The 71,812-nt window shown below is 38.1% G+C and overlaps 6 protein-coding genes across 6 annotated transcripts; 4 read left to right on the top strand and 2 right to left on the bottom strand.

Annotated features, from left to right (window-relative positions):
* Positions 1-38,677: 38,677 nt before the first annotated feature.
* LOC110925090 (putative nuclease HARBI1) lies at positions 38,678-40,054 on the bottom strand. Its single transcript, XM_022169058.1, has 2 exons — positions 39,871-40,054; positions 38,678-39,804 (listed from the first exon to the last, which is right to left on the bottom strand). Exons 1-2 carry the CDS (start codon positions 40,052-40,054, stop codon positions 38,678-38,680), a joined length of 1,311 nt encoding a protein of 436 aa, XP_022024750.1.
* A 4,780-nt stretch (positions 40,055-44,834) lies between these two features.
* On the top strand, positions 44,835-45,332 carry LOC110925091 (secreted RxLR effector protein 161-like). The gene has a single exon (XM_022169059.1). The coding sequence runs from the start codon at positions 44,835-44,837 to the stop codon at positions 45,330-45,332; it is 498 nt and encodes a 165-aa protein (XP_022024751.1).
* Positions 45,333-49,605: 4,273 nt separating this feature from the next.
* LOC110926543 (GDSL esterase/lipase At5g45670) lies at positions 49,606-53,374 on the top strand. Its single transcript, XM_022170328.2, has 5 exons — positions 49,606-50,258; positions 51,934-52,058; positions 52,213-52,458; positions 52,576-52,831; positions 52,942-53,374. The coding sequence occupies exons 1-5, from the start codon at positions 50,003-50,005 to the stop codon at positions 53,163-53,165; spliced, it is 1,107 nt and encodes a 368-aa protein (XP_022026020.1). The 5' UTR covers positions 49,606-50,002; the 3' UTR covers positions 53,166-53,374.
* A 591-nt stretch (positions 53,375-53,965) lies between these two features.
* On the top strand, positions 53,966-55,601 carry LOC110925827. The gene is made up of 3 exons (XM_035986321.1): positions 53,966-54,467; positions 54,802-55,041; positions 55,225-55,601. Exons 1-3 carry the CDS (start codon positions 53,966-53,968, stop codon positions 55,599-55,601), a joined length of 1,119 nt encoding a protein of 372 aa, XP_035842214.1.
* A 5,622-nt stretch (positions 55,602-61,223) lies between these two features.
* Positions 61,224-62,503, bottom strand: LOC110925092 (pentatricopeptide repeat-containing protein At5g64320, mitochondrial). Its single transcript, XM_022169060.1, has 3 exons — positions 62,358-62,503; positions 61,494-62,188; positions 61,224-61,393 (listed from the first exon to the last, which is right to left on the bottom strand). Exons 1-3 carry the CDS (start codon positions 62,501-62,503, stop codon positions 61,224-61,226), a joined length of 1,011 nt encoding a protein of 336 aa, XP_022024752.1.
* Positions 62,504-64,116: 1,613 nt separating this feature from the next.
* LOC110925093 lies at positions 64,117-65,915 on the top strand. The gene is made up of 3 exons (XM_022169061.1): positions 64,117-64,275; positions 64,778-65,301; positions 65,483-65,915. Exons 1-3 carry the CDS (start codon positions 64,117-64,119, stop codon positions 65,913-65,915), a joined length of 1,116 nt encoding a protein of 371 aa, XP_022024753.1.
* Positions 65,916-71,812: the final 5,897 nt, after the last annotated feature.

Below are 71,812 nucleotides of genomic sequence, written 5' to 3'. Positions count from 1 at the left end.
TGGAATGAGTTCAAAGAAATATTTCAGGTATAAACGATATTTGATTATATTTTACTAACCTATCAAAACAAGTTTGGTTAGTCTTGTAGATGCAGGAATGTAACGAAGCACAGTCGTGGATATGATAATTTTTGTAAGGAGCCACCTAAAGTCTCGTTAGAAGATTATATAACACTGCTCAACATAAAGGATTGCACATTAAGGGATCAAGTAACAAATCATTCGCTACAAAAGCTTTATTCGACTTTCAAGAAAGATGAACACACGACACTTAAAGGATACATGTTAAAATGAGGGGGAGACTTATTCAAGTTGCACTCTTTTTCCCTTGACTAAGTTTTGTCCCATTGGGTTTTCTTAGTAAGGTTTTTAATGAGACAACACACCTGATACAGAAGTATCGGGGGGAGAAAATACGCGCTGCACTCTTTTTCCCTTGGCTATGGTTTTATCCCATTGGGTTTTCCTAGCAAGGTTTTTAACGAGGCAGCATATATCACTAAGCGTATTAAAAGAATAATATACTATTTTACATAATCATGTGGGTAGTCAAGGGGGAGTGTTATGAATGAATTAGAATATTTTGACTTTCCACATGCTTAACTCCCATCTCTTTATTGTATTTGTATTAATGTCAAGCACAATAAATACTAGCTATTGTATTTGTATGATACATCAATAAGAATGAGTTCTTCAATTCTTCTTTCTATCTTTCTCTCTATATGATCTTCTACAATTCTTGTTTACATACATCATATATTGGTTGCTTTTAGGCCATTGTTTTGAAACAAGTATGCTAATTATAATATTCCAATTAACACATGATTAGTTGACTCTAGTTGTAAATTTTTTCATACCAGAACTCGACAAATAACTAACATGAGAGTTAGTGACAAAATTAAATGTTAAGGCTATAAGAACCATAATAAGCAGTCTTCTAACAACGTTTTTCGATACCTTATATATGTTCTGAAGATTAGTCAGAATATAGTATCATAATTAAGCAATGTTATTGAAGAAACACTGGTTCCAATGACCAGAATTAATTGGACCAGGGGTTTAGTTCTCCATAAAAAAGGTAGGTCCTCTCGTTTGATTCGGGGTTTGGCTAAGCTCCTTCTTCGAATGATGACTGCAAAACGAACAGACGTTAGACTCACAATGGGGAGAATGGGGGTTCTCTCCGTGACCACCCTCCAGCGTGAGAATAAGTACAGGTTTCAATGAAGAAGAAGAAGTAATAGTGAAAGTGAAGTGAGAGTAACTTGAGAGATCGTACCTGAATTGCCTTATTTATAACCGGATTTTGGGCGAGAAAGTTTGTTGACGGAAGAGATATGTAACAACTGTCACTAAAATCCATAATTAGGATGGTAATTAAGTAAAAAGGAAACCCTAATTGAGAAACCCAAGTAATTCCGCATAAACCCTAAAATTTTCATAACAATCGGAATTAAGGATCAGGGCCCCTAAAACTCAGGGGGGTTAAACCCTATTGGACATTTATCTTGAAATACTTGCTGGAGAAGTAAAATTTTCGTTGATTAACAACTCATCCAAGCTACTGGGACACGAACCTACCCTACCCTAAATTGTTACCCGTCGCGACACGCGACAGGACCAGGTCTCCCTGTCGCGACACGCGGGGGAGTCCAATTTTCAGTATAAATAGAAGGGGTTGGGACTTGAATTCAGATGTTCGTTCGACGTTAAAACTCCTAATACTCTCTGAGATATAGACGAAATAGTTCACAAACACACACGATTATCGAAACGCTGCCGCAATCAGGGTAATAACTCGATCGCTATTACGATTCAACGTCCGATCGATTATAACTATCCAACGATAGTCCAGGTGCTGCTCAATTGAGCTTGTACTTTGATTATTCGTCGTGATTTCGACTTGAATATTAGAGTGCTGTTCGAATTCGGACTATGCTCTGTTATTCGTTGTGAATCCGATTGAATTATCGAGTATCGCACTGACTAATCGTTGTGAAGGTTTAATCTCGTGAATTGTCGTAACTGCTGTATTAGTTACTAACCTGCCTGTGTCTGCATTGTGTTAAACTAGGTGAAATCAAGGCTAATCAGTAGGCTTATATCTATTGCTCGTTAATCTGCAATGTGAGTCATTCTTCTTTTTAAATTGTTTTCTCACCGTTTGTGAGTAAGCATTACAATACCTCAAATTATTTTCAAAGGTTATAATTACAGGGATTAAGTCTTTGTAATCACCAAATTACAGCTGGTATGTGGGGTATTGTGCACATTACTATTTTATCACTCTATGTGAGTGAATATTACTCTATGTGAGTGATTATTACTCTGTGTGAGTAAACCGTCACTATTAGGGCAACGGGACCAATAGTGATATGACCACAGTCACAGATCCGGTCGAGTGACAAATACCCATTCTTGATAATTGGTTGATAGAAACATTGTAATCGCTCTTAATACTGTAAATTTATAACTAACGGGTCATTTTAGAAAATGGAATGATTCACTCAGTATTTCCCCGCTGACAAAACCTTTTTCAAACATGTTTCAGGTGATCTGTGTGATCCAGGAAAAGTGCAGTAAAGCACTATCAAGCTCAGAGAAGTGGCTCAGTGTAAATAAATGAATAAAACATGTTTTGGAAAATAAAGATTTCTGTGTGAAATCAACTTATTGTAAATTATGGGATTTATCCCTTAAACTTTGTGTAATATATTAAACGAGCATTTTCCGGTGAAAAGATCCTGTTGTAAAAAGACTTCCGCTGTCGCATAAATTAAATACCACGGGTACCACTGAAATCTGCATCGCGGGCCCCGACTCCGTCCAGGGTGGGTCGGGGGCCGCGACAGAAGGTGGTATCAGAGCTAATAGTTAAATTGAGCCACTGATCGAGCCACTGATTAAGCCTAAATTAAGCATTTGGACCTAATTTTACTAATTATTATTCGGTGATTATATGTTGTATTAACTGGTTATTTTTAGTTACACTATGGGTAAGCAAAAGCTGTCTGCTATCTACCACAAACTAGATGTGGCATCTTCTTCTAGAAACCCAGTAAACCTAGAAGAAGGAATCTTTGTCCGCAAGGCAAACTATGAGAATCCTCTTTCCCCAGAGAAAAGGGATTCGATACTTAAAAAGAGTCAAGAGAAAAAGAAACCCCGAACCAAGAGAGTTAGGTTTAGCCCAGAAGTCCAAGAATTGGGTAATAGTGCACCTTGGGAAGATAAAATAGACGGGAAATGGGCAAATCTCTATATGCTAGCTACTGTAGCAGAAAATACTAATCTCTAAATATCCGATAAGTTGGGTCTAGTAAGAGAAATCACAATCCCGTAAATAAATAAAATCCCAGTGTGTTTATTTCAGTTATTTCTGTACAAAAAGTAATATGCAATAAAACTTCAGTGTTTGTTTGTTAAACTTTGTTCCAAAGTTTTAACATTGCATTTTGCATATATGCTATGCAGCATGAATGAGATGTCGGAAGCTTTCCAGAATCTCAACTTATATCCAGTGCCTATCGAAGTCTCGCACGACTTTACTGGTTACATTGCTGACATAGAAGAACCTGTGGAATTCAAAGCTCCACCGCTGGAAAAAGCCAAACCTAAAAAGAAGAGAAGATACGTAGGGTGGAGGAAAGTACGCCGTAGGAAACCTGCCACTAGGAGACTCCCTAAAATAGAAAATCCTGTGAGTATGAGCAAGGGAAAGGAAATAGAAACTGGAGAAAGTTCAAAACCACCCGAAAAGGAAATAGGAATAGATCTGAAACAAAAGGGAATAGAGATTGGCGAAAGCTCTAAACAATCTGAGGAATTCACGTTCCAAGACGAAATAGATCGCCTACTGGAAAATTGTGATGTTTTAGAGCCTATCAATGATAATCTCTTCTCTTACCCGGCTACAGTTCAATTCCCACTAAACCTAGGACCAACTATTCCAGACCCACTAGTTCATACCAGACCATTAGGCCAAATGGAGGAATGGTGGACCAATGACTGGCAATTCCAAAACATAGTCAACAGTCCTTATAGCTTCCTTCCACAATTTGACCCAGAACCACTCCCAAATCCTCCCATGAGTAATGAAAACCTAGCTGAACTTCGTCAGTTCGGTGAAGAACTGATAGGTACAGGTAATAGGATCAGGGAAATGGGGGAGCATCTAACTTGGAAGTACGATGAGAGGGAGCATCGTTACTAGAACAGTCAGTTAAACCACAGAAAGCCGTATTGTATAATAGTAACTCAAAATTCTGTAAAATGGGCAATAAAACTCTGTAAAATACGGTGTGTATGGATGCATATACAATCTAACATAACAAAGTAAAAGTCGAAGAAATCGACAATTTTGGTTATGTTTGTATGTTGTGATAATCTATGTGCTTATCTATGTGAGTTTTGTCATTAATAAGTTAGACACTAATAATTTTACCAATTATTCAATTAGCAGATGGAAAACGCTAACAATGAACCAATTAATGAAGTAAATCAATCTGAGCAAGAACAGGAAGATCAATACATAACTCGACAAGATATCGAGCACTTTATCGCCCAAGGGATAGCTCATGCTATTCCAGAAATTGTAGCTGCTGCTCAGAAACCTGCCGAACCACAATTAATTCCTAGTAAACGTATTCCAGAAGATAACGGCAGTAACAGCATAAATGGAGGCGGCAATCATGACGATCATGATCCGCAGCAGGCCCCACTCCCTAAAAGAATGAAAGCTGCAACGCCTGGTTGCACATACAAAGAATTTCTTGCTTGCAAACCCGCTGAATTTGCAGGTAACGAAGGGGCAACTGCAACACTGCGTTGGTTAGAGAAAACCGAGGCAGTAATTGCAATCAGCAAATGTGCCAAAGAGGATCAAGTGATGTATGCATCAAATTTGTTCAAAGAAGGAGCACTCGAATGGTGGAACACGGTCCTCCAGGCAAAAGGAAGAAGGGTAGCCTATCCATAGGTTGGGAAGAATTTAAGAGTTTGGTAGAAAGAAAATTCTGTCCCGAATACGAGAAGGAACAAATGGCAAACAAGTTCCTGAGTCATCGTATGCTAGGTGTAGATTGTCGGGGCTATACTTCGACATTCTTTGAATACGCAAGGGTAGTGCCATCACTGGCTTCGCCAGAACCGGTACTTATCTCTCGTTACATCTGGGGGTTAATTAGTGAAATCCGAAACATCGTTAAAGCTGCGAGACCTCGTACTATTGTCGATGCGGTAGAATTAGCTAATACCCTGACGGATGAGTTGGTACGCACAAGAGAAGAAGATCGCAAGAAGGAAATAGCTCAAAAGATTACCCAAGGATTTCGTGTGGGTAATACCAAGAAAAGAGGAACCGGGCAGTCCTCATCATCTCCTTTCTGCAAAATTTGCAAAAAGAAGCATTATGGACAATGCAACATGGTTTGCAATTTTTGCAAAATGAAAGGACATCGGGAAGAAGACTGCAGAAAGAAAACAAGAGTTTGTTATAATTGCAGAGAAAGGGGACATTTTCAATTTGAATGTCCTAAGTTAGCTAAACCTGTAGTTAACCAAGCCAAACCAGCTGAAGGAGCAACCAAGAGAAATGCGCGAGCATTCCAGCTGACCACTCAAGAGGCTGAACTCATTCCAGATGTGATAGCTGGTACGTTCTTAGTTCACAACGTATTTACAAAAGTATTATTTGACTCTGGTGCGAACCAAAGTTTCATTAATACTTCATTTTGTCAAGCTCTTAAGTTACCGTTAACCACTCTTAGGCAAATTTTCACAGTTGAAACCGCAGAAGGAAATTCTGTGAATATAGATAAAATCTGGCAAGAAGGAAAAATAGAATTATTAGGCCATAAGTTTTCTGCAAATTTGTTACCAATGAATTTAGCAGGATTCGATGTAGTCTTAGGAATGGATTGGTTAGTAGCCAACCATGCACGAATCTTATGTGACAAAAATGCAGTAGAAATTCAAACCCCTACAGGAGAAGTAATTTTGATTACTGGAGATAAACCTCGAAAGCCACTGAAATTTATCTCAGTAATGAAATTGGCTAGTTATTCGAGAAAACAGGAAATGGTGTATATAATTTCAGTAATCATTAACACTAAAGATAAAGAACTTCAGGACATCCCCGTAGTCTCAGAATACCCAGACGTTTTTCCAGAAGAATTACCTGGATTACCACCTGATAGGGAAGTAGAGTTTAGAATTCATTTAATTCCAGGTACTGCACCAATAGCTAAAGCACCATATAGGTTAGCACCTACCGAAATGCTAGAATTGAAAAAGCAATTAGATGAATTGTTAAGTAAAGGATTCATACAACCTAGTTCATCCCCTTGGGGTGCACCAGTACTATTTGTGAAAAAGAAAGATGGATCGATGAGAATGTGTATCGATTATAGAGAATTAAATAAGGTTACAATTAAGAATCGATACCCACTACCTAGGATTGATGATCTTTTTGATCAATTGCAAGGAGCTAGGTATTTCTCAAAGATAGATTTAAGATCCGGATACCATCAGTTGAAAGTACAAGAAGAGGACATACCTAAAACTGCTTTCAGAACTAGGTATGGTCATTATGAGTTTACAGTCATGCCCTTTGGATTAACGAATGCCCCAGCAGCATTCATGGACATGATGAATCGCATCTGTAAACCATATTTGGATAAATTTGTAATCGTTTTCATCGACGATATACTTATTTACTCCAAAAGCCAAAAAGAACATTGTGAGCATTTACACGTTCTCTTAACTCTGTTAAGAAAAGAAAGGCTTTATGCCAAATTCTCAAAGTGTGAATTTTGGCTGCAAGAAGTACAATTTTTAGGTCATGTGGTAAATCATGAAGGTATCCATGTAGATCCTGCTAAGATAGAAGCCATTACAAAATGGAAAGTTCCACAAACAGCTATGGAGATAAGAAGTTTTCTAGGCTTAACTGGATACTATAGACGATTTATCAAAGATTTTTCGAAGATAGCCGTACCATTAACTAAGTTAACCTGTAAAGCCGCTAAGTTTGAATGGGGACCTAGACAAGAAGAAGCTTTTAAAATTTTAAAGCATAGGTTGATAAATGCACCAATCTTAGCTTTACCCGAAGGAACAGAAGACTTTGAAGTATATTGTGATGCTTCAAAGTTAGGCTATGGATGTGTGTTAATGCAACGCAAGAAGGTAATTGCGTATGCTTCTAGACAATTGAAAAAGCACGAAGAAAATTATACGACTCATGATCTAGAATTAGGAGCCATAATTTTTGCCCTTAAGATCTGGAGACATTATCTGTACGGAAGTAAGTTTACTGTCTATACAGATCATAAAAGTTTAAAATATATATTTGGGCAAAAAGAATTAAACATGAGACAAAGAAGATGGATGGAGATGCTAAGTGATTACGACTGTGATATACAATATCACGAAGGAAAGGCAAATGTAGTTGCAGATGCCTTAAGTCGTAAGTACCATGAGAAACAGAAACGAGTCCGTGCTCTGAGGTTAAATCTACAAGTAGATTTAATAGCACAAATTAAAGAAGTTCAGAAAACAGCAATCCAAGACGATGCTGAAGGAATGAAAGGTTACCTAAAAGAACTAGAACAAGGAAATGATGGAATTTGGAAATTCCATAAGAAACGAATTTGGGTACCTAAGCAAGGAAAGTTAAGAAATAAGATTTTAGAAGAAGCTCATAAATCTAGGTATACCATGCACCCAGGAAATAATAAAATGTACCAAGATTTAAGAAATAATTTCTGGTGGATAGGAATGAAAAAGGATATAGCCAAATACGTATCCAAGTGTTTAACTTGTTCACAAGTTAAGGCAGAACACCAGAAACCTTCAGGATTACTTCAACAATTAGAAATGCCTGTATGGAAATGGGAACTCATAACAATGGATTTTGTTACAAAGTTACCCAAAACCAAAAGAGGTAATGATGCGATTTGGGTAATCGTAGACCGATTAACCAAGTCAGCTCATTTCCTACCAATGAAAGAAACCTTTAGCATGGAAAGGTTAGCACAACTCTACGTGGACGAGGTAGTATCCCTACATGGAGTCCCGCTCTCCATTGTATCGGATAGAGATAGTCGTTTTACATCTCATTTCTGGAAAAGTTTTCAGAAAGCAATGGGAACTCGACTAAATCTAAGTACTGCTTATCATCCACAAACAGACGGACAGAGTGAAAGGACAATACAAACGCTAGAAGACATGCTCCGAGCATGTGTAATTGACTTTGGTGGTAATTGGGATAGCCATTTGCCATTAATTGAATTCTCCTATAACAATAGTTATCATTCAAGCATCGAAGCTGCACCGTTCGAAGCACTGTATGGACGCAAGTGCAGAACCCCAGTATGTTGGGCAGAAATTGGAGAAAGTCAATTATCAGGTCCTGAGATTGTACAAGAAACTACTGACAAGATAACACAGATCAAGGAAAGATTAAAAAACAGCCAGAGATCGTCAGAAAAGCTATGCAGACAATCGTCGCAAGTCGCTCGAATTCCAAGTAGGAGATAAAGTACTTTTAAAAGTTTCTCCTTGGAAAGGAGTAGTACGCTTCGGTAAGAAAGGAAAGCTAAGTCCAAGGTACGTTGGACCATTCCCAGTGATTCAACGAATAGGACCAGTTGCTTATCGTTTACAGCTACCAGAAGAATTAGCTGGAGTACATGATGTATTTCATGTATCCAATCTCAAGAAATGTCTATCAGATGAATCCCTGGTAGTACCTCTTCAAGATGTAGAGGTGAACGAAAAGTTAAAGTTTATAGAGAAACCAATACAGATCGAAGATAGAAAAGTCAAATTTCTCAAACATAAACGATTGGTGTTGGTCAAAGTCAAATGGGAATCCAAGAGAGGACCAGAATACACTTGGGAACTGGAATCGGAAATGAAGCGAAAGTACCCTCATCTATTCCAGTAAATCTCGAGGACGAGATTTTTCTTAAGGTGGGGAGGATGTAACAACTGTCACTAAAATCCATAATTAGGATGGTAATTAAGTAAAAAGGAAACCCTAATTGAGAAAACCAAGTAATTCCGCATAAACCCTAAAATTTTCATAACAATCGGAATTAAGGATCAGGGCCCCTAAAACTCAGGGGGGTTAAACCTTATTGGACATTTATCTTGAAATACTTGCTGGAGAAGTAAAATTTTCGTTGATTAACAACTCATCCAAGCTACTAGGACACGAACCTACCCTACCCTGTCGCGACACGCGACAGGACCAGGTCTCCCTGTCGCGACACGCGGGGGAGTCCAATTTTCAGTATAAATAGAAGGGGTTGGGACTTGAATTCAGATGTTCATTCGACGTTAAAACTCCTAATACTCTCTGAGATATAGACGAAATAGTTCACAAACACACACGATTATCGAAACGCTGCCGCAATCAGGGTAATAACTCGATCGCTATTACGATTCAACGTCCGATCGATTATAACTATCCAACGATAGTCCAGGTGCTGCTCAATTGAGCTTGTACTTTGATTATTCGTCGTGATTTCGACTTGAATATTAGAGTGCTGTTCGAATTCGGACTATGCTCTGTTATTCGTTGTGAATCCGATTGAATTATCGAGTATCGCACTGACTAATCGTTGTGAAGGTTTAATCTCGTGAATTGTCGTAACTGCTGTATTAGTTACTAACCTGCCTGTGTGTGCATTGTGTTAAACTAGGTGAAATCAAGGCTAATCAGTAGGCTTATATCTATTGCTCGTTAATCTGCAATGTGAGTCATTCTTCTTTTTAAATTGTTTTCTCACCGTTTGTGAGTAAGCATTACAATACCTCAAATTATTTTCAAAGGTTATAATTACAGGGATTAAGTCTTTGTAATCACCAAATTACAGCTGGTATGTGGGGTATTGTGCACATTACTATTTTATCACTCTATGTGAGTGAATATTACTCTATGTGAGTGACTATTACTCTGTGTGAGTAAACCGTCACTATTAGGGCAACGGGACCAATAGTGATATGACCACAGTCACAGATCCGGTCGAGTGACAAATACCCATTCTTGATAATTGGTTGATAGAAACATTGTAATCGCTCTTAATACTGTAAATTTATAACTAATGGGTCGTTTTAGAAAATGGAATGATTCACTCAGTATTTCCCCGCTGACAAAACCTTTTTCAAACATGTTTCAGGTGATCTGTGTGATCCAGGAAAAGTGCAGTAAAGCACTATCAAGCTCAGAGAAGTGGCTCAGTGTAAATAAATGAATAAAACATGTTTTGGAAAATAAAGATTTCTGTGTGAAATCAACTTATTGTAAATTATGGGATTTATCCCTTAAACTTTGTGTAATATATTAAACGAGCATTTTCCGGTGAAAAGATCCTGTTGTAAAAAGACTTCCGCTGTCGCATAAATTAAATACCACGGGTACCACTGAAATCTGCATCGCGGGCCCCGACTCCGTCCAGGGTGGGTCGGGGGCCGCGACAAGATAACAGGAAGTATTTTTCGTTAGTGGTTACTCCTTCTGCCATTAATCTTTATCTTGACGTTTATGCACACGGATCGTGGGTGAGATCAACGGCTAGGGAGGTGCTACGTGGAAAGTGAATGTGGGTGGATCCTTCCCCAAGTTAATGCCATCACCATGACCTTGATGAGTGTTCATGATGATGCCATATCATCATTCGGTTATAACTGAATTGGTTGTGCACGATGGGGCCTTCTAGATGGTTTACAGCTGTAATCCTCCATGCCTCTACCCCATGGTAATTTTGTTGTAACAGAAAGGTCTTTTCTCTGGATTGTAATTGCGCGAAGATGTTTTAGTTTTAAACATCACATGAGTTTGCGCAAGGATCTGTTGTTAGTTCTTTGCGCGGATGTTGAAGACTGCTCTCTTTTAAGTTTTCTTCTTTAGAACCGGTGCACAGCCGCGCAGGGTTCTCTTAAAGATGGTTCATTGTGGTGAAGTTATGGTATGGTCCAATGCATCTGCGCAAGGTTTTTGGGACCTTACCCCTTCAAGTCCCCCCAGTCCAGTGTTGCTCTTATGCTAATAAGTGGAGTACTGGACTATATAAGAGAAGTGGGATTTGTGTTTTGGGAAGTTTTGGCGTGAAACGTGGAGAATCTTCTTGAGGAAGATACTTTTTTTAAGTTGAATTGCTCATGATTTCAAATTTTGAAAACTTTGACCCTTGGCAGGTGAAAGGTACAGTGATGACTATTAACGTATGACAGTTTTGAGTGACAGGCTGTCACTTGTAAGTTGTACGGGTTTACACGCGCGCGTAAACTCGCGTTTTGGTTTTTCCCACTCGCCCCTGACGCTTAGATAACCGTGTTTTCCCGAAAAAGGTTCCATTACGGTATTCTAGGTCATTGATGGCGGTGGGTATATATACCCTTTTATCGCCTTCTTTTGGTAGTATTGCTCTTTGAATCCTATTCTCCTTCTCCGATATCTTCTTAAAAACTGCAAATTTTTGCCCTATGTCTACCGGAGATCGCCACGAAGATTCTTCCGAATAAATGTTTGCTGGTCTTCAACCATTGATAGGTGAGATGCTCGATATCCTGATGAGAGTCAGACGGCGGCAGACGCTCCGGCCGGGTACATTACCCTTTTTTGGGATTACTTTGCTGCAGGCAACTTTCGATTGCCTGTAACGAGGTTTTTTCTTGAAATCCTTTCGTACTATAAATTTCATATTTCTCAAATGCATCCTATCGGAATGGTTCGGGTTCGCCGTTTCGAATTCCTTTGTCGGTCGATGCATATCGAGCCGACGGTTAACCATTTCCGAGTGTTGCACCAAATGCATTGTTCTCAGGGCTTTTACTCCTTTGTCAAACATGCTTCGGCAAAGAATATTTTGTTGCATCCCCCGAAATCTTTTCATGACTGGAAACCGAAATTCTTCTTTGTTAAAGCCGGTATGATTCCGATGAAGATGACCTTCAGGGGTAAAGAAGACATTGCAACAGAGACCATATAGACTCCTCTTTCGGAGACTTGGTACCAGGATTTGAAGGACGTTCCTTCAATTGAGCTTCCGGAGAAAACCCTAGTTGGTGCTGGCATGAGTCTCTTCTGGCGGATGGATCGGGAAGATAAGATGGTGTACATGGAAGATGGTAAAAGTAAGATTAGGGATTTTCTTACCCTGTTCTTCTCCCCTCTTTTTTTTGACTTGCTCCTATTTTCCCTTTTTGTAGTTGTCTCTTTATACGTTGTTGCGTACGAAAGAGAACACGGAAAGATGGCCACCATGCCGAAAAGGGCTGATGAGGAGCTCTGGTATCTGCAGATAGTCAAGAATTTTGCGTTTCCGCGGGATGAAGATCTGTCGGTACAACCTCCAGCTGGTGCTGGTAAGTGTATTTCCGCTTTTGATTGATATTGCAATATTACTCTTTGTTGTCTTTGCACGTGGGGTAATATTGCAATATTTTTCTTCTTTAAGTAGGTGAGCTAACTAACCTGGGCATAGGCCCTGAGAAGAAAAATGCGTCGGCCGCTAATATTGCACTAAAAACGACTGTCATGACGAAAGCCCAGTCGTCAAAAGTAAAAAATGCCAAGGGAGAGAAGAAAGGTACGCGCCATTCCTCTGACTCCTGGTGTGACTATGTAGTGGTGTCTGATTCGTTGGAAGGTCTTGTGCCTGCAGTTATGAAGAAACCGAAGGCGGAGCCTCGGGATACCGCTGATATCCCTGCCTCAAATCCTGATGACCCAATTGACTTAGAGTCAAGTCCAGAACCTTTGGTGAAGACGAAGACAGGGAAAAGGAAACAACTTGAAATTGAGGCTAAGGCGCAGCCTGCCAAGAAGATTCCAAGGAGAAAAATTAGCAAACGAGGCAACTTGGATGCTTTTATTGCAAAACCCCCTCCAGGTGAGTGTCTTTGTCTTTTCTACGTATTAAATGTTAATATCCACTTTGCCCTTGCAGAAAAGAAAACTCCAGCTGCTAGTGCGGAGCCATCATCTGTTGTTAATGAGTACCTCCCGCCGTCACCACCCCGTGCGCCGATTAGTGAACAACTAGAAGGTACTGAAGCCGCTGAAGACGAGGCGAAGAAGATTGCTAAGACGGGAAATCCTAAAGTAGAAAAGTCTGTTGAAGTTGAATCAGAGAAGGTTGTGGATTCGGAGACTTTGGATGCTAATGCTACCCATCCTAAGTCTCCTGTAGTTGTGGCACGTGATCCAGAGAAGGGAAAATCAATTCGTGAAGACCCGGTGATTACTATCCATGCCTGTACTACCACTCATGCGCCGGTGAATGTTGTTAAGAGTCCTGGTGATCAAGGTTTCTCCGCGCATAGTGTGGAGAACTCCCCTATCTGCCTGGATGAAACTCCGAGGGATTATTATTACAAGTTTTACTCAGAGAAAAAGGCGGATGAGATTCATGCACCGGTGTGGAAATTAAGAAAAGGTGATACCTTTTCCGACTGGCGTGTGTGTCGTGACTGGTTGCAAGGAACCTTTACTCTTGGGGAGATCAATTTTTAAAAAGGACGTCCTCACGAGCAGACTTATCATGCTTATCTTGAAGAAGCTGCTACCTATACGTCCACTATGCATCGTATAGTGCGTGAGTGGCGTAGTATGCACAAGGAATGGGCTGCTTTTGAGGCATCCAAGAAGAAAGCTGCTGAAGATGAGGCCCGATCTGCCCTGTTGAGAGCTAAATTGGAAGCTGATCGGGCCAAGTTTGAGAGTGACCAAAAAACTGAAGAGGGGGTCTGTTGCTGGTTGGAAATGAAAAGCAGAGGCTAAAGCTGCTATCCTTTCTAAGGAGCGCAAACGCTGGAGGGAGATTTGTGAGAAGGATAATAATGAAAAAATGGGCCTTCGCAACATCATCAATAATCTCAAGGCTGAAGTCGAGAGATTGAAGAAACAAGATGCGGATATAGAAAAATTGAAGCAGGAAAAAGCTGATGCTGAAGCGGCGCGTGATGAAGCGCGCTCTCATCGAGAGAGGAGTGAACAGAGAGAGGTACAAACTTGCACCACCCTTGCCTTTAAAGATAAGGAGATAGACGAACTTACCTCGTTTTATCTGAGCAGGAACAAAGTAAAGCAGAGCTTGAGTCTGCCAAAAAAAGATCTGCAGCTTGAACGGGTTGAAAAAGTTGAGACTTCCTGCCGTCTTGTGGAAACTGAAGAAAAGTTGGAAAGTTCTGAGACTGCCCGGGTGACGGCGGAGAGTCAGGTTGATCCGTTGAAGAATGACATGCTCTGGATGAAGCATCGTGGGATCATAAGTATAAGTGTGCTATTTTCTTGTGGTATTTTGGTATAGTTGCGTATCCTCTGATTTATTGTATGGTGCAGGTTGCGAACTCTGTCCTTAACTCGAATGAGCTAGATCAAACGTTTGCACACTTGTTGACTACTGCGCGCAATGATGGGTACGCTCAAGGATACGCGGAATGTACTCATCATGTTGTTAATGCCTAAAAGGTTGATTGGGATACTAGTAAGTCTGCTACGCACGACATGGATACTGAGGCTGCTCTTGCTGCTGCAAAAGTTCAATACAACACTTTGCAACTTCCTGTGATGGACCTTGTTACTGCCGCGCTGCAGTCTGAAGATTTTGTAGCACAACTGAGGGAAGTTTTCCTGGATAGAGAGGATGATGAATATGATGAAGACCTAGAGTAGGTTTTCTTTGTATTTTGTGGTTGTATGAACAATTGGTAGTTGGAATAGGTTTGGGATGTTGATCCGTGTTTGTTAATGCGCCAGGGCGCAAGTAACTTTGTTGATGCACCGTTGTGCATGTAAATAGCTTTTTGTTAAGGCGCGCGGTGTGCCAATAACTGTTATAATATATGTTTGAATTACCATATCTTGCATGAGTACAATTTCTTTGATTAGGTAAGGCGAATAAAGTTGGTATACAGCTCATGTGTGAATGTAAGGCTGGGCCTTGCGCGATACGTGTGATCGCAGACCGTTCATGAGACTTGCTTTAAGGTTACCATAGTGTTTTTGCGCTTACCAAAAGGAACTGCATGCACTTTGTAATAAACACAGAAATAATATAACAAACTTTGCATTGATTTTGGATAGGGCTTAGAGGCCATAGTTACAAAGTTGTTTCTTAGGATAATTAAATGGGACTTAATTTACTCATATGAATAGTCCTGTGTGATAGATTGGTAAGTTGAAGAACTTAACCAGTATGAAGGAAACTATTGTATGTTTGTTGTTCCGGCGCGACTTAAGTTTTAGCTTTTTGGCTTGGCCCCTCATCTCCGCGAGTAATCTGTTTGATGTCCTTCCTCACATTTTGAAGTAAGTGGCTGAGTTCGCCACTTTTTAGTTCCTTCTCGATTTCAGTGCGGAGACTTATACAATTATTTGTGGTGTGGCCGTTATCCTTATGGTACTCCCAATACTGATTTGGATCCTGCCCGCTCTTATTTTTCATTAGCGGAGGGGTTTTAAATTGATAATCCTTTGTGCTGAGTACCTCCGCCGATGTTTTTGTGAGGGGAGTCCATTGTCGCTCATGGTTCTCCTGCTTTTCTTCTTTCTGCACTGCGAGTTTGTTAATTGTTACACGAGCGTCGTCGGACGAGTATGTTTCGGAAGCCGAGTCTCGCCAGTTCTTCTTAATTTCTTTCCGCCGTTCCCACTCATGTCTTGCGGAAGGTTGTGTGGTGCGAAGGTCAGTTAGAGCTTAGGTTTCGCTCGGTTTGAGCGTAAACCTTGGCTGCGGCCATCAGTTTTTCCCAGCTTTTGGGTAAAACTTTTGTTCCTGAGAGAACTTTAACCATGTCGTCACAACGTACAGCGTATTTGAATTGTGCTCGTATTAGATGTTCGTGTACGTCACCAATTTCTAGCACCTCCTTGTTATATCTCGTTATGAAATCCTCCAGGCTTTCATCATCATGCCTCCAGATACTCATTAAATCGGTAGTATCTCTGATGGATCTGCGTTGCTGGCTAAAGTGGACCAGGAATTTTTCTTTTAAATCCACCCATGACGTCAACTTTCCTACCGGTAAGTTATCGAACCACAACTGTGCCGCACCTGTCATGGTTTGGACGAATAAGTGACACCACATGGGCAATGTCCAACCCCCTACCAGGCCTGCGCTGGTAAACACCCTAAGATGGTCATCTGGATCTGACATCCCATTGAATTTTCTGACGTTTGATGGTAGTTTTGCCCTTTGGAGGGGATCTAGAGCGATTTCACTAACGAATTTCGAGTTCTCAGCTGCTTCTGTCGGGCGGTAGATTAAGTTGTAATCATGTTCTACATCCGGGTTATAAACCGTGCGAGGTTTATAGTTTGCGTGGTCCCGCTGCAGCCGGCTGAAAACACTTGTATTATCACCTTCTTGATATGTTTTGTCGTATTCGTCGGTTTGGGTGTCCCGTTTCTGGTGAGAACGCGGGCCCAACCGAGAATGGACTGACTGCCTTCTATGAGAATATGGTTCATCACGGTAATCTCTTCGCCGAGTCTTAGAGTGAGTAGATTCATACCTAGTAGGAGATCTAGAATAGACTTCCGTGTCGTCTATAGACATTCGCGATGGTGCGTCATAGTGAGATGTTCGTGGTGCAGACGGTGCTCGTACATGAGATGCAAATCTCCGTGATTGAGTAATGGGAGGAGCAGCCTGTGCACAAAGCTGTGCATATACTGTGTTAATTGCACCCTGAGATCTAACGTACCATGCGATGGGAGTTTCACCGGGAGGTAAAATTGAACTTATCGGGATCTCGGGTTATGCTCCTAGAGTAACAGGGTCATTCGGATGATTAACGTTGTACTGGACTTCATTATCATCGGAAGCCTCTTCCACAATCCCTTCGACACAAGGATTATGTGTGAAATTCGCTGGTTGAGGGCCTGATTAACGGTTTGTCGGAGTCTCTTCCATTGAAAACAAAAATTGAAAAGAATTGAATCAAAACGAGAAGATGAGAATGAAAATTGAAGAATCGGTGGGCGCCAATGAAGAAACACGGGTTTTAATGACCGGAATTAATTGGACCAGGGGTTTAGTTCTGCATAGAAGGGTTAGGTCCTCTCATTTGATTCGGGGTTTGGCTAAGCTCCTTCTTCGAATGATAACTGCAAAACGAACAACTGTTAGACTCGCCATGGGGAGAATGGGGGTTCTCTCCATTACCACCCTCCGGCGTGAGAATAAGTACAGGTTTCAATGAAGAAGAAGTAATAGTGAAAGTGAAGTGAGAGTAAATTGAGAGATTGTACCTGAATTGCCTTATTTATAACCAGATTTTGGCCGGGAAAGTTTGTTGACGGAAGAGATAACGGAAAGTATTTTCCGTAAGCGATTACTCCTTCTGCCGTTAATCTTTATCTTGACGTTTATGCACACGGATCGTGGGTGAGATCAACGGCTAGGGAGGTGCCACTTGGAAAGTGAATGTGGGTGGATCCTTCTCCAAGTTAATGCCATCACCGTGACCTTGATGAGTGTTCATGATGATGCCACGTCATCATTCAGTTATAACTGAATTGGTTGTGCACGATGGGGCCTTCTAGATGGTTTACAGTTGTAATCCTCTATGCCTCCGCCCCATGGTAATTCTGTTGTAACAGAAAGGTCTTTTCTGTTTAAGTCTGGGTTGTAATTGCGCGGAGATGTTTTAGTTTTAAACGTCACATGAGTTTGCGCAAGGATCTATTGTTAGTTCTTTGCGCGGATGTTGAAGACAGCTCTCTTTTAAGTTTTCTTCTTTAGAACCGGTGCATAGCCGCGCAGGGTTCTCTTAAAGAGGGTTCATTGTGGTGAAGTTATGGTATCGTCCAATGCACCTGCGCAAGGTTTTTGGGACCTTACCCCTTCAGTTATGAAGGTTGTGAGGTTTGCATAGTCAACATAAAGTCACACTTACCTTAAACTCTCATCTTATTTGTTCTAAATATCTGGATTGAAACATTACTAAGATAAAACTAGATGATACCTTACATTTCAAGTGGCCAAACATTATGAAGCTTTATGCCGTTTCGCGATAATGCGCGCAAGTTCGTTAATTAAGGGGTTAAAAGCGGCAACGTGCAAAACTATACGTTAGAGTGATCTTTTAAACAAACCGGGAACTCCGTAACGCTCGGCCGCACCCCCTAACTATGCCTAAGATATGCCGTTTAAGTTTTTGTACTTTATATAAATATTACACATGAATATATAAAGTATGGGCCATTTATGCAAGTTATAAAAGTTAAAAATGCATACAAAAGAAACAGGGACCGAAACTGTCAAGTGGCCAAACATTATGTAGCTGGGCCAGACCTGCTCACGGGCCGCGAAGCCTGGCTGGGCTCTCTTACGCATGTCGTGACCTAACAACAGCAGCAAACATATTTCTTTTTTTTGATGGTTTTTGTTAATTCTTGTTTCCCACTCTTAATTAAAAAACAACAGCAGCAAACATATTTCTTTTTTTTATGGTTTTTGTTAATTCTTGTTTCCCACTCTCAATTAAAACCATTTTTAACAAACCTTGGACTTGTATACTAATTTAGATATCTGGTATTACACTTGTTAACATCCTAATCAATTCCAAAAACACTTGGCAAGATCTTAAGGGGGCTTGAAAACTATAAATAGGCTTCAATTTTCACTAAATCACTTGCACCTTTCACTCATATCTTCCTATCTCTCTATTCCTGGAAGTTCCTGAATTTTTGGAGCATCCTCTGAGTTATTTTCAATCTCTAGGACTCCTTGTAAGTGACCTTTCGTGACTACTTTATTTTATTTGGCTTAAAAAGCCGAAAAGTCAATCGTTTACGATAAACGCTTTGACTTTTAGTTAGACGGTAAACGGTCAACCATTGTTCGCAACGAACATGGCTACGTGATCGTAATTAGGTAGGTGTTAAACCCTCAAAATGGCACCTCCTAAGAATCACGTTTGCTTGGTCAATTGACGAGTCAACGTAATATTGTTTTAAAAAGTCAATGGGTCAGTTTTTGAAAAAATTGCGATATGAGTTTAGAAATATTCTAAAATACGTTTTATCACTTAAACAACTTGGTAATAATTATTAGAACATGTGTAAACATGTTCGGCTCGACAATTCCAGTTTTAGGGTCGGTTCGCAACCGAAAGTCGCGAAGTTTGACTTCTGCGTTGACTTTCGATTATGAACCGAATTAGATTAATTTGCTACTGATTTTAGGTTCCGTTATGATCGTAATATAATAGGGGAAGGTTCATTTGAGAAGAAAATTTAATTGAGAAGAAAAAGAACAAAGGGTAATTTTGCAAAACATTAAATAGTTTTTCACTTATCTCATTTATTATCATCCTTGACTAATTAATTAGTTACAAAGACTATCATCCTCCACATTAACTTTATTTTGCCTACACACATCAAAAGTTATCGTACATATTTTGAAATTTATCCTACACGTTGAAATTTATCCTCCACAACTCGTAATTTATCCTACACTTTAAATTATTTTATTTTATTTTATTGAAAAATATATATTTTGAAGATAAGTTACAGAAAAATTAATGTAATTAGCTATTAAAAAGGAAGACTACAAATTAATGATCTATGTAGATTTACCAATGTAGCCTTATAATAACATTAAATACTTATATTAAATGAAGTAAAATAAAACATTCTTATTGGTTGAAATTTCTTCTTTTTTCTTCTTACAAAAAATTTCTTCTCATTTGAACACTCCACTAATATAATATAGCATAACCCTATAAGGTTATATTACATGATCATACTAGAAATCCGAGTTTTTGCGCATGTTCCGTTATTATGCTTAACTTTGACCATTATGCCCTTATGGTCTAAAAGTGAGATTTTTGAATATGTTAGCATACAAATAACTTAGTTACTGATATATTAACTTGTCAAAATTATTTTGACGTTATTTTCTGGTCTCAAATTAAAGTTATGCAAGATATCGTAAAATTTAACTTTTTATAATTAAATTACGCTTTTGTGCATAAATCATGTTTAAACTCAAATTTTGGCACCAAACTCAATACCTATTGTTATGATATTATTTTTAGGGATTTTTCGAATGTTGGGTCAGATTAGATACTGGCCATATCATTGAGTTCTCGTATAAATTATATAATTGACGATAATGCCCCTTTTGTTAATAAAATGTGATATACATATAATTAACATGCCAAACCTTTTCCTACTGACTTAATATGTAAAATAAAATATTTTAACCATTCAAGGTTGGTCAAAATCTTAGAATCACATAAACATCTCAAATATCGTCAATTATCGATTTTTACGCTAATAAGGTGTATAGTATGGTTTAAAACCATATTTAACACCTAAGACTTGTTACCTACTGAGTTTATAAATAAATTATAATAATTTTACAGTAAGTACAAGTCATGAACTCAGACTTCCAAATTTGTCTTTAAAAACATATGTGAAATGACCAAAATGCCCCCACGGTGCATAGTTTGGCCATAAATGGTAAACCACACATATGTATGATATCTTACTGATTTAACATCATAAAATAAATGTATTTAGAGAATATTTTAAACCAGAACATCAGTTTATGTTTGAACCTGTTTTATAAATCTTAAAATGACCAAAATGCCCTTACGGGACTTAATTTGGTTTAAAAATCTTTTTGGGCATAATTGTTGATATCCTACTGATATCATAACATATTTAAAGCATAATAACTTATGGAACTTGTACATGACTCATCCGGATACCCGTTATGCATATACGCGTTCAGTACGATTTATGTAACTAGTTTGCATAAATTAGCCGAAACGGGTCAAACCTTATCATTTTAACTTCAAATTACAGAATGTAATTAGTCTACCCATATAATACAAGTCTCCATACTTATCGGGTCTAAATTCATTCCAATCCAGTCATCGCTTAATCTAGCGTTTTGTACCGTAAACCTTTCTTTAAACTAACCGGTCTAAGTTTGTAACTTAAATAAGACCCGTTAGTAATCTAATAGGTTAATAAAACCTTCGTTCCAGATTAGGAGCCCGGTAAAAGCGACTTGCACTTGTTTGAATAGATTATACGGCTGAGTTATCAAATCTCGTATTTTAAGCTCAGGTAAATACTTTTAACATATTTTCCCTTATACGGGCTTGGGATACGGTAAATTTTTACCGCTTGGTAGGGTGAGGAATATTTAATCGATTAGTGGTTAATTTATTGACATAACCCGTTTTAATCTGTGTTGTGAGATATATAAACTTTTGGGGGTTAATATGACTGTGTCCTGGATATCCTCGACTCATTTCATTTGCAAATGGCCACGACTTAAGCACGGGGTGTAGGCATACACCTGACAGTTGCGTATGTAAAAAGATATAACCACACGTGAGGATAACTCCTTGTGGACTATATCAGTGGTGTGTCTATTAATCATGTCTAGGCTTCTATCGCGGGCCCTGAACGTACGGCAAACATATAAATATGTTTACAAGATTATTTTATATAATTGTCCCAAGTTATAAAAGGATATTTGTGCCTTGCGCATTTAAACAATTTTCATAAATATTTTCAAAAGAGTCGGTTAATTGTATTTACCAGTGTAAATTAACGTATTTTCAAAAGGCTAAGTGACACGTACTACTCGTAATTTGCTGGGAGCTTCTGGGCACTACCTAGGGAATGTTGCAAGTTCTTAATGCCTTATTTCTGTTGAACATGTTGTGAATTTGATTTAAATCCGCGTGTGGATTTAATATTACAAACTCGTATGTAATTATCATTTCAGTATTTTCTGACAATGGGGTTTGTAATAATATTTTTATTCCAAGACTTCCATTGTGCTATTTTGTATATGTTTGACTATGATGATACCAATCTTACGTCATGATATTCCCCACCGAGCCCACCGGTAAAATGTGGAAATATCGGGGTGTGACAGGCCCCTCACACATCGTTAAGCCATTCTTCTATCTCCCGAGGGAGAAGGAAGGCGGGCTTATTGACTTCCTCGTTTTGACTGGGTGCGACTTCCACCGGAAGCTCTTGTAAGGCATCAAGAGGAGGTTCCGCGGGGATGTCATCCCATCCGGTGGGGTTAATAACTTCTTGTGCCAAGTTCCAATTTTCTTGGGGGAAGATTGGTTCCATAGGAGGCATTGCAAGAATATTCAACCTTTGGTGCAAAAGGTTGATTTCTTGGAAGCTATTTTCTAGCCCCACCGTTAGATAGTTGATACGGTCGATTAGGACTTCTTCTACGGATGTCATCTCCTCGAGAGCTTCTCTCAGTGTCATCACATAACGCACAAGGTTTGCTTCGATCGAAGGCCTTCGTTCCCTGCGATTGTTCCTTGAATGAGCTGAAGAGGTTCCACTATTCTGGCTTGACATTCTAAGAAAACAAGTCGAAAAGTTCAATTTAATGAAACAGTACTCCGGCCACGTGGCCACCTCTCTGCATATTTTTGAAACGAGGAATCTTGGAGCTTTAAATTATTTTTCTGACTTTTGAAGCATTTCTAAGCAGAAATAACTTAAAACAGTGTTGTAAATCTTATTTTTGATAAGATTCCTTCAATAAAAACCTAACAAATATCACAATAAAGCTTGAAAACATGGAGATTTCAAGCTTTAATGGAGGTTTTGAGGAGAAAATGAAGAAGAAGGCAATAGACAAAAGTAGTAAAGAAAAGATGGTTGTTAAGAACCTTCTTTAGAATATACCTTATAGGGTATATGTGAAGATCCCACCAGATATTTGTCTTTGGAATGGGTCCAAGAGTGCAGGAATCTTGCTGCATTTATAGAAAAAGACAGCATGCTGACCATGGCCCCGTGTCGGCTGGACAGGGCCCCGTGGTCAAACAAGAATCTGACAGTTTTTGTCCGTATTCTGACCTAAAGTCAGACAAGAATCTTCAGGCGGGCACGGGGGCGTGTTGACCTGGACACGGCCCCGTGGCTAGAGGTTTTTATGAAGTTTTGTCTTATTTTAAGAAATTTATCCAGATTGGGTGGTTCCTTACTGGATAGAACAACACCGAAGTGCCTGAGATACCCAAGTTGCCCTAGTTTTAGACAAGAACGCAAGAGGTTATCGGAAAGGGTGAATCCTAAGCTAAATACCGGTGGGCGAGACCAACCTTTATTTTCCTTATCCGGGCTCTCGTTAAAGAAGATATATGTCGAATCGCTCAGGTCTATGTATGCATCAGCGGAGACCGATGAGGAGTCCTTCACGGCACAATCGACACAGGGACGACTATCGCACATGTCCTCAAAAGAATTGGAGGTGCTTTCGGGAGCAACGATTTTGTTATATTCTGAATGCGATCTCAATAATTCTCCTTGATCATCGCCTTGAGATGAATTAGTTATTTCCATCTCAAGTTCTCTTATCAATTGGAGAATTACTTCTTCCATTTGAAATAATTCTTCGAGAATCATATCATCTAGAAGAGATGATTGAGAGCATTCGAGGGAGAGATATGGATTGTTTTTACTTTCGCCCATCTTAAGGTTACAGGAAAACGATTGTAACGCCATGTGTTTTCATACTTTCTATATTTAAAAACCGTTATTCATATTCCTATTTTTGGAAAACTTTGTATTCTCGTATTCGTTATAATTGTCGAAAAATCTTTAATTTTAATTTCAGTCGTTATAAAAATGGTTATTTATTCATGGTTTAATTTATTTAAATAAATTAATTAATAATTTAAAAGTTTATTTTTATTAATAAACTAGTTAATCTCGTTAGATATTAAAGTTAGTAAACTAACTTAGTTAGTTTAAACTAAAATGTTAGTTTTCTTTTAATATAACTTGGTTATTTAATAATTCAGGGGTGACTTATGCAATTCCTGAAAGTATAAAGTTACAGGGGCTGTTTGTGAAATTTTTGAAAGTATGATAAAAAAAAAAAGGATGCAGACTGCGGGACTCGAACCCGGGCCTGTATCCCCACACACGCGCACAGTAACCAGCTGGGCTGGCTCTTCACATCAAACATAATCCAGCCTTTAAATCATTTATACACTCAGTAAAAAGCCTGATCAGCGACCAGACTCGTTTACCAGCTCATTTTAGGCGCGATTTTGTGGTTTTTTTGAGTTTTAAACACGAATTTAGCATTTAATAATCACCTAACAACTAACCTAACCCTTCCCCTATAAATACCACACTAATCCAAGCTCTAAACAGTTTACAAACACTTCTAAATCTCTCTCAATCATCCAAAATCATAGCAGAATTCACAGATTCGGGCAGATTCATCAAGCTTCATAAAAATGGGCATAACTTCTTCATTTCTTGTCCGTTTTCATCGATTCTTCTTCCTACTTGCTTTGATTGACCTAAGGAACATTTCCACAGGTTTTCCATGGAAAACCAAGGTCTGGAATGTCCCCAAATAGGCTCCAAAGTGGGCTGTTCGTTTATGTTTTTATCTAAACTTTGTTAAACTTAGTAAACTTGAGTTAATCTCATCTCAAACCTATGTCCTAATGCTCATAATCAAATGAATGGTTAGTTGGACTTAAAAACAAGGCCGAGAAATGTTAAACTAGAGGTGTAAACCTCACATATTTTCTGTTTTATTCAAGGGTTTTAACCCACAAGTGATGTTCAAGCTTCAAGCTTGATGAAGGTGTGATTATGGACTAACTTGGGTTGTCCAATATAAAATCCCCACATCACTTGATGATTTCTCATAGTTTAGTTGTTTACATACTTGTAATAATCTTAGCTCATGACCCTCCTTGTATGTTTTTACAACAAGTGTAGTGGTGAACACTTAGAGGTACCTAAATGGGAGCTTGTTCTTCCTACCTCCTACATGATTTCCATGATACTTAGAGGTACCTAAACGAAGATCCTAATCTTCTACCTCATGCTTGAAATATTGGAATTAATAATATGTATATAATATATGTAATATATAAACACATAATCCAAATAATCGAGTCTTAGATGATGAATTAGTGTTCATATGTCCAAGTACTAGATTATATCATCCTATAGTATGATAACTTGTTACGATTCTAATGGAACCTTGTTCCATGAAACCATATAAACTCCTTGGAGTACATATTGTCAAGAACAAGTATCATATGTATTAGATGATTATTTTCACATGTTATTCTCATATGTTATTTTCATGTTGTTTTATTCCGAATCTCGACTCTAAACATACTTGAACTTTAACCCTTATACATTCGGACTCTAAAACTCTACTCGTCAACAATTGGATAATCGGAAAGCATATGCAAACTTAGTGAGTACACTCAACTCATTTACATTTTAAACCACTTTTGGGTTGTAACATGTTACCATACAAAATTACATTTACACACACATAAACATGCTTTATGAACTCAATCCGTTATACATGCTACTTGTTATGCTAGATAATACATGCTTTATGCCATTACTATGTTATACCCTCGCTTAACAATTATAGCGCTATAGGAGCAGCACACCACCCGAAGGGGGTTTGTTAAGTCAATATACTATACGGTCTCATCACTTTTGTGGCGAGGGATGCTAAATACTAGTGGACACTTTGGGTTTAGACGTAATGTTATTCATGCTAGTTACCTTGTATACAAATTGCCATGTGGATTCGAGTAAAATGCTTTTTACTTATGCTATACTATTTAAACCTTGTGTACTCGCCTTTGCTTTTGCATTGAACTTTATTTTAACATGTTACAGGTTCATGTTGATGATGCATGGAATCTAGTAGGACGCTTAGATACACACTTCAAAATTCGTATTCATATTGTATTGTATTTCATTATTCATGTTGTTGTATTTTGCTTCAAATCCTTGTAATTGATTCTTTAGAAATGGAATGAAATTATTATTTAAATACTTGTCACAAATAGCGTTATGAAGTCTCTTGCAATCTAGTTCGTCTCACTCCGATGTTTCCGCCATCGGTTGGGGTGTGACAACGATGGGTCTATATACTGGGGAATGTAATTTAAAAAATAACATTTTAAATCTTGTTGGTGTATATTTGTGACAACAGCTTAGATTTGGTCTTTGGATATCTTGTAATTAGTTAAACGATAAACGTTTAGCGGGTTTAGCTTTGTATTAGTGAGATTATAGAGTTTGGGCTAAACTAAACCCAGTTTGGGTCTAGGGAACGAATTGGGCTTGCCCAAGTAGTAAACCCTAGTCCAACTTGTAAACCTTGTGTTATATAAACAAGGTTAGGCTTTAGGGTTTAGGTTAATCAGTTAATCAGCCAAAACAACTTGTGTGAGAGAATTCGTGAAGGCTTTAGGGTTTGGACGAATTTGAGAGTGGTTAGGGATCTTGATTGATTGTAATTCTTGTTTGATAGATAATCAATAAAGATCCAGATTGAAAGTGATTTGCTGTTTCTGTTCCTACACGATTTCTGCTTATTCTGATCAAGAGGATTCCGCACTCTTGATCGGATTGACAATTCTGTGAAGATCCATAAGACTCAAGGGGACCTACAATTGGTATCAGAGCATTAGGCTCTTGAAGGCTCGGTTCAGAATTGTTTGCTGCAGAAACAGGGAGTGATTTCGAAATTTTTGAAACCTGAAAATTAGGGTTTTTGACATTTTCGAAATTTTGTGCGTGTTTGATTCTGATTTTCGATTTTTGTTGGCTGTTTTGATCTTCTGTTTTGTTTGATTGCTGTTTTGCAGGTTTTAGGGTTTGCAAGAAAGTTTTTGGTTGATTGTTTTGAGGAAATTTTTGCTGAATTTCTTGAAGATTCGAAGACTGTCTTCGTGTTCTTCATTAAGTTCATCAAATTTTTGTCAAAAGTTTGCTGATTTACTTGTTTGATTGTGCAGAATTGTGTTGGAGAATCATTAGAATTTTTGAAAAGATCAGGTTTCCAAACTTGAAGACCAGCGAAAATACAAGACTGCGAAATTATACTGACCAGCATATTTACCGGCGAAATTAAAATCCAAAGGCGACTTTGGTAACCGAAATTATCTCGGTTTCGGCGACTTTATCAGTCGTCATAACAGCGAACTAGTTACCCGGCGAAATTAACTGTTCAGCGAAATTAACAGACTTGTCAGCGAACTAGACCAGCGCACCATACCTGCGAACTTAAACTAGCGAAATTAACAACCAGACCAGCGAAATTAACTGGTTCACCAGCGAATTTACCAGCAAATTTAAAACCAGCAAATCTAAAATGGTGGAATATTTTCTGGCAAGCGTCGATAAAATTTCAGTGTTTTGCAAATAGAATTTGATCCGTAGCTCGTTTGACAGAACCGTTTGCGCCGTTAGATTCCTTGGATTTTTAGGACAAAAAAAACAAAAAAAACAAAAAAAAAACTCTGGAAAATCCCGAATTCGGTTTTTGACATTATATATCATTGGATTCGTCTTTTCGAGATGATTCTAACGGTGTAATTTGGTAATCACTGTTTTCGGATGTTTTCGGAAAAATTTTGTACGGTTTTCTCAGTCTGTTACGTTAAAAATGTCGAACATGTCTAGTTTGAATGAGCTGTTGAGAATGGAGCATGAGGTTGGCACTACCAACAAACCGCCTACGATGATGAAGGTGGAAAATTATCTGACATGGAAGGATCGTTTTCAGTCCTTCATTGAATATCTGGATACGCGCATGTGGATATGTATCGAAGATGGGTACACAAACCCTACACACGACTTTGAGGGCAGACCACGTAGAACAGATTATGTGAACATGCAAGAGAATGATAAAAATATGTATGAGGCTGAAAAGAGAGCCTTGGCTGCAATAAAGATGTCATTACCTGATAGCATCAAGCATACCTTCAAAAGGTACACAAATTCAAAGGATATGTGGGATGCATTACAAAGGCGATATCAGGGAAATGAGAGTGTTGCTCAGGCAGTCATGGCTGAGATAGTGCCAGTTGATGAGGCTGAAACTACTGTGAGTAATGCTGAATCTGAAGTGAAAAATGCTGAAGCAACAGTGGATGCTGAAGTAGAGAAAGAGAGTGAAGCTGAAAAGGTTGTTGCTAATGAAACTACAGAAGTTCATGAGGAAGAGGTACAATCTAATTCTGTATGTTTAAGATGTCGTGAATTACAGGGTGAGGTTGACAGGTTGAGAACACAAAACCAAAGTCTGGTAAGCGAGATGTCAAACATAAAGGAGTCAAACTTTTTTGCAAAAAGAAACGAATCTTTATACTTGAAGAAGATAAAAGGTTATGAAAGTGAAATCGAAGCTTTAACATGCAAATTAAACGAAAAACTTCAAGTAATAGACTTAGCTCATGAAATGATGGCTGAGAAAACAAAAGAGATTTCTGAAAAATGCAAAGAGTTGTCAGATGCACAACTCAAAATTGTTGAACTTGAACAGAAATTAAGTCAATTCAGAGATTCGTCTTTTGTTATGAAACACATGATGGGTGGGTTAAAGAAGAGTAATGACAAGACCACTGTGGGCTTCCAGGGCTTTAATGAAGTCCCACCTCCTCTTAGTCATGACTATTCTTTCCTGCCTGATGAAGATGAGCTAGCAGACTTTATGTCAACTGCACCAAGTAGTTTCGCATCTACATCAAGTCAAGGTGAAGGATCTGAGAGTGATGATGCTAAGAAGAACAATAACAGGGAACATTTGAAAAAGCAAAATTCACCTCCTAAGAGCAAAAATCAAACTTTTGTTAAAAAGATTAATTTTGTTCAAGGTAGTGATATGAAAAATGAAACCGCTGCTATTGAAAAAGAATCAAATGTAGAGTTTGCTAAAAATAAAAACAAAGAAACATCTGAATCAAAGCAAACTGAACAAAATTCTTCCAAGGCATCATCACCATCTGATAAGGGATCTACCTCAGAGACTCCAGCTAAGAAGTCTTTGAAAAGGAGATCATGCTTCAGGTGTCACACCAAGGGACATGTAGCTAGCTGCTGTCCTAACAAAAATAGTGAAGCACAAATGTGTGACAAACAGAGAGGGAAATTACCAGAGAAGAGTGGTGATAGTGAGGAGAAAGGTTCAAATTCTCCAAAGAAATCTGCTCCTAAGTAACCACGTTGCTGTTGGTGTAGATAAGGCTGAAAATGGAACTTCACAAGTTCCACGTTTTCAAAGAAATCAACCAAGATTTCAGCCTAGATCTCCACCAGGCAGATATCAGAGACCTAGAAGCAGTTCACCTAGAATGAACAATTTTAATGGAAATACAAGTAATTTCAGAAGTCAAGGTCAATATCAAAATCGATACCAAAATTATGGTGGTCGAAATTTTTATAACAATGGCTTTAGAAATTATAACAATAATGCTTCTTGGAATAAAAATTCAAGATTTCAAAATCACAATTTCCAAAGGTCAAATAGTCCAAATGTATATAGGAACCCTCAGGACCAAAGACCTAGTGGAAATCAAAACACATTTCCATCAACAGGTCTGAGATCCAAGACTCCAGTTAGGAGTAATGGATATTGGATGGATGTTCCGGTAGTTGGTGAATTTGGACGGCCCAAGACCATTAAGGCTTGGGTCCCTCAATCTAACTAATTTCTTAAGTTAGTGTGTGCAGGAGCTGCTAAGGAGGATTATCAACTTATGTTGATAGTGGCTGCTTCAGGCATAGGACGGGGGATGTGAGATTGTTGATATATATGTATATTAAATGATTTAAATTGAAGTTCAAAGTGCTGAGTCAACACAGAAGATAACCTGGCAGATCTTTATACTAAAGCATTTGACAGGGCTCGCTTTGAACATTTAGTCGAACTCAACGGGATGAGGAATCCTGAATAACTAGTTTTTCATAAGAATTTTGTAAATAGTTTACTGCTTTTTCAAAAATCAAAAATACAAAAACATTGAAAAATAAAAAACATAAAAAAATATAGAAAATCAAAAATGAGTTATCACTGTGTGAAAAAGAAGAAATGATAGTACATCAGCAAGTTAGACTGTCACACTGAAATTGAACCATAAATTGCTTCAGTGTGATAGCAGCTTCATCATATGATGTACCAGTAGGCAAAAACCATGAAATAATCAACTTACCAATGTGATATAAACTTAAATGAACTGAATATGAGTGGGAAACACATCAGTGGTGTATGGTTTAATGACCTTAATTCTTGCGTTGATAGATTGCAAAAATCTGAAGTTTTGGGTCTTTATACTGTTATTTCATCTGGGGATATCTTGGCTGTCCTTCTGTTCAGAACTAAAATTGTACATGACCCCAGGAAAGAAAGTCACTTGGAATTAGCTCATTTCTAGTTGAATGTCTGTATGTTGTCCCGATACACACAATTTTGATCTGATTCTGAAATCTTCTCTGAAAAAAGTCGTGTACCTCCTCTGCTGCATCCAGATATATGCTGACCTGGAGGTGCTAGGCAACGACAGCTTCTGCTGCATCCAGATACATGCTGACCTAGCTGTATGTTGTCGCGCTATAGATCTAATACACCCGAAAGAGGCCCTCAAGTGCCCAAAAGAAACCCAAGAAACCTATATCAAACTGAGAAAATCTCATTTGATCTGTATATTATACCATCTCTGCTAAAGATCTATTATGTTCTCTTCTCAACCTATTCCCAGTTAAGATTTCAGAAATCTGGATTGGACTTGTGAAATATGTGGTAGGGAAGATACTTGCATGATAGAGTGTGTTGTTTATATTTCCAGGATTTGATTAGTATTTATTTGGGTGTTCATAGTTAAGCAATCAAAACATGATAAAACAGTTTATAAGCAGACCTAGACACACTCCAGATATCTTAAAGGATGACATCAGTATACTCACCTACTACGATGAATCTTTGTGCATACCTTGATCACGGGGGTATATCCTGAAGTGGGACACACTAGTATTTCAGTAAGTAATATTACCTTAATGTATCATACGGTAATGGTACTTGAAATGTTCATGCATTTTGTTTAAGTGGATAAACATACTGGTAATCGTCTTGAACTGCTTTTCACTAAAACATTAAATAAAGAATAATCTAATTGTGTGAAACAGTTTGATTGTGCTGATATGATCTTCTTACCAGTGATTCTCACAAAAATAGAGTGTTTATTGCTTTTGTTATTTACTTGCTTTCAGAAAATATAAAAATCCAAAAATAGTGTCTTTTTCTGTTTAAAATTCTTAACGTACGGAAAACTGTTATTCTTGGAGGAATTGTTACTGATAGGGGGAGACGGTGTTAGAAAGTGAGTTCAAAAATTTTTAAATCATGCAGGTTCTTGTGTGTTGAGCAAAAAGTTTTGCGTGTTGGTGATGAAATTGAAATTGCTTAATCTGTAATACAGTTTAACTATCTCTTGAAAAATAATAATTTATTTAACCTTGTTGAAAAAATTCTTATGGTTTCTCGAGATGTTTGTTTTATAGTATACAGATTGAAGCAGTATGTTGCTGAGAAGATAGTTGCTGTGAAGATGAGAGTTTGATTGGATGCATGGTAGAACCTCCTTTCTATATTGCAGACAAAGTTGAAGAGTTTGAAGATTGCTGTGCAAATGCTAAACTGGAGTTTACTCAAGTGCTAACGTGTTGAAGATTTGGTGATTGGATGCATCAGCTTAGGGGGAGTCTGTTGCTGACAGTCTGTTGCTGACAGTCTGTTGCTGACAGAAGCTATTGAAGCTGAAGCTATCCAAAGACCAAAGACAGTGCAAGATTACTTGAAGATTGCAAGAAAACTGAAGACAAATTTTTGACTGAAGACAAAGTTTTTATGAAGCTATTGTCAAGGGGGAGTTTGTTGGTGCATATTTGTGACAACAGCTTAGATTTGGTCTTTGGATATCTTGTAATTAGTTAAACGATAAACGTTTAGCGGGTTTAGCTTTGTATTAGTGAGATTATAGAGTTTGGGCTAAACTAAACCCAGTTTGGGTCTAGGGAACGAATTGGGCTTGCCTAAGTAGTAAACCCTAGTCCAACTTGTAAACCTTGTGTTATATAAACAAGGTTAGGCTTTAGGGTTTAGGTTAATCAGTTAATCAGCCAAAACAACTTGTGTGAGAGAATTCGTGAAGGCTTTAGGGTTTGGACGAATTTGAGAGTGGTTAGGGATCTTGATTGATTGCAATTCTTGTTTGATAGATAATCAATAAAGATCCAGATTGAAAGTGATTTGCTGTTTCTGTTCCTACACGATTTCTGCTTATTCTGATCAAGAGGATTCCGCACTCTTGATCGGATTGACAATTCTGTGAAGATCCATAAGACTCAAGGGGACCTACAAATCTTCATGAGATCCACCACATATTTGACACCACGCACCATAAGAGGAGCGAAAGTAAAAATGATCAGTATCACTCATGTTTGCGTCAGAAATTACCAACCGTCGGGATCTTACGGTTCTGTTTTCAGTATCTGAAGCTTGGGCACGGGGGCGTGTTCAGTGTGCACGGCCTCGTGTTCAGCTACTGTGTGACTTAAAACATGATTGCCAGTACCAAAGATTGGGCACGGGGGCGTGTTCAGCGGGCACGGCCCCGTGCCGAGCTCTGCAGAAGCGGAAAAATTTAGAAAGATCCTAAAAAAGTAGAAAAATAAGAAAAAACGATTAGGCCGTTGATTCCTAACTTTCTTAAAATCCTTGTGTCCCCGGCAACGGCGCCGAAAACTTTATGCGTGTCGAGTGTAATATATTTTTATTAATATTTTAAGCCCATTTTACACATTAGTCAAGTTTTAAATTTATAAAACATGATATTTTACTAAAACTAAACACACATATGGGCAAGTGCACCCATCGTGAGAGTAGTATAGCGTTGGTAAGATACCGAGGTCGTCCAAGGATACAAGAGCCTTTAGTACCGGTTTATCCTCAACGTCTAACCAAATCAAAATTTTTAGAAAATGTTTTAAACATGAAAAACTAAAATGCTGAAAATAAAAATAAAATAAAAACAGATAGACAAGATAAATCACTTGGATCCGACTCGCCTTTAATGTAACCTTTGATGATTTCCGCACTTTTGCACTTCTTAAGAGATTATCTTAGTTATAGTAGTAGGCCCCTCCTTTGAAGGTGACGTTACCCTCAACCCAGTGGTTTGAGTCAGCAAGGATACAATCCCAAAGGGTCGGAATATTGAAAGATAATTAATTAAGCTATTAATGCGTAAAGTGGTAGGCCCCTCTTTTGAAGGCGACGTTACCATCGGCTAAGTGGTTTGAGTTAGTAGGGATACAATCCCAAGTAGCTGGGTTAATGTATTAATAGTAGTTTACATATGAGGGGATCAAACTATTCGCACCCCCGCCATCCAATACCAGTGGGTATTGAAGTAGCTCCTAGTAAGCTTGCCCCAGGTCCTTGCAGGATCTATACACTGAACATGGCAAGAACCTTACTAAACCATTCCCTTAACCCCCGACCAGGTAGCCAACATATCTCTATATAGACCGTAGAGATATGAATGGTGAAAATCTTTTACTTTATATAGACAGTAAAGTAATGCCAAGACATCACGAACAAATGATAAAGAAGTTTCACCTTCAACATAAGAAACTAGTTATTAAAGTCATTAATACAAAACCAAATAAAAAGTTCGAAAAGATTAAAAATCAAAAGTATTACATTAAATGCTTGTCTTCACCAAGTGATGTAAGAGACTTAGCCAAACATGGCATTTGATTGACAAGAACTCTTCTATCAATCTTGGATCCCGAGACTACTACACACACTCTAAGGTGGATGATGGATGATGGTGGTGGATGTGGGTGTTGTAGTGGTGGTGGAGTGGTGGTGAAGTGGGAGAGAGGTAGTTTGCCAAGGGATGCCTTTGAAGTGAGCCAAGCACCCATATTTATAGCTTGAACAGAAGCCCGGACATGGCCCCGTGTCCGCTGGACACGGGCCCGTGGCCATCATCTTTCTCTTTCTTCATTAATTGCAATTGTCTGTATTAGGCTCAACACGCCCCCGTGTTCACTGGGCACGGCCCCTTGTGCAGAAGCGTATCTGTACTATCAAGATTTGCAAGATTCTGCGAATCTTAGCGTTGACCACGCCCCGTGCTGAGCTGGGCACGCCCCCGTGCTGGGAATAGAAGCTTCTACAACTTTGTCATTTTCTGCAGACACCTGACCATGCCCCCGTGTCCGCTAGGCACGGGCCGTTGTCAGCCCTCTGCTTCTTGTTTTTTATTGGGAAGATGCTGTCGAGGGGTCGGCCATGCCACGTTTATTCCTTTTCTTTGTATTTATGTTAGTTTTTGCTGCATATTTGTTCTTTTTGTTCATTTAAGCTCATTTGGTCCTGAAAATACAAAAGGAAGACAAAAGCACACTTTTTTCTAACATTAGTACTAAAAAAGGGTTAGTTTTATGCCTTTACACACATCAGCATCCAGTCGTCTCGAGCAACTCCCACTGACTTCATGACTCCTGTTTAGCGTCCTCGATTTTGTCTCCGGGTCTTTGCTTATTACAATATTTACAAAAATACAATAAAGGAAAGAACCCTATCTATTACAACTTTGAACCATCTATGTGGCAAAAAAAACCATAATAAAAAAATCGAATAAGATATACAACTACAAAACAAGGTCGGGCTGGATTTATATATTGCACAACAATCACAAAATAAACCTGGCAATGTTTTGGTTAGGCAAAACAAATAAAATATTGGCCAAAATTAGAGTGCCCTTAAAAAATACTTAGATCAGAAACTTTAAATAAATAAAGTTTGAGTTCTAATTCTGGTTAAAAAGGACCGGTACCGACTCGTATTGTAACCAAGGCTCTGATACCACTGTTGGGTTTCCATGGTGATCGGTTAAAATTTTATTTATCAAAAACCCGGTTTCAATAAATAATAGTCAATTAATTAAGCGAGTAATAAATAAAACGCAGCGGAAAAATAAACAAGTGATCAACAATAAACGAAACCCGACAGGATCCGGTTACATGTAAATACGAGCACAGTGATAAGTGTATTTAACTACCGATGAGACAGATATACCTCGGTTAATGACTAACCGGTTGAGACACCGATGTTCAACGAACACGTGCTAGTGTTACGAACCAACGAAACACAGTGAAGGGGGCGGCGGCAGCCGGCGGCATCCAGCGGCGGCTGGTGGGCGGCGAGCAGCAAGGCGGCGGTGGGCTCCCGGATCACGGTGGCGGAGGAGACCGACGACGGCTGATTTCTTTGAGAGCCTTTTTTTCTCGGTTAACTTCATCAAAATGCAAGACCCAAGATCTTAAATGGGTTGGAGCTTCATGCATGTTTGCCAAGTGGCAGACATGCATTTGCATGTGCGACAAATGGCAAGAAGGCTATGCATGCGTGACAAGTGGCAAGAAGACTATGCATTCGCGACAAGTGGCGAGATGAGTGTACTTGTCTTACCCGGTCCGTGTACCCGTCTCTCAGTAAATACCCGCACAGGATCATAAATATAATTATGATCCTAAATATAATTATGATCCGTTTCGTATGTTGTCCGTAATTACCAATTAAATAGGTTAAGTGGATTTTAGTTCGTTTCCCACGGTGTAACCCTTACGGGTCAAGACCCGGTCGATAGCGATGACTTACAAACCGGACATAAATATCCAACACATATTAAGTGTAAAGAGGTTTCCCGTGTCAAGGCCGAGATTCCCGACTTCCAAGGAAACCTTAATCTTGAGTCCTTGACTGGTTATACGAGTTGACACATTTCAAACATAATGGATGTATGAGAGGAGTGGTAGGTAAATATTATATCTTACAAGATTCGTGGTTGAGTATGTGTTCCGTAGGAAAAAAAAAGTAAACGGGAAATGACAAGGAAGGAAGCATGTTTCAAATTGGCTATGTATGGCCACATATATAATGATAAAGGGCATGTTCTTAACTTCATATTATAAACTAATTCTATATCATCAATATCTTAACTATGTTTAGAGAACTCAATAAACTTTTGATTACACAAATTGATTCTTGTGACTTCATGCAATATGTAATCCAAATGAGTCTGAGGAGAAAATAAGCGCTAGGTATATGTGTGGTGCGATTAACGCAATTATGAAGTGTATGGACTTATAACCATATAGTCATTACTCATTTGAGCAAGCCAACAACTTAGCTTTGCAGGTCAAATGGTTAAGACAAGGGAAGACGTCAATACTTGACGCTCAATGCCTTAAAACAAGATATTCCCATAGTTACATGGCTAGGCCCAATCAAATGCTAGCTAGCAATGTGAACCTGACATTACATGTCAAAAGGCCTTTGAAACAGGTAGTAGTAATGGTGGTGGTGGTGGTGGTGATGTCGTAAAGACCAACACTGACCCTACTACCAGACTAAACCCGAACCTGTGCATCAATGTGGGTGGGGTGAAGTGTTACCGTTGTAGAAACCTTTAACAAAGGTCAAATGCGTGTCCAAAACAACGGTAAACCTTTCTGGTTGACTTTGATGATGATGTTAATGAGGAAGTTGAAGTTGAATGTTGGTATAATGTGGTTGAGTATGTTGAGTTAGAGGAAGATCATGTAAATGTTTATTATGTGATCTCATAACTTACATGAAAGTTTATAACGTAACAAGATCTTCTTAACCAAATCTAGATTTTAGTAGAACCTTCCTTATTTGATTTAGCGTTCTTCGAAATCCCACTTGTTATTTTTTGAACTCAACAATGTGGATATAAATCAAGGTGAAGATATAAACACAATTCTTCCAAAGAACTCAACAATGATTATTCTTGCAAGACTCAAACTAGTTCATGTAAATAATCTAAAAAGGGAAGTAAAAGATTGAATTAGCTTTGAAAACTAGGGTTATGCATAAACCCACTTAGATGTTATGAATTTAATGGTTTCTATACATATAGTGATACTATTATAACCAAAGGTTTTACCTATAAATATTATAAAGTGTAGAATGCTTTAACCAAATGTTTAAACTTTTAAGAAGTTTAATGAAATTTTAAAGATGATGAAAATAATATAACAATGATTTACAAAAAAATAATTGTTCTAACAAAACATTATTCAGAATATCATTAATCATCTTTATACAATATGTCTTCTATTAATTAAGAAAAGAGTTAAGGTTAAGATGAAATTTGACCAAGAAGAAAACGACATTTGTTAGGTTATTTATAAGTTTATCTAATCAATGGGCACCACACGTAGAGTTGAAGCTTAAAAAATTGGAATTACTATCACCACGTGTAGAGCGGTAGCTAATCCAGACAACATAATATAATGTCAATGGTAGTAGTTCTTACGTACACAACGCCGATTTCTTTATCCAATAGATTGTTTTAATCGTTTGTCGTTTTCTTTCTTGACCATATATAATATAATATTAAAATTATTATATATGTATTACACATTGTTATATTATTTTTTTAGCAAGTTGAAAAGATATATGAACAACAAGATCAATTTACATGGAGATAGTTGCTAGATGGGCAACAAGTTGTGTTGTTAACCCTTTTTTAATAGCAAAACTAAGTCTTTTAAAAACTACGTCTATGGATCTCGGGGTTATAACATTACTATGCATGATCCTTTGAACTAGACTAATAGGTCCACTGTCTCTAGCGCCAGAAAACCAAAAGTATCAAAAGCAAATGGGATAAACAAGTACTGGTTGTCAAGGCACGCTTTCTCATGTTTGGTCACTTTACCCGAAGCAGCATTTAAAGCAGCCTGACCCACCGTGAAAGCACTACCTCCTAAGCCCACAAGCGAGGAAACCCATGTTAGATCCACACAGACATGTTTTCCTCCTACCCATCCAAAGACCAAAATGTTGACTGGTAGAAAGGTAGATATCCCTTCCAACGGATCTGTTAAGAAATTAACGAGTACTTCTTTCTTAATTGTTTTACGAATTTGGTTGCAAGTATAAGAAATTGGATCTTAGTTCACAATGTTTACGGTGTATAACACAACTAGTTTTTGAGATTAACATATTTTATAAGTTCTGCCAAGTGACCTATGATTTTGTTTTTATGTATATATAATATCGAAAATCATTGACTCCCAAAGTTCTAAGAAAATGACCATTTGGTGAAAAATAAAATAAATTGAACTTTAAGTGCACGGTTAATCTTGATTTTCAAGATTAATGTTAGGGTTTGAAGATGAGGTGTTCTTTATTTTTTTTACCTTTAATTAAGCTAAAAGGCCGACAATTGTGAATTTGATTCATGTTTTCGTGATATACATAATTTGTTTTTCGGTGACCCAATTAGGTTACGAACACTTCGATGAGCCGACCTGATAAAAATCTAGATAAAAAAGATAACCTATGTGAAAAAAATTATGGGTTCATTACAGCCTGTCCTAAAAACGTATATCTGTAATTACCTAAGACTGGAAGGTATGATTTGGCTCATCCCCACGGGGATGAGCCTCCACGTAGGCGCCACGTAGGCGACTCATGAGGGATGAGCCAAAATGAAGATGGAGGGGGATGGAGGATGGGGCCCCACCACATATTTTTTATTGTTTAATTCATTTTAATTGTTTAATTTTTATTTCTTTAACTTTTATTTTTTATAAAAAGTATTCAACATTTGAAAAAAAAAATTTACATAACCTAAAATTACATAACATAAAATCCATTACATAACATAAATAAAAATTACATAACCTAAAAAATAAAAAAATACGCTACCTAAAATTTGAAAAAAAAAAAAAAAGACTAGATTTAAAAATTTAAAACAAACACACTACTCGTCTTCGTCTTCGGCTCCGTCACCGTCCACCATGTTAACGTTGTTCCAAATATGTTCTACCAAATCTTGTTGAAGGTTTGCATGCGTGAAGTCGTTTGTTAGCGAGAACGAGTTTAAATCCTGTTGTGGGGGATCAACCGGGACAGTGTTCCCCCAAGCTGCATTCTCATCATACTCACAAATCGCCCGACCTTCGTCTTCAATAATCATGTTATGAAGCAAAATGCAAGCGTACATACAAAGACGCAACCTTTTTGGGGTGAACGCACGTGCCGGTTGTGCAACGATGGCCCATTTTTTTTGTAAGACACCAAAAGCACGTTCGATGTCTTTTCTTGCAGCTTCTTGACGCTTGGCAAATTTTTTCCGTTTTTCGTCCTCGGGATATGGAATAGTCTTCACAATTGTAGACCAAGACGGATATATCCCGTCAGCAAGATAATACCCACGTCTATACTCAACCCCAGAAACTGTAAAACGTGTGTCCGGTCCCGTTCCATTAACGACATCAGTAAAGATGGCCGATTGGTATAACACGTTGAGGTCGTTGAGTGAACCAGGGAGACCAAAGAAAGAATGCCATATCCACAAATCTTGTGATGCCACAGCTTCAAGTATCACGGTTGGATAGCCGTGATCACCTCGCGTATATTGGCCGCGCCACGCAGTCGGGCAATTATGCCACCCCCAATGCATACAATCAATGCTACCAAGCATTCCCGGAAACCCGTGCCTTGCTTCATGAGCTTGGTACAACTGTTGAACATCATACGCGTTTGGTTTCCGCAAATATTTTTTGCTATACAGTTTTACCACATTATGGCAAAACCGATACAAACATTCCCGCGTAGTTCTTGCCGACATCTGTAAGTACTCGTCCAAAGCGTCGGCCACTGTCCCGTACGCCAGTTGGCGAATGGCCGCAGTACACTTTTGTAACGTTGTAAACCCTTCATAATTTCGAGCATCAGGACGTTGCGTGAAAAACGGGTCTAGCCCCGCCAAATCATTGGCAATCCTTGTGAATAAGCGGCGACTCATTCGGAACCTGCGTCTAAAAATGTCGGCGTTGTAAAGTGGCTCATCCGAAAAATAATCGTTCACCAATTTCTCGTGCGCTCCTGTCGTATAAAATATATAAGTACGAGTTAAAAAAAATAAGGACAATGAAATTTAGTAATGAAAACCTTGGCGGTCTCTGTTAATGCGTATTCGTCTGGTAATAACATTTTCAGACGAGAATTCTTCCTCTTCCTCTTCCTCTTCCTCTTCCTCTTCGATTAAAATCTGTCCCGCCCGTAGTACAGCGTTTGCGAAAAACATCTCCTCTTCGTCATCCGAAGACAAGGGCCACCAAGGATTAGAAGCCATTGTGGGTAAAAAGATATTTTTTTTTTATAAAACTAGGGAGAAATTGGTATAAAAGTGAGAGGGTTTTGGGTTGAAAGTGGGGAAATAATATTGAAAGTAGGTGATTTTATAGAAAAAATGAATTTTTTTTTAATTAAATAGAGCCGTTACCAAACGGCTATTTTTCAAAAGTGAGGCTCGGCACACCCGGCGGTGGGTGGCCGTTTGTGATGGAATCCGGACCGGGGGCGGTGTGGGGGTCCGGCGCCGGGCCAAGCCGGCCCCCATACCTTCCAGTCTAAATCTTGCTTTATTAAAGAATAATATATATAATGTACCATTTATATTTATGTTTTCCAGTTCTTAAACCCTTATGTTTCTAGACTATTTCAACTTTGTATTTATCAACGTGTGAACACAATGCATGTTTTTAAATTAATGCCAGTGTTTAAAGACTTGTTTTAAGGATTCAAGTTGGCATTAAGTATTTTCTTGTCTCGGAGATTGGAATGGAGAGTCATTCACACGCAAACTTTATCTTGAAGGAGAATCATTTTTATAATTTTATTAGTAAACTTGAATGGCCAATGATCTCTCGATCAAGTGATGGAATGCTTGTATTTTTTCTGAGAAATGTAGGTTCAACTCTTACTTGGTATAGAGTAAGGTACTGATGAACAATGATAGGAGATCCAAGGAAACCTGGATACTGTTGAAAATACCGTATAATTAGACGAGATTCAAGGGATCAGCGAGATCAGCTCTCATTCACATCAAATCCCTTGTTTACAGGGCTGAATATATGGTTTTTGTTTCTACATAAATTACAGCTACATACAGTTGTATTACTTTATTTAGATCATGGTTCAAATGTATAAATAGAGGTTGTTATCCTCTATGTAAAATCATCACAAACAATATTCATTCAATAAATACAATTTCTCTCAGTTCTATATTGTCAATATCGTATCAGAGCATGGTTGCTCATCATATACCGATTGATTCGTCTCAATTCATCCACCCAATAAACCCAAACCAGGCTACCATGTCCGGAGACAACAACTCGGATTCCGAGTTATCATTACAACTCGCGAATCTGTTAAAAAACAGCCTTAATCCTCAACCTCAAAACCCAAAACTATCCGATAATCTCCAGATCAATCTCAAACTCAACAGTCAAAATTATGGGCTATGTACACGGATGATCCGAGTTGCGATTGGCGGAAAATCAAAAGCTTTGTTAAAGCATTTAAACACAAGCCCTCCAGATCAAAACAGTGAGGATTATGAACAATGGGAACAAGACGACCTGGTCGTTTTTTCGTGGCTCATACAGAATATTGAACCGGTGCTCGTGGGCAACCTAACCGAGTTTCCCACGGCGAAGTCATTGTGGGATGCTCTGATGGTTACCTACAGCAGTGGAAGAGACAAGTTACAGACATTCAACCTACACGTCAAAGCAAACGATATCAAACAGAATGAAGATTCTCTAGAAAATTTCTGGATTACACTACAAGGGATATGGGGTGAGATTGATCGAATCGATCCTAATCCCATGAAGTGCCCATAAGACATCCAAACATACTCGAAAATCAGGTCAGAACAGAAACTTTTTCAATTCCTAAATACCCTCTACCGGAAATATGACCCCATTAAAAGGGAAATACTCCGGTTAGAACCTCTCTCAACCGCTGAAGCGGCATACACGGCTGTTCGTAAAGACGCCGCTCACCAGAGTATTCTAGGAGCAACGTCTCCTGAGGTGCCTGGTATAGCCGGAGGTTTAAGCGCCTCTGAAGCAGGGGTAGGGCTCATGACAAAGGGTCATCGTCGGTCCGACGGAAAAAATTTTTTTAAAGAAGACAAGTCTCACCTTAAATGCGATCATTGTGGTATGACAAAGCATACCAAAGAACAATGTTTCAGGCTCGTCGGATATCCGGAGTGGTGGTCCGATGGCCACAAAAAGGGCTTCAAAATTACTGGACAGGAGAGGGGTAAATCATCTTCTGCCGTCGGTAACAATGAAGCTACCAACACTGACAATAGAGAGCGGAACCCTACCGGATTCGGAGGGGTGATGACGGCGCACGATGAAGAGGGAGAATGGGAGTTCTCAATGACAACAGGTATTGGGTTTGAGAGAGACATCTCAAAAACCCAACCTTATTATTTCTTAATTTACAATCAGACCCCTGAACATGCAGAATTATTAAAAACCACCACTTTCAATCATTTTGTAAAAAAAGAGTTTTATGGAGTGCGAACGCCACCCAAAGTTTAGCAGCTTGGCTTTTATGGCACAAAGTTATACTAAAGGAAGACAGGAGCAAGCATGGATATTCGATTGTGGAGCCACCGATACCATGAGTTACGAATTATTAGATTTTGCCACCTCAACCAAACCTACAAAGTCATATATACAAGCAGCAAATGGAGAAACAATGACTGTAAAAAACGGGGGAACAATTAAAATTTCCCCAACACTTAAACTTCTAATTGTTTATATGTTGCTTCCTTGTCACATAAACTCCTGTCAATAAGTCATGTAACAAAAGGAGTTAAATTGCTCGGTTCTCATGCAACCTACGTTTTGTATTTTACAGGATATCAGGACGGGAGCGATCATTGGGCGTGGCACTGAAAGACATGGGTTGTATTATGTGGATGAGGTGACTCAAAATGGTACAGTAATGCTTTCTCATGGAACAACAGAACGTGAAGCTTGGCTATGGCATCAAACACTTGGGCATCCATCTACGGGTTATTTACATGCTTTATTTCCTGATTTATTTCCCTCCAATGTTAAGACGCATTGTGAGACTTGCGTGTTAGCTAAAAGTTATAGAAAAACTTTTAAACTAAATAACACAAGGGTTGAGGTACCTTTTTCGTTAATCCACTCTGATGTATGGGGTCCAGCTCCAATCATTGGGGGACAAAATCTTCGTTTTTTATGATTTTTGTGGATGATTGTACAAGGATGACCTGAGTGTATCTATTAAAGAATAAATCTGATGTCCTTGAGCAGTTCAAAATTTTTTACACCATGACCCAAACCCAATTTCAGACAAATATTCAAATTTTCCGATCAGATAACAGAGGGGAATTTGTCAACTCCGATATGAAACAATTTTTCCAAACCAAAGTCATAATCCATCAAACAACTTGTGCTCATACTCCCGAACAAAATGGTGTCGCGGAACGAAAGAACCGCATACTATTAGAAATAACCCGATTTCTCCTTATAGAATCACATGTTCCAAAGTATTTATGGCCAGAAGCCATGGCCACTGCCGCCTATCTTATTAACCGTCTTCCGACTCAAATCCTGAAAACAAAAACTCCGTTACAAGTCCTTTCCGAAACCACCAAAACTCCCCCTATCTATACCCTTGAACCTAGAATTTTGGATGCACTGCATTCGTCCACATACCTAAGTCACATAGAACTAAGCTCGATCCATGTGCTGAAAAATGTGTCTTTGTTGGGTATGGAGTAGATAAAAAGGGATACCGATGCTATAATCCGAAAACCCGACACATGTTCACCACTATGAATTGTGATATTCTTGAAACCGAGTATTATTATGCCTCCCAACACACTGGTCAGGGGGAGAGAGAATGTCTTGACACACTAAGTTGGTTGAGATATGTGACATATGAAGAAGGTTGCCACCAAAGTACCGAAAATGAGTTCCCTTCCTCCATACATACAGAAGACCCAACTATCAGTGTCACCCAAGAAACTGCTCCCAACCTGATATCCGAGGTAAGTAATACTCAACTAGAGCTTGATCCAAATACTTCACCTATTAATGGTGGAGAAAACATTACTAACGAAACAACAGAACAAGATGACAGTATACAGGAGCAAGATAACTCTTCTACACAAGAAGGCACCTCGGGAAGATATGAGTTGCCACCAAGAGCAAATCGGGGAGTCCCACCTAAAAGATATTCTCCAGAAAAGGAGCCTCGGGGATGTAGATATCCTATGGCTAACATAGCCCAAGGAAATTTATCTAGGGAGGCCAAAGCTTTTTCTTCTTTGTTGTATGCTGAAGAAATTCCTACCAATACAAAACAAGCCCTGCAATCAAAGCATTGGAAAGATGCAATGGAAGAGGATATGAGAGCCTTGGAAAAAAACAACACATGGGAGAAATGTGTTTTGCCATCAGGAAAGAAGACAGTCGGGTGTCGTTGGGTCTTTACAATTAAATACAAACCCGATGGTACAGTTGAAAGATATAAAGCCAGGTTGGTAGCTAAAGGCTACACTCAAACGTACGGGATTGATTACTCTGAAACCTTCTCTCCAGTAGCAAAATCAACACAATCAGAGTTCTCATGTCTGTAGCTGCAAATAAAGAATGGCCTCTTCACCAGTTTGATGTAAAGAATGCTTTCTTGCACGGGGAACTAGAAGAAGAAGTTTACATGGAAGCTCCACAAGGATTCACAAACAATTTTGGAGAGAAGGAAGTATGCCTTCTAAAAAAATCCCTCTACGGCTTAAAATAGTCGCCCAGAGCATGGTTCGGAAGATTCACCTTAGCCATGAAGAATTATGGGTTCAGACAAACTAACTCTGATCATACATTGTTTCTCAAACAGAGGAACAATCTCATAACCTGTCTAATAATCTATGTTGATGATATGATTATTACAGGAGAGGACTATGAAGAAATCGCTAAACCAAAGAAGAACTTATTTAAAGAATTTGAAATGAAAGACCTGGGGAGACTTAAATACTTCTTGGAATTGAAGTTTTAAGATCAAAACTGGGAATCTTCATGTGTCAAAAGAAGTATGTTCTCGACCTACTAGCAGAAGTCGGTATGATCGATTGCAAACCAGCAAATACTCCTATGATTGTGAACCAAAAGCTTTATATGGAAGAAAAAGCAGAACTAGCTGACAAAGAAAGATACCAACGAATGGTAGGAAAACTGATATACCTCTCACACACCCGGCCCGATATAGCATATGTTGTGGGAGTGGTCAGTCAGTTTATGCATCAACCTCAAGGTGCTCATATGGATGCGGTCTTAAGAATTATAAGATATCTCAAAGGGACAGTTGGCCATGGAGTCTTGTTTAGACCCAATGGACATCTAGAAACTCAATTGTACACCGATGCAGACTGGGCAGGAGATAAAGGCAATCGAAGGTCAACGTCGGGATACTTCACCTTGGTTGGTGGAAACCTTGTTACTTGGAGAAGCAAAAAACAAAAGGTAGTGGCTCTTTCAATTGTTGAAGCGGAGTTTAGCGGGATAGCAAGGGGTTAACCGAAGTACTATGGGACCGAAGACTCCTAACTGAGATAGGATACCCAACTCAAGAAACTACTAAGATTATAAGTGATAATAAAGCAGCCATCCAAATTTCAGAGAACCCAGTTCAACATGATCGAACCAAGCACATAGAGGTAGATCGACATTTCATCAAAGAAAAGTTGGAAGCCAAGATCATCACACTGTCATTTGTTCGGTCAGAAGATCAACTTGCTGACATTTTGACAAAATCTGTTAATGAAAGTGTCCTACACCAATGTTTAGACAAGTTGAATTTTGAAAATCCCACTATTCAACTTGAGGGGGCGTGTTGAAAATACCGTATAATTAGACGAGATTCAAGGGATCAGCGAGATCAGCTCTCATTCACATCATATCCCTTGTTTACAGGTCTGAATATATGGTTTCTGTTTCTACATAAATTACAGCTACAGACAGTTGTATTTCTTTATTTAGATCATGGTTCAAATGTATAAATAGAGGTTGTTATCCTCTCTGTAAAATCATCACAAACAATATTCATTCAATAAATACAATTTCTCTCAGTTCTATATTGTCAATAGATACAATCCTTGAGCCAAACGAGTTTTACCGGTAATTTTACCGTCATGTCTACGAGCAGGTGGGTTACCGGGTTTTCTCTGTAATTGGTAGTGGACTCGGGTTACTCTCGGAATACTCCGTTTAGTCTAGTGGATGTTTCGAGAGTGCTCAAGATTGATTATGTTGGCCGTTAAAAAAAATAATAAACTTGAATGATGCTGTAAGTTTCTCCAATAAACTATCAACAACTATCTTTTGGAGTTTGACATTTTGATACGTACATTTCTAAAATGTTATGTTAGTCAGCAACAGACATCAGGTAACTTGTGTTGCGAATAAATTTTGTTTAGATAATCTTTTATAAGTTTTTTTGAAAATCTATAATATGTGATGGAAAATTTAAATTTTATTCTAAACATTTATTTATAAAAATAACCCTACAACAGTTATTTCTAAGGTCCCCAAAGGCCCAAACCCATGTTACCTTCCTTAATAGCTTGTCGGCTTATGTATATCAGAGCTCTATTAAAATGTAGGACCCAAAGACACCTAAAGCTAGAAACTATTTTCATGAATCATGATATATACTTATTTCATAATTCATAATTCATAACTATACTTCTGTGTTTTTATCCAGAGATTATTGTAATAAAACAAGCATATGATTATATGAACTTCAGAGAATGTTACAAATTTATATATTATCTTAGGCTATAGGTGGTCATGACCTTTATAGTCACCATGACCCTTCACATCAGCGTAATGTCATCCACTTCTAATCCATCATTCAAAACCACTACCCTAAGGGTGTAGTTATGACCCAAACCACCATTTTCTTATTCTAATTTATTTTTGTGAAAAGAAAAATGATATATTTAAAAAGGAAAGTAGGCTCATGGTTGACATGGTTTAATCCATACCAACCATGGTGGATGAGGCAAAGGATGGTGTAGTAATCCATTAATAGTCCTATGTGGCATTATGATCCAATCCATGCCCCCACACCATTTAGCCTTAGGCTATAGGGTGTGGTCATGACCCTCATGACCACCATGACCCTCCACGTCAGTACCATGTTACCCACCTTTAATTCACAATCCAAAACCACTACCATAAGGGTGTGGTCATGACCCAAACCACTATCCCTTTATTTATTTTAATTTATCTTTGTCTAAAGAAAAATGAAATGATTATTTGAAAAATGGAAAAAAGGACCATACAAACCATGATGGATTAGAGAAGAAGGTGATATAACCTTCCATTTGTGTTCCTACGTGGCGAATCATGTCTTAACCATGACCCACACCATTTAACCTTATAAACATTATATATATTTTTTTTTTGTGAAAGTTGAAACATAAATCAAGTTGACTTCATGCCCCTATGCTATGCTAGCGTTTAACGGAAGCACAAACTTTAAAAAGAAAATGTATTTTTGAGAAGTGAAAGTAATATTTTTGAATCTTTCTATACTAATAAATAATTTTTTTTAAATACGTGTCATTATCTGGTAATTTTTTACCATTATTTTTTTATTTATCTCTTTTATTAAATAATAATAATAAGGAAAATTGGTTTTTAATAAACCAACCTTTGTCCCGTTGGTAAATAATAATCTTACCTACGTAATTGGTATACACTAATCCTACCTATCAACATGTTAGTACTCAATGAACTTCCGTTAATTTTTTTTAACTGAAGTTAGTTTTTAAGTTTTATTTATTACACAAACAGTCCATGTAGTTGTAATTTACTAGTTTTAACTATTTTAAAACTTGTAAATTAGAGTCCCTTGAGGTTTTTTTGTTTTTTAAAATAGTTAAAACTAGTAAATTACAACTACAGAGACTTTTTGTGTAATAAATAAAACTTAAAAATTAACTTCAGTTAAAAAAATTAACGGAAGTTCATTGAGTACCAACATGTTGATAGATAGGATTATTGTATACCAATTACGTAGGTAAGATTATTATTTACCAATGGGACAAAGGTTGGTTTATTAAAAACCAATTTTCCTAATAATAATACTAATATTAAATATCAATTTAACTAAATCTAATGGGCGAAGTATAATGGGTGCCCGGGGGTGCAGCCGTCAACCCCAATGTTTCGGTTAGAAGTGTACATAATCCGATTTTTCGTCCGAAAATTTTAAAATTATATAAGATCGCCTCCCCGATTATTTTTCCTAAATGATGGGTAGTTTGGTAAATATATTTTAACTCTTATTTTACTTGTTTAACCCTAGATTACCCACCACACAATAAACTTAATATCTCACAAATAGCTTGATAATTTACATTGAAAAAGAAATTGCTGATAAGTTTGATTCGGAAGACATAATTGATGAATTCAAAAATCTTAAAGGTCGTCGGGCTGAGTTGTAATTCTTCGTCCAGGTTCCATTTATCTCGTATCATTTTATATATATATATATATATATAGGTCTTTTGTTTGTTATACACTATTTAGTTTTTCTATGTGCAAGAACAGGTCATTTGAATGAATGATTTTTTTTAGTTTTATTTGGAACTATTATTATTTGAGTGACCTGAATCGAATAGCCGACCCGACCTGAAACATAACGATAGGAAAATTTTTTTTTAGGTCTCATCACTTTACGCCCCCTCAAAACTTTTGATCAAGCTCTGCCACTGCTAAATTTATTTATCTCTTTTGTTTAATTGATTTCTTTTGTAACTCTAAAGTTTCAATCTTTGTCAATTTAAGTCTAAGTTTCAATCTTTGATAATTTAACCCTTTGATTAATTTGATTTTTCACTTCTAATTCAAAAGTTTTCATCTTTTGCAATTTAATCTCAACACTTTTTTACTTTCAACTTTAGTCTCTTATATACTTTTCATTTTTCATAAGTTCTCTGTTTAACGTGTCCTTCTAAATTTCTGACTTAACACTCCGCAACGTGCGTGCGGGTTCAACGATTTTTCATCTATTTTCTTCCTATTTGACATATCCGTCGCAGCGCGTCTATTTTTCCCTGTTTGATAGGTCTGTCGCAACGTTCGAGTCAGAGATCGACTTAGTTTCTTTTTTCTCGGTTTTACACACAGGCTCGTGGTTATGTGAGAAACATTTATCTTTCATCTAACATGATATATACAAATGAATCCCCCGCCGTATTGCGGCGGATGGTAATTCTAGTTCTTAAATATAGTAACGTTCAGCCGGATCCAAATCAATAACATCAAATTTAAAATTTATAATTGAGGTTTTATAATCAAAACAAAATCAAATGAAAGCAAAAACACTGAATCCCCAGATCAAAATCAGATGCTACAAACAAAGGATTTAGGTTTGAGAGTATTTCTCGGGCCATTTTAGATGATTTAACTGAAGTTTCACAAAAGAATTGTTGCATTTTGTTTTTTAAAAGGTAAAATGTCTGTAGTCTGCGAACCACATCTGCATCTGTAAAGTGGACCGAACCTTTGCAGTTTGCAAGAAAAATACTGTTTGTCTTTTTAACATATATAGACTTCTAAAAATCCTACGATTGTGCAAAGGCATTTCACATACTTTCTACGGTTAGGACACTCTCTTCTCTCTCATTTTCTCCTCCCCTCTCAAAATCCTACGAATACCGCCCTTGTGAAAGGGCATTTCACCGTATGACACTCCACTCCATTGTAAGCAATGGCAAAGATTTTGCCACATAAGCCAATGGCGCCTGCGTTGGAGATAGCCTTAAGGTGATCTTCAAGCTGAATATCAAAGATAATTTCTAGATTCAATGAAAGATTCAGTTGTGTTTTACTTTTGGGATCTATAAACCAAGTCATAATGAATATAGAGTGGGGGGACTGCCACAAAAACTTATGCATAGTGTTGAGCTCAGTACAATGTACGCGTGAAATTAATGCACCTGACCAACTTCCCAACTGTAAAACATCATAAAGACGCAATAGTCGTCGTCTCCTTCAATTCTCCACCATAAATCACACTGCAACACTCACACACAACACAGGCTTTTGGTGTATATATATAAGCAACATCTTGCCATTTAATATCATCACAAACTTCACCTTCTCTCAAGATCACCTTTTGCTCTTCACAACTAACACCTCTTGCTTTTGCATTCACTTTTGCTGCATTAATAGAAATGGCAAGTGAGCAAAAAAGATGGTTAGTTGTGCATGTAATAGCAATAATCTTAGCATTAAACAATGTTGCTTATGAGGTTAATGGTGACCCTCAAGTTCCATGTTACTTCATTTTTGGCGATTCTTTGGTTGATAATGGGAATAATAATGGTATTGCGTCGTTGGCTCGAGCTAATTACTTGCCATATGGTATTGATTTCCCTGATGGCCCGACCGGAAGGTTTAGCAATGGCAAAACAGTTGTTGATACTGTCGGTAAGCTTCAGTGCTTTCGTTTGCTACTAACACTCTCGTACACTGAGTTAGAAAATCCATGTTGGTTAAAAGGTCTTTTGGATGGGTTGTTAAGGGGTGTGGGGCCACGATAAATATTTACTTATACTGTAGTTTATATCAATTTTTCAATTTTTATGCATCTTTGTTTTTTTAATCAGCAACTAACTTACACACTGTAATTGATCTATTTTTAAATCTACACTTGTATTCATCTTAAACGCTCAATCACTTGAGAAGAGACACCTTGATATTGCTAAGGGGTTAGGGATGGTCATCACTCATCACTCACTCACAACTTCCAATCAAGTTCCGTTACGTCATTGAGCTTTATTCCATCACTAGTGATGGATTTTAGTGGAAATGCCCATCACTCACCACACCCAACAATTTCCCTCACAACCCAACAATTTCCTTCAAATTAACAACTCAAACAATCACGCGTGAGGGTGGCCGCCCACACGTCATAACTTACACGCGTTATACATTTGAGTGGCGGTGGTGTTTGGGAAACATTCACTCGTGATAAATGATCATCACGGGGTAAGAGCTATCCACCCTGGGTCCCCTAAGTCACATGTCCTTGCGATACATCGTGGTTAGCTCTACAAAATCAATAGTTCCATCATTTTATCATTCGTGAATATAAAAGTTCTAATATAAGCTTTATAGGAATATACATGATTTAACATATTCACAATCAAATAATTTTGGATTGATATTATGGTTTTATATGGGTCGTGTTCGTTGTTCTAATTTGATCGAAAGCAAAATTTATAAATTTTCCCGAACATGAGCATGAACTTAAAAATTGTGACGAACACTTGGAACCAAATTCATGACATGCATATCCAATGGATAACACGAACATAACCTATTTAACCCAGAAAAATAATTTATTTATTTATTTATTTAAGTATACTATTTTTTTGAATTTGCAAATTTATAACAAAAATGTTTTTAAAACAATTGCGTTTAAAGTATTAAATTCAATACACATTTATTTTTTAACTTTTAAATTGTAGATAAAATACAAGTGGTTTAAGTTATGAAAAAACACATTTAGAGAAGTGTAAAAATAAACGGGGCAAATCGGTCACCCCATAGACCTGTTAGGTTGACCCGATCCTCAGGTGTTTAGCTAAATGTGTTTTCGGATTTGACCGAATCTGTTTAGACTTAATACAAGCTCACAATTAACTTTTTGTTAGATACATGTATTAGTGTATTACACAACCAATTGAGATTATGTTCTGTTTAAACTACAAATCAACAAGATTATCTTTTAAGTTGTTAAAAAGTTAAACATACATTTTTGACAAAAAAAAAAAAAAAAGAAATATGGTTGAATTAAATCAATGATAGTGATAAAGCTTTATGCCATTGAAGCTGCTTTGTTATCGGTTAACATGAATATATATATTGATTAAGGATCCTCTAAAAAATGGTCGGTTTAGTTTATTCGTAGTGTTGCACATGTGTGATAAATTTTTTTTTTCAAAAAATGTTGTTTTTTTTGGTATTTTACAGCTAAAAAATATTTGGTGTTTTGTTAAGCTTTTTTAGGAGTTTTCAAGTTCTCGCAATAAAAGAAGCTTTCTCTTGAACCCTCCTTATATATACACACACACTAAGCCAGAAATTCTCTCATGTGCAGCTGAGCTATTAGGCTTCGATGCTTATATTCCTCCGTACGCAGATGCTGGGGGTCGAGACATACTTAACGGTGTGAATTACGCCTCAGCAGCAGCAGGCATTCGAGACGAAACAGGGCAACAGTTGGTACGCATTCTCTAATCTTCTACAAATGTGTTCCTGTAACAATAATAATTGTTTTCTTCAAGTGACTAATCAATAACAATCCAGTCAACTGAACTTCACAAAAAAGATGAATAATGCACATCTTTCATATGTTTTTGGATGTATAATTCTATAGGGTGGACGAATTAGCTTTGGCGGGCAGGTAAATAATTACAAAAACACGGTGTCACAAGTTGTAGATATACTTGGAGACGAAGATTCAGCAGCGAATTATCTAAGTCAATGTATATATTCAGTCGGATTGGGTAGCAACGATTACCTTAATAACTATTTCATGCCCAATTACTATCAAACTAGCAGTCAATATACACCGGAGGAGTATGCTTCTGCTCTCATTCAAGAATATTCTGGGCTAATAAGAGTAAGTAGGACATTTGTTATAAAGTAACACATAAGCATGTGTGTGCGCGCGCGCATGTGGATATGATCATGATTTAGCTTCCTAGATACTAAAAACCTTAAATTTGGGACTTTTCAGGACTTGTATAGCTATGGAGCAAGGAAACTTGTGTTGAATGGCATAGGACAAATTGGGTGCAGTCCAAACGCATTGGCTCAAAACAGCGAAGATGGATCTACATGCGTTGAAAAGATCAACTCCGCGAACCAACTGTTCAACAACTTGCTGAAATCTCTTGTGAATAACCTCAACAGTGAGCTACCAGACGCGAAATTCATATATATCAACAATTATGACATTTTCCAAGACTTAATCAATAGCCCTCAGTCTTATGGTACATATTTCTAATTAATAACGTGCATTTGGTTGCGTTCTAAGAAAAAAAGATGTTGGGATTCATTTCTACTAAGAAACTTTGTAATTTATATAGTTTGAAAAATACAGGTTTCACAGTGACAAATGCTGGATGTTGTGGAGTGGGAAAGAACAATGGGCAAATCACTTGTCTACCTGGTCAAACACCTTGTCAAAATAGAGACGAGCATCTGTTTTGGGATGCTTTTCACCCAAGTGAAGCTGCGAATGTGATTGTTGGTAGGAGATCATACAGTGCACAGTCATCCTCAGATGTTTATCCGATGGATATCCGCCAACTGGCTCAGCTTTAAGCTTACTACGCTTTGTCACACTTCTATGACTTTAAATCGTATTACGTTTGTGATTGTGTATGATAGTTTCTTCTTATTGCGATTGTTTTGATAAATGGACTCATAATATCTTATGTGAAATGAAAGCGAGTTTTAAGTAGAAGTAGGGATTTGAACTGTTTAAGCCATGGAATGTTACGGTTTAAATATGGGTTGTTGCTTATTATTTATCTACTTATGTTAGTTAACTGGTGAAAAACAATATATGTTTGTATTTAACCTTGGACTATAAACTATTTAAATAAAGGCTCTCCGATGTTATTATGTATTTGGTTGGCTCGATATTAGGCCTGCAAAAGGGACGTTAACACGCAGTTACTGATATGGTTTAAATTATACACATTTTTAATAAATATTTCCTACACATTTAAATAACTTTAGTGTATATTACATTCATTAGTACATATTTTCATTATTTCTTTTTAGGCTATACGGTATGGGGGTCGGCCCCGGCCCGTCGCGGGTCGGCGACGGTCCAAACACCGTGCCGCCCCCTACCGTCCCCGTCTTCTCCGTCCGAAAATGGACGTTGGCGACGACGCAAAAAGTGTGGGCCCCCCTATTAAAATATGACCGTTAATAAAAAAAAAATTAAATTTCTATATTTTGAATAAAGCCAAACGGCTATAATTTTAAATTATATAAATTAAACATCCATTTTCACTATCAAACACCAAATTAACCTCCACAATTCACCATTTTCTCCTATAATTTTTACACTCTCTTCCACTACACTCTCAACCTTCTTCCACATAATTTTCATGGATCCGTTCAACAACCCGGATACTCCCAACACTCCTTCGAACAACCCGAATACTCCCACCAATCCGACCCAACCAAATGTTTTTTCGGTTCCGGGATATTATCCAACGCTAGAACCGAACCAATTCTCCCAATTTTCATCGAACGCGTTTGCGTCATTCCAACAATCGCCCAACCAATTCACTCAAATCTCCCAAAATCAAGCTCTTCAACAAATGATGATGCGGGGTGCTTGGAACTTTCCACCCGTTCAACCTCAACCGATCCCCACACCCCCCGTTCAACCCCAACCGATCCCCACACCCCCCGTTCAATCCGAACCCGAAGATGATGTGGAGATTGTGCCCGAAACCCAACCGCCTAAAGGGAAAGGAAAACGAAACAAAGAGAAACAAGTAGCGGGTGATCAAGCGTCGAAACCGAAGGCGATTAAATGGACCCCAATCGAAGAAGAAGCCTTAGCCAAGGCTTTCATTAGCACTTCCGACAACCCGGTAAAAGGTTCGTATTTTTTTAAAGTTTACATCTTTTTAAAGTTTACATCTTTATAAAGTTTACATCTTTTTAAATTTATAAAGTTTACATTTTAAGTGTTATAGTTTTTTTTTGGTTTAAATTTAATAGTTTTTAAGTTTAGTTTTTAATTTTTTTAATAACAGTAGGTTTTTTTAAGTTTAGTTTTTAAGTTTTTAAATTTAATAATTTTTTAATTCTTCACAGTTAGTTTAGTTTAAGTTTTTTAATTTTTTAATTCATAACAGTAAGTTTTTTTTATTATTTTATATGTTGTAAGGTTTGTTTTGTTTATTTACTTTATTTGTTTGTTTTTTTATAGGTAATAACCAACCGGGTGACGGGTTTTGGTCCAAGGTATTGACCAAGTTTCTCGCCATGATGGACCAAGGCCCGTATAGAGATATCGACTCGGTTTCCTCGAAGTGGCGAAAATTGAACTCGGCCGTTAATCGGTTTTGCGAGGAGTATAACAAGTTATATACAAGTGACCGTCGTAGCGGGTGGAACGACGAAGATGTGTTCAAAATGGCATTGGAAAAGTATAAGCAAAATAATCATGGTTCCAACTTTCCTCACGTTCGCGCGTGGATGGTTCTAAAAAACGACCCAAAATGGGCGCCCATTCCTAACGAGGTGGCGATGGTGAAACGCCAAAAAACATCGGAAACGGGTAGTTTAAGCGCCGGTGGATCGGACGCGAGGTGTCACATTAACTTAAATGATGACGCCGACTATGACGAAGACGAGTATAACGTACGTGAACCCGAGCGTCCACCGGGCCGAGACAAAACAAAAAAGGAGCGGGCCAAGGGAAAAGGAAAGGAAACGGTGGACCCGAACATGGTTGAGTTTATGGAACACCTAAAAGTGTACAACGACATATCGGCCCAAAAGTCGAAGGCGAAGGAGCGGGCCGTCGAAGAAAAAAGTCGTGCATCGGACGAGAAGTTAAAAGAAAAGGTCCGATTGTCGAATGAGAAAATCCGAATCTCCGATGAAAAAATTCGGCTTAAGGAATGGGAAATAATGATGATGAATGTCGAGAACGAACCCGAGCCGAAACGTTCGATGTTGAAAAAACTACAAAACGACATCATGAAAAAGCATCAAATTATTTAACTTTATGTTTATTTTTATTAAGTCTTTTTTTTTAAGTTTATGTTTTTTTTAATATTTATGTAATGTGTGTTTAATATTAATGAAAATATTTTATTAGTATATTTGTCAAATGTTAAAAAAAATAAAATAATAAAAAAAATAAAAAAAACATAAAAAGTGTTGAAGGACTATGACTAGGATCATCCTACCATGCCTTCTAGTTTTGGAGGATGGACCATCTTAGTGAGGACTATGATGTGTCGCCTACGTGGCGGATCATCCTCCAAGGATGATCCATCACCATACCATGTAGTCTTATGAGTCTTGTGTTTAGTTTGTATGTGAATTCAAATTATTGATAGAAACTAAAGTGATTAACCAGAATTAATTATCAATCATTAAATGTAATTATTATGTTTGTGTCCATGTGTAGAATTCAGCGAGGAATTGGAATTGAGCATTTAATATGGACTTTTTAGTGGTTTTATGTGTAAAACACTTATACTACAAGGTATGGTGATGGATTATTCTTGGAGGATGATCCGCCACGTAGGCGCCACGTCATATTTCTCACAAAGATGGTCCATCCTCCAAAACTAGAGGGCATGGTAGGATGATCCTAGTCATAGTCTTCCACCACTTTTTATGTTTTTTTTTTTATTTTTTTTACTATTCTATTTTTTTTAACATTTAACAAATATACTAACAAAATATTTTCATTAATATTAAACCCAGATTACATAAACATAAAAAAAAACATAAACTTAAAAAAAACCAAAGACTTAATAAAAATAAACATAGAGTTAAATAATTTGATGTTTTTTCATTATGTCGTGTTGTAATTTTTTCAACATCGAACGTTTCGGCTCGGGTTCGTCCTCGACATTCATCGTCATTATTTCCCATTCCTTGAGCCGAATTTTTTCATCGGAAATTCGGATTTTCTCATTCGCCAATCGGACCTTCTCGCGTAACTTTTCTTCCGATGCACGACTTTTTTCTTCGACGCCCCGCTCCTTCGCCTTCGTCTTTTGGGCCGTGACGTCGTTGTACATTTTTAGGTGTTCCATAAACTCAACCATGTGCGGGTCCACCTTTTCCTTTTCTTTTCCCTTGGCCCGCTCCTTCTTTGTTTTGTCTCGGCCCGTTGGACGCTCCGGTTCACGTACGTTGCACTCGTCTTCGTCAAAGTCGGCGTCATCATTTAAGTTTATGTAACACCTCGCGTCCGATCCACCGGCGCTAAAACTACCCGTTTCCGATGTTTTTTGGCGTTTCGCCATCGCCACCTCGTTGGGAATAGGCCTATATTTTGGTTCTTCTTTTACAACCATCCACGCGCGAACGTGAGGAAAGTTGGTATTACCATTCTTGTCCTTATACTTTTCAAACGCCATTTTGAACACATCCTCGTCGTTCCACCCGCTACGACGGTCACTTGTATATAATTTATTATATTCCTCGCAAAACCTATTGATGGACGAGTTCATTTTCCGCCACTTTGAGGAAACCGAGTCGAGATCTCGATACGGGCCTTGGTCCATCAAGACGAGAAACTTGGCCAATACCTTGGACCAAAACCCCTCACCTGATTGGTTATACCTATAAAAAAACAAACAAAATATATAAAGTGTTAACATAATAATAAACAAAAAAAAAAACTTTAACAAAAAAAAATTAAAACTTTAACAAAAAACCTACTGTTAACAAAAAAAAAATAAACTTTAAAACTAATAAACATAAAAACCCACTGTTAACAAAAAAAAAATAAACTTTAAAACTAATAAACCTAAAAACCAACTGTTAACAAAAAAAAATAAACTTTTAAAAAATAACAAACTGTCGGCTAAGAAAAAAAAATTTAACTATTAAAAATTTAAACTTTAAAAAATGTAAACTTTAAAAAAATTACGAACCTTTTGTCGGGTTGTCAGAAGTGCCAATGAAAGCCTTGGCTAAGGCTTCTTCTTCGATTGGTGTCCACTTAGTCGCCTTCGGTTTCGACGGTTGATCACCCACCACTTGCTTGCCTTTGTTTCGTTTTCCTTTCCCTTTCGGCGGTTGGGTTTCGGGAACAATCTCCACATTGTCTTCGGGTTCGGATTGGGTCGGGATCGGTTGAGGTTGAACGGGTGGTGTGGGGATCGGTTGAGGTTGAACGGGTGGGAAGTTCCAAGCACCCCGCATCATCATTTGTTGAAGGGCTTGATTTTGGGAGATTTGAGCGAATTGGTTTGGCGAGTGTTGGAATGAAGCAAACGCGTTCGATGAATATTGCGAGAATTGGTTCGGTTCTAGCGTCGGATAATATCCCGCAACCGAGAAAACATTAGGTTGGGTCAGATTGTTGGGAGTATTCGGGTTGTTCGGAGTGTTCGGGTTGTCCGGGTTGTTGAACGGATCCATGAAATAGTGTAAAAAGGTTTATAGTGGAAGAAGGTTTATAAAATAGTGGAAGAAGGTGTATAAAAATTATGTGAGAAAGAGATGAAATTTTGGGGTTAATTTGGTGATTGAAAGTGAAAATGGAAGGTAAATATATATATATATTTAAAAAATTTGACCGTTTGGATTTATTCAAAATATGGAAATTCTTTTTTTTTAACGGTCAAATAATTAATGTGGCCCCACTTTTTTGGTCCGTCTCCAACGGCGAAGAACAGACGGAGAAGCCGCGACGTGCCGGGGGCGGCACGGTGTTTGGTGCGGCACCGGAGTGCGACGGTGTGGGGACGTCCCCCATACCGTGTAGCCTTATCGAACGATACTTTATGTTCGTGTTCATTAATTAAGGAAATGAGTGTGTTTGTGAACGGTTTATGGACACAAATAAATTTGGCAAATGCGATGAAGGATAAAAGTTGATGGCCCAGATAGTAGCACTGAAACTTGAATTCCTTATTGTGGAACGGAGATCAATCTTATTTGTCGATGTAAATAATGAGAAAAGAAAGGAAAATGATGCATAAATAAGGTGAAATAAAGTTTCCTAATTTAATTGTTAGGGTAATAAAATAAATAAAAGTTTATAAAAGACATAGATAAAATATATGAAAGTACAAAAATCTTTAATTAAAACATAAAAATACGAACATAAACAAACACAAATGAACGAATGTTTACGAACATCTTACCGAACGTTCACAAACACAATCGAACGAACGAGACCTCTGTTTATGTTCGTTTATTTAACTAATTGAACGAAATTTTTTGTTCATGTTCGTTCGTTTATTAAACGAACGAACATAAATGAACTTTCCACCGAACGATTCACGAAATATTCGCTGAACGTTCGACTCGTTTACAGCCCCAGTTTTAAGAAGAAAAAAAAAAAAGAAGGATTGGTGGAGCTATAGAATTAAGATATAAGACATTACAAGTCTACCATCGAGATGCTAGTGGGCTAATTATTAGATTTTATTGAATTAATTAAAACATGGTGCGACAACTTACAACAATTACAAGTGAGCCCAATTTATGTGGGCCATCTCAAACTTGAAGAAACGTAGAAAGGCTTGAGGTCGATTGGGAAAACAATTAATAAAAGGAAATACTTTGAGAGGGATCACATGTTTTTTTTTTAGGAGAATATTAACATAACCGTACGGCTGCTACGAACAAACACTAGGCGGCTGAATACGAACGAAGCATCTAAGGTGTTCCAAAAGAGAAGAGGAAGCTTGGGAGCAAAGCAAACTAATTCGAGTTCTAGCTATGGTTGCTTAGCATTGATGAACTAGACGAATTGTTGATTTGATTAACTTTTGGTTTCGAGTGAATGTGTTGATTTACATGTTATAACTTTGAAAACTGATTCTAAATAATTGTGTGTTGGTGCTGATTTGGTTTAATAATTTATTTGATGGTTCCATTGCTCTAGATACTTAGAAATATACTCTAGCTGGGAGTCAGTCTAGGTTTGAGAAATTTAATTCAAGTTTGATAATTATTAAAACCAATTAATTAAAACGTGCAATCTTTTCTAGAGGTGAAAAATCTAATCTAGAATTGTCACGTTGTTAGCGGGGCGTTGTTAGGTAGTTTGAGTAGCCGATCACTTGGGTTCACCTATTTTTTCGCATCTAGAGTTTCCTTGGGTTTCGGTGTTTTTAGTTATTTCTTCTTCATAACTTGAGGGTTTTAGTACATAAACTACTTTATACCTGAAAGTTGTGGGACTGTTGTGTTCGGTTTACCTTCCGTAGGTTTATCGGGTTAGACAAAGTGTTCATTCAAAACCAAGGCTAGGATTTTTTTCGTGAGTCTAGAGATTCTTGCCTAGGTAACCTATTTTTTCCCTTACTTGAGTTCGAGTTCATTCTTCAGTTGTTCGTGCTTGTTGTGTGTTTGGTCCTATATTTGTTTAATTTGTTTTGTAATTTAAAAATCAAATTCTCTCACAAAACCAAATTATTAGGCTAGAGACAAATAGAGGTCTAGCATCAAAAGTCGCTATTATTGTGTCCACGGTTCGATACTCGGACTTACTTGTTTTACTACTTACGACCGATACACTTGACATTAGTGTGTGGTTAGCGGGTTTTTTCAACTTTAAAACTTGTTTGAATTTAACTAATACATATTTCACACATCAGTTACACATGAAACGGTGTTGTAACCGTTCTACCAAATGCCATGATCTTTGAATCCCTATATGTAACATCCGTCATAAAACAGATCCTAGAACCTCATCCGTTTTAACCCAAATTCAAACAGAAATACTTTGTCTTTATTGTTACTTGTGAATTTTAGTTTTTATTTAACTTTCATGTTATTTGTTGTCTTAATACAAAAAAAATAAAAAATACTATTCATTTTCTCAATTTTATGGCAAACATTATTGTCCCAATCAATGGGATAATGAAAGCTAAATTAAAAGTCATTACAATCCATAATTTGCCATCTTTAAAACAAAAAAATGATATTCTCTTTCTTTTCTAAAACTCTAATCTTATTACCAAAAAAATTCACTAAGCAAGCAAATATTTTTCTCTACCAAAATTCTGCCAATATGCTCTTAAAATCATCAAGTGAAAGCAAGGATCATCATCAAGTCTTTATTTTTTCTCTGCATCTTGTGATTTCTTCATAGTGGGCATATATAAAAATCCATTTCTTTTATTTTTCTTAAGAATTTCACAAACCTCTATCAATTTATATGATAAAGGTTTATATTTTATATACATTTTGTTTCTTTAATTTTTATTATAGAACTTGAGGCTTTGATGTAGATTATGTTTTCATAAAAAAAATTGGATTCGCGTATAATGTTTGTCATCATATTGGTTACATTTTATCAAATGTCATAAATTTCTAGATGTCACATAAATTCCTTTTAGATTAATGATCTCAATACATTTTGTAGGAAACTATATAAAAATTGATTCCTTCAAAAATATAAAATTCATGAACTTGTTTCCTTAAATTTTGTAATGTCACACCCCCAAAACTACCACAAGCGGAAACCCCCGCAAGGTGTGCGACGTACCAGGATCTAGCCACTAATCACATTGAACCAAAAGTAAAATAGAACTTTCCATTAATCAAAATAGTAAAATTCAAACACTAGTTTAGAAAATCAAACATGTTCAGCGGAAGCATAATAGTTTGTTCAATAAATGAAAATGTCAAAACAATGCAACATCAAGAAGCGTTCCAATTGCCACGGCCCATGATCACTCCAGCTTCCCAGACAGCAAGTTCCATGACAACACTGGAAACCAATGTGTACCACGTTACACCATTCGGTACAAACCCTTTAGCAACACCTCTATTTAGAAGCAAATACGCATCATCAAACATGCTTAAACATGCTTTATTTACAATACGAAGATATTAAAGTATTATAAGTAACCACATTAGGATTCCTCCCTTTGAACCATAAGTTTTCAAACAACCCGTTTTGCACTTTACCCGTTTTGCACAACCCGTTTTTCGACATTTCACGCATGATCTCACCGGCTCCTTCTAATCGTTGTTCCTTGCAATGCACGTCGATCAAGATTGTGTATGTAACGGTGTTTAGCTCGCACCCTTTTAACGTCATCTCATTTATCAACTCACGAGCTGAAACTAAACGCCCGGTTTCGCATAAACCACGAATGAGTGTATTGTACGTATGAATATCCGGCTGGCAGCCGTTTCTAAACATGCTATCACTAAACATGAAGCTATTGGGTTCAGGGACTTTGCTAAGAAGAGCCTTAGCTTCTTCAACTTGACCCGTTCGACACGACCCGTGAATAAGAACTCCATAAGTTAAAGCATTAGGATTAAACCCACGAAGAAGCATTCGATCAAAAAGCTTCAACCCTTCGTCAACGCGATCAAACTTACACAACGTGTGCAACAATGTTTGATAAACAACCGCATTCGGCACACACCCATACTTCGTCATACCCCTCAACAACCCACACGCCGCATCCACCTCATTAACGTTACACAACCCTTTCATCATAATCGAAAAACTAAACACATCCGGCGCAACGCCTCTCGGAAGCATTTCATCAAACACATTGCGTGCAACTTTCGAACAACCCCCTTCAACCAACACATCCAATGCCGTATTATACGACTTACACCCCGGTTCACAATCGCTACATTGTTGTCTGCTGTCATCTACTTTAATTAAAACGATTGTAGTAATTAGGGTTTCGATCTACTAAGCACTAAATTTACTTCGTGATGATGCTGTGCAAACTAACCGACAATTACTATGAAATGCCTTATTAATATGTACTGTAACAATGCCCGAACATTCTTGGCTTTAAGACTTACCCGAAAACAAGACTAACCTGAAGAATCGCCGGCCGAAAAGAATCTCCGGCGCCGTAGAAGAAGAAGAAACCGGCTGATATCTGTGTCGCCTGTGTGCTGATGTATCGCCTGTGTGGCCGTAGAAGAAGAAGAAAAGGAAACCTCATGTGAATTAGAATGGCTGAAGATTTTTCTCTAACCCTGGTCTTTTTTATTTTGAGAAGGGTAGTTTAGTCATTTTAACAGAGAAAGGGAAATATGCAATTTTTATTTAGGTTTGGGTAAATATGCAATTAAGGGTGTTTTTAAGGGGAAATATGCAATTATTCCATATATTCTTAGGACTTTCATATATATCTTAATTGACCAATGACTTTAATATATTTATATCTCTAGTGATTAATGAGAATAGATATATTTTTATATGTTAAATAGGGATACTTGTCACATAAACAATTTAAGCATGTTTAATTACTACATAATTTGAAACAACACATGTATGGAACTATTTTTCCTCCGGCATTTCGGTAAGCGACTCTTGATTGCTTAGTAGGTCTGTCATCGATCACGGCTATCTCGAATAGTCTAGCTAGATTGGTACGAATCCTATTAACCTTTTAAAGAATCGTGGTTCGGGTGTCGGATTGGTTTGTCTCGTTTGGCTCCTTTTCGTGTTATTTCGTTTGGCCATGGCTGGAGTGAAATCTTATCAGCCGTTTGTTAACAGGATTATCACCAAATTCTACGTGTCAAACTTGCCGGTTGGGTGCAATCCGTGGGATCTTGCAGATTTTGTGGGGGTCTTCGGTGAGGTAGCAGGTTGTTACATTGCTAGGAAAAAAGATAAAGAAGGGAATCGGTTTGGTTTTATCAGCTTTGTTAACGTTGGTGATGTTAATGAGTTGGAAAGGAAATTGAACGGTATCAAAATGGGGGAGTATAAGCTTAAGGTGAACATTACTAGGTTCGCCTTGGAGAACGCTGTCATCTGGGAACAAGAAGGGAGGGAGAAGAAAATGGAAGTGAAAAAAGTGGGGATTCATGCAGACAATGATAAGGGAAACCAGTCATTCTCTAATAGTTTCGTTCAAGAAGGGAAAAAATTCAGTGACATGTTTAAGCCAGGATCGTCGAAATCCGCGGACCTTCAGGTCAAGCCTACAGGGCAGGCGGCAGAAGTTCAGGCTCCGGAGAAGACGGTAACCGTTCACGAAGAAACAGTCATGGGCAGAACGATAGATTTTAACTCTTTGACTGGGTTGAAGGAGATTCTTAAAGATGTTGATTGCAAAATCTTTTATGTAGGGGGTTTTAATGTTCTGTTGGTTTTTAAGGAAGACCATGAAGCGTCCGAATTCTTGGTAAACCAGGAAGGTTGGATGAAATGGTTCAGTCATCTTGATATGTGGAAAGGCCAAGCAGGGGCCTATGAGAGATTAGCGTGGCTTAAGATAGTGGGTGCACCGATCCATCTAGCGGAAAAATAAGGTTTTCGATAACATCGCCGGGAACTTTGGAAAGGTAGTTCAGAAATCTCAACTGTCGGAGGAAGTTCAAGATTTGTCGTTCAACAGAGTTGGTGTTTTGGTTGACAAGGGCTTCCCGATCTCGGATTCAGTGACATTAACTTGGAGGAACAAAAGGTTACAAAAGGTTTAAGGTTTGGGTCCGAGAGGAAGAAGCAAACTGGTTACCGGATTGTTTAATCAACGATGATTGGCCGGAGAATTCATCAGATGTAGAAGATGATACGTCTACACAGTTCGGTTCGGTTAACAGAATGGAAGATTGGAGAGAGGAAGCCGAAAAGGTGGAATTGCATGGGGGAGATGTAGAGATTATGTGGGATTCCAAAGTTGGGGGGAAACCCAATGAGTTTGGTGGTAATTCTGGTTCTGACAGCCACATCAGCCGGTTTTTGGGAGTCTCGAGAAAGTGGGTAAAAAGAAAAAAAAAACCTTCAATTTATTAAAAGATAAACACATACCTTGGCCCATACCTACAAGCCCTATCCAAGTGGAAAGACCTAAAAAAGGCCCAGAGTAGAGGTTGATGAGCCCAGTTTTGATTATCTCTTTGGTGGGCCTACCCAAAATGATGTTTTAGATGGAAACTTAAGAAAAGTGGGTGTACCGGCAGCTGTGTTAGAGGATAACATATTGGGGAACGTGTCTCTACAAAACAAAGGATCAGATGCTCCTGTGGAGTCAGCCAGACTTGTCTCAGAAGGAACCAAGGTTGTTGAGGACGAATGTTCGACGGAAATTTTTAGAAAAAAGGAGAAAAGGAGGTTCTGCTCCAACATGAAATCAATTCAACTATTATGTTAGGTGAAGCGATGGGAGCAAAGCTGAACGGCCTGGATTCACTGGTGAAGGAGACTATTTTGGTTGAAGGTAACAATGTTTTTCAATCATGAATTTTATTTCGATTAATGTCAGAGGATTGGGGGGAGGGGCGATGTGAAAAGTGGTTGGATTAGAGGGCTAAAAGTGAACCATAAAATTGACTTCTTGGCTATTCAAGAAACCAAGTTAGTTGATTTCTCGGGATTCAAGTTAGATAAGTTGTGGGGAAATACACCTTTCTGTTCGGAATTCGTTGGTTCAGTAGGGCAATCGGGTGGTTTGCTTTGTTTGTGGGATGACGGTATTTTTCGGTTTTTGAGTTCAACGAAACAGAGGAATTTTTTATACATCAGGGGTTTAATAAAAGGCAGTAACGAGTTGCTGAATATAATCAATGTTTATGCTCCTCAAAGTGGAGCGGCAAAGAATGCTCTATGGGATGAATTGTTAGCAGTAATGGAGGGTGTGTCCGGAAAATGGGTGCTGCTGGGTGATTTCAATGCTGTTAGAGACCCTTCCGAAAGGAGAAATTCCAGATTCAAAGTTGGTTGTGCTTCCAGATTCAACGAGTTTATAAATCAAGCGAATTTACTCGAGTACGAGATGAAGGGGAAGAGGTTCACATGCATTAGAGAGAACGGCAAGAAGTTAAGTAAAATTGACAGAATCCTTGTGTGCCCGGAATTTTTTAACAAGTGGCCTATTGCCACGTTAAGAGCTCTTCCGTATCGCTTCTCCGATCACTGTCCGCTTTCTTTAATAATTTCGGAAAATTTTTTTTGGCCTGAAACCTTTTAGAGTGTTCAATTCATGGATTGAGCAGCCGGGATATGGAGAAATGGTTGAGTCGGTGGCTAACCAGGCTATAGTATATGGGCCGCCGGATATCAGGTTAATCAAAAAATTCACTGAAATTAGGAAAGAAATCAAAGCGTGGAGGGATGATTTCTGTAAAAATGAAAAAGAAGAGCTGGAGAAGGCCATCCAGGAATCGGAAGAGACAGAGAAGATTATGGAGGACAGGGAGTTAACGGAAGAGGAAGAATGGATTTATGCTGAAAATAAGAAAGTAGTAGCTGATATTTCTTTTAAGAAAATCATGGATATTAGGAAAAGGTCGAGAATTAAATGGGCGTTAGACGGGGACGAAAACTCAAAGTTTTTCCACACGTTGGTCAATAACAGGAAAGCTAGAAATCAGATTCCTGGATTGAATATCGATGGGACCTAGATATCGAAACCTTCAAAAATCAAAAAGGAAATTATGTGTTTCTTTAGGAACCGTTTTAAGGAAAACATCTGAGAAAGACCCGTGCTTCTATGTGAAGGCCTCAAACAATTTTCGGAAGGAGATAAAAATTTTTTGACTCGCAGTTTTTCGGTGGAGGATATTAAATCGGCTGTTTTCGGCTGTGGGAGTGATAAGGCTCCGGGTCCGGACGGCTTTAATATGAAGTTTATTAAAACGTTTTGGTACTTATTCGAGAAAGATTTTAAAGATCTATTAGATGGTTTCTTTGTCAACAGGAAGATAAATGTGGGCTGTGGGTCCTCTTTTATTACTTTAGTCCCGAAAATTCGGGATCCGGTGGAACTAAATAATTATAGGCCTATCAGTCTTGTCGGGGTGGTGAGCAAAGTGATCTCTAAGGTCCTTGCAAATCATTTAAAGAAAGTTATTGGGTCGGTAATCTCGGAGTCTCAATCAGCTTTTCTTAGTGGGAACTACATTCTTGACGGGCCTCTTATTGTAAATGAAGTTCTTAGATGGGGTACAAAGTCCAAGAAAAAGGTCTTTTTACTAAAGATTGATTTTGAAAAGGCTTATGATAACGTAAATTGAGAGTTTTTATTATCTTTATTGGCCCAAATGGGTTTTCCTAACCGCTGGGTTTCGTGCATGAGAGGGGTTCTGGAATCGGCTAGATCGGCGGTGCTTGTTAACGGTTCACCTACTTTTGAGTTTAGTTGCTCAAAAGGCCTTCGTCAAGGTGACCCAATTTTGCCTTTTTTTGTTTCTAGCTGTAATGGAAGCGTTACATTGCCTAGTCACTAAAGCGATCGAGGTGGGAGCTCTTGTTGGTATAAAAATGCCCAACAGCGGTTCGTGTATTTCTCATCTTCTTGATGCGGATGATGCTATTCCTATGGGCGAGTGGTCAAAGAATAATCTGCTGAATATGGTTCGTATTCTAAGGATCTTCAATATGTGTTCAGGTTTAAAGATCAATTTTTCCAAATCTAGCATCTTTGGGACGGAGTTGGATTATCGGAGTTAGAGGAGGCAGCAAATCTTGTCGGGTGTCAAGTTGGGGAAATGCCGTTTGTTTATCTTGGGTTGAAAGTAGGCGCCAATATGAACCGGATTGCTAATTGGAAGCCGGTTTATGATATTTTTGATACGAGACTTTCCAAATGGAAAGCTTCTTTGTTGTCAATGGGGGGGGGGGGTAGGGTCACTATTATCAAGTCGGTTCTCGAGAGTCTGGCAGTCTATTATTTCTCTCTCTACAAGGCTCCTGTTAAAGTGTTGAACGACTAGGAAGCTAAAATCAAGAGGTTCCTCTGGGGGGCCATGGACTCGTCCAATAAGATGCATTTAGTGGCTTGGAAGAAGGTTGCGTCTCCTAAGAGTTCCGGAGGGCTTGGGCTTAACAAACTAAAAAATATCAATATTGCTCTTCTTTCGAAATGGGGGTGGAGATTTTTATCGGATAAAGGTACGCTATGGAAAAAAGTTATAGAAGCATTACATAGAACGAGAATTTGTTGGGATTTTATACCGAATAGAAAGTCTATGGGTGGGGTGTGGAATAATATTGTCAATGTTCTCTGTAAAAACCAAGGTTGAAGGCACGCCATTAAGAAATTTCTTCAAAAGTGAAGTCAGGAATGGAGTTAATACCGCTTTTTGGTTCGATCCGTGGTTGGGCAATGAGCCTCTGAAAGATAGATTCCCGGAAATTTTCAAATTGGAAGCGGAGAAAAAACGTAGGATAGCGGATCGGATCATTTCGGACTCTAATGGTCAGTCTTACGTTTGGGCCTAGCTAAGGCCGATTGCGGCTGGGCAAGAGGTGGATGAACTAGTGGGCTTGTGCACATTATTGTTCGATATCTCTTTGGCGAATTCTCAGGATTCTTGGAAATGGATCGGGTCCATCGGTGAGACTTTCAGTGCCGGGGCAGTGAAACAAATTCTCGAAAGTAGCAGTATCCATCAAGTGAGGGTAGAAGACTGGATTTGCAAGTGGATTCCGGCCAAATGCAATATCTTTGTGTGGAGAGCGAGTTTGAATAGTATAGCTACTGCGGAAGCTTTAAAGAATCGGAATATAGCTATTGATGACGATAGTTGTAAGCTTTGCGGTGAAGGTATAGAGACGATGGACCATATTTTCACATCTTGTATGGTAGAGACTTCGGTTTGGAACCATGTCAATAGGTGGTGTAAGGTGGCTCCGATGTTTTTCTTCGAGTTTAAGGATATTCTTCAAATGCACGAGCATGTCGGTTTAAGTGGGCAGAAAAAGGAAATCTTTAAGGGTTATCTTCGAATCGGTTTGTTACGCCCTAACACGTTTTACCTTAAAAATGACGCAGCGGAAAAAGGGCTTTAAAAATTTCTTTCCTTATTAACGACATTACTTTCGCGAAGGTTCCAATGCTAAAAATGTTAAACGTTCTATAAAAGAATTTACAACATTTATACTAAAATTTACATTACTAGACGTTATACACTTCAATTATATGACCGATCTATCCGTGCAATCCTTGCTCTTGACTCGATCTACCTCCGCTTCACTTTCTAAGTAGCAGAAGAAGTCCATGTGGCACCTGTGGACATAACATACAACTTAGTCATTAGTCAACGACAACATCATATAACATTAATCCCATATAATTAAATATTGAATAGCATTCGACAATTTAACATTAGTTCATCCAACTATCCTTACTCATCCTCTTATTTCAGGTAGAGCTTAAATTTCGTAAGAATCCGATATTCTCGTTCCTGCATTACATACCAACCTCAAACGCATAATTAGTAACGTTAAAACTCTACGTATTTAAATCATGCATACGTACCATCTTACATGTATACATACTCCTCTACATACACACATACCTTTCTTACGACCTTACATACGTGCATACACTCACACATGTCTTTACACATACATACATGCACAACCACATACGTACATACCTTTCCTACATCTTTACATACATGCATACGCTCATACATATCTTTAGACATACATACCTACACATCTACATACGTACATATCTTCCTACATCCTTACATACAATATTTACAAGGGTCTTAGACTTAGGTTTAAAGCCCATAAACATCTAAGGAACCGTAAAAATCATGTTTGGAAGGTCCGTCATAGTCCACGGATAACAAACCGAAGCCTACGACACGTAAATCAACTTAAATAACAAGAATTTAGCTTTTGAGACTTGGGGAGGCCGTCGCCGACGCCCCTAGGGCCGTCGGCGACGGGCCTTGCATTCACCCGTAGCCCAAAAACCCGTAGGCAGGTAATTAACCCGTCAGCACAAAACTTCACTTTCTGGAGCCCGTCGGCGACGCCCCCATACCCGTCGGCGACGCCCTCTAGAAATTGCAGTTTTTCTGCAGTTCCGTTTCGTCGTCCGTACGCACTAAAACGCGCATAACTTTTGAACCGTTTACCCGTTTAACCTACCGTTTCTTCCTACATGCTTGTAAATTCATATTCTATCATATTAACTTAAAATCCTACCTCCGGATTAAGGAAATTCTTAACTTGCGTGCATTTGACATATTACCATTTTCTAACTATTTGACCCGTTCGTGCATTTAACATCATAATCTGTTTATTTGACCTCAATCTCATATGATCTTTAATAGTTTCATTGGCACCTAACATAAAAGATTAAATTATCGGACGTCTTGCATCCTCTTAACCCATTTTCGCTCAAAAGCTTATTGTTGACCCGTTATGGGTATTTGCACATTAAATGAACCATGACATACAAAACCCTATACTTCGCTTTCATACTTGTCCAAGACATTACTCTAATCGAAATAGCTCGTTTCTAAACGACTTCTATGGTCGTTTGCCCGATATACCTATCAAGGGCATTTTAGTCAACTATGCTCTATCCTTAATAACAAAGGAATTTCTTACATAAGTAACCAATTCCACTACCTTGCTACAATTTCTTAATCACACCTACCTTGCTCGGATCAAAACTAAGATCCGTTTAATACATTCATCCACATCATACAATTCATTCCTATTTGACCTCAATTATCACATGTAATTAAAATGCATATAACATTACATAAACAACTAAGAAGTGATCACGGAATCACTTACCTTGTGCATCCGTGTTCATACCCGCTTGCTTGCCTCATCTTGACCCGTTAGTCTTTCGTGCTTGAGTCCACGTCCATGCTTGTGTGGTTCCGATTCTTTCATGTCGTCATGCCATAATAATGTTAGTATTCATGCTCATTCAAATTAACACACATTTACCTATTCTTATCAACATCGACCTTTACTAACATGCATAAGACATGATTTTTCAACCACGATATCTAATATCTTCGAAATCCAAATTCACTATCACACATAACACATAATCAATGCTCACATACTCATACTTTCATAACTCTACATTCGACAACCATATCTTATAAGAATCAACTTAGCAAAAATCCTAATTTCATCCTTTGTTAGTGAAGTTGTGCACCATATTCACTTAGTGCATGTTCACTCTTAACCGTAATTAAGGGATTAGTAGACCGCATAGCAACCTCACCCGTTCAAACACAATGTACAAGCTCCTAATGCATAAGTTTGACTAACATATACTTTCAACCCGAATTCATATACGAGTACCATCTAAAGCACATTTTTCAAGTTAGTAAGCTACTACTTTTATCACAACCGCTTTCTATACATGCAAACTCACGATTTTCATACAATTTCACTTTCTAGCTTCACCTAGTCATTTTATCAAACACTTGGTGTGCGTACAACTTACTATGCATAGTTTACAACTAGTTCAAGCATAGTCATTAACTTCTAAATTTCAACCACCAAGAGAGTGTTCAAAATCACATTCCATTCATACAATTCACCCTAAACTAACATCACAAAACCCATTTCAAGCTAGTAACAAATACGTCAAACAAGGATTGGACATGGGTAGAACACCCATGTCGCTACCTTTATTCAAAATTGTGGGTTTCTTCTTAAATCATCAAATTAGTTGGAATCATACATAATACATGTTTCATATAACGATTCTAACACATAATCACCCTTAATTTCATACCAATTCGTGGATTAATCAATAACCCACTTCATACAAGATGATCAAATCATAAATTGGAACTTACCTTATGATCAATACACTTAGATTATGTTGTATCTAGCCTCATGCATTCGATTTCTTCTCAAAATCAGGTTCAATTCTTGAGTTCTTGTAAGTAGTTGAAGGAGAAGGGTTTCCCCTTGCTCCTGATCATTCTCACGCACCCACACACCTTGTGTGTGTTAGATTTTTGTTTTTAATAAATTAACTTCCAAGTTTGGCACTCTAAGTCCCTCAAGTTTTAACTTACTGTCATATATGCCACAAGTTTCATCATTTAGCTTATCTGATGTGTGTAAAATGCAACATATAAAACACATCAATTAAGGCATAAAACTAACCCTTTTTAAGTACTAATGTTGGAAAAAGAGTGTTTTTGTCTTCCTTTTGTATTTTCAGGATGAAATGAGCTCAAAATCACAAAAGAAGCAAAAAGACTACTAAATCTACCATAAATACAAGAAAAGGAACAAAAGTGAACTGCCCGGACCCTCAACGGCACCTCCCAAGACAAAGAGAAGAGAAACAGAGCCTGAACACGCCCCGTGTCCAGTGAACACGGGGGCGTGCCCAGGAAGCAGCAGAAAAGACAAACCAGTAGAAGCTTCCATTGCTCACCACGGGGCCGTGCCCAGCGGACACGGGGGCGTGTTGAAAGTACAGCAGGCGCATTAATTGTAATTCGCAATTACAATTAATGAAGAGAGAGAATGTCAGACGGGCACGGGGCCGTGTTCAGCGAACACGGGGCCG

The sequence above is a fragment of the Helianthus annuus genome, chromosome 17 (assembly GCF_002127325.2).
Source record: "Helianthus annuus cultivar XRQ/B chromosome 17, HanXRQr2.0-SUNRISE, whole genome shotgun sequence".
NCBI classification, from domain to species: Eukaryota; Viridiplantae; Streptophyta; class Magnoliopsida; order Asterales; family Asteraceae; genus Helianthus; species Helianthus annuus.
The sequence above is the reverse complement of the archived record's forward strand: the minus strand, read 5'-3'. Positions and strand labels throughout refer to the sequence as shown.

Excerpts from the sequence above, each read along its gene's own strand:
- LOC110926543 (XM_022170328.2), top strand. The coding sequence starts at position 50,003 with ATGGCAAGTGAGCAAAAAAGATGGTTAGTTGTGCATGTAATAGCAATA. Across the intron at positions 52,059-52,212 it reads ACGAAACAGGGCAACAGTTG|GGTGGACGAATTAGCTTTGG; the intron begins GTACGCATTCTC and ends ATAATTCTATAG. Across the intron at positions 52,832-52,941 it reads CAATAGCCCTCAGTCTTATG|GTTTCACAGTGACAAATGCT; the intron begins GTACATATTTCT and ends TGAAAAATACAG.
- LOC110925091 (XM_022169059.1), top strand. The coding sequence starts at position 44,835 with ATGTGTCAAAAGAAGTATGTTCTCGACCTACTAGCAGAAGTCGGTATG.
- LOC110925093 (XM_022169061.1), top strand. The coding sequence starts at position 64,117 with ATGGAAGATTGGAGAGAGGAAGCCGAAAAGGTGGAATTGCATGGGGGA. Across the intron at positions 64,276-64,777 it reads TGGGAGTCTCGAGAAAGTGG|AGGATTGGGGGGAGGGGCGA; the intron begins GTAAAAAGAAAA and ends GATTAATGTCAG. Across the intron at positions 65,302-65,482 it reads TACGAGATGAAGGGGAAGAG|AGTGTTCAATTCATGGATTG; the intron begins GTTCACATGCAT and ends GAAACCTTTTAG.
- LOC110925090 (XM_022169058.1), bottom strand. The coding sequence starts at position 40,054 with ATGGCTTCTAATCCTTGGTGGCCCTTGTCTTCGGATGACGAAGAGGAG. Across the intron at positions 39,805-39,870 it reads CATTAACAGAGACCGCCAAG|GAGCGCACGAGAAATTGGTG; the intron begins GTTTTCATTACT and ends TTTATACGACAG.
- LOC110925827 (XM_035986321.1), top strand. The coding sequence starts at position 53,966 with ATGGATCCGTTCAACAACCCGGATACTCCCAACACTCCTTCGAACAAC. Across the intron at positions 54,468-54,801 it reads TTCCGACAACCCGGTAAAAG|GTAATAACCAACCGGGTGAC; the intron begins GTTCGTATTTTT and ends GTTTTTTTATAG. Across the intron at positions 55,042-55,224 it reads GTATAAGCAAAATAATCATG|ACGAGTATAACGTACGTGAA; the intron begins GTTCCAACTTTC and ends ACTATGACGAAG.
- LOC110925092 (XM_022169060.1), bottom strand. The coding sequence starts at position 62,503 with ATGAGGTTTCCTTTTCTTCTTCTTCTACGGCCACACAGGCGATACATC. Across the intron at positions 62,189-62,357 it reads CAGGTTAGTCTTGTTTTCGG|ACAACAATGTAGCGATTGTG; the intron begins GTAAGTCTTAAA and ends AGATGACAGCAG. Across the intron at positions 61,394-61,493 it reads AAACGGGTTGTGCAAAACGG|CATGTTTAAGCATGTTTGAT; the intron begins GTAAAGTGCAAA and ends TTGTAAATAAAG.